At 34.4% G+C, this 66,484-nt stretch overlaps 1 protein-coding gene and 2 pseudogenes across 2 annotated transcripts; 2 read left to right on the top strand and 1 right to left on the bottom strand.

Moving 5' to 3' along the window:
• Positions 1 to 6,273: 6,273 nt before the first annotated feature.
• PRKAA1 (protein kinase AMP-activated catalytic subunit alpha 1) lies at positions 6,274 to 61,682 on the bottom strand. Of its 2 annotated transcripts, XM_074282601.1 has the most exons (10): positions 61,451 to 61,559; positions 60,051 to 60,171; positions 45,886 to 46,027; positions 44,351 to 44,444; positions 37,666 to 37,810; positions 33,181 to 33,268; positions 30,597 to 30,821; positions 17,854 to 18,340; positions 16,884 to 17,010; positions 7,313 to 8,706 (listed from the first exon to the last, which is right to left on the bottom strand). In XM_074282601.1, the coding sequence occupies exons 4-10, from the start codon at positions 44,408 to 44,410 to the stop codon at positions 8,462 to 8,464; spliced, it is 1,377 nt and encodes a 458-aa protein (XP_074138702.1). In that variant the 5' UTR covers positions 44,411 to 44,444; positions 45,886 to 46,027; positions 60,051 to 60,171; positions 61,451 to 61,559; the 3' UTR covers positions 7,313 to 8,461. The 2 variants fall into 2 exon arrangements, with proteins under 2 accessions (XP_074138701.1, XP_074138702.1); XM_074282600.1 differs by lacking the exon at positions 60,051 to 60,171 and having other exon boundaries at positions 6,274 to 8,706; positions 61,451 to 61,682.
• Positions 47,948 to 48,821, top strand: LOC141552264 (growth factor receptor-bound protein 10 pseudogene; annotated as a pseudogene).
• LOC141552263 (growth factor receptor-bound protein 10 pseudogene) lies at positions 48,818 to 49,677 on the top strand (annotated as a pseudogene).
• Positions 61,683 to 66,484: the final 4,802 nt, after the last annotated feature.

Below are 66,484 nucleotides of genomic sequence, written 5' to 3'. Positions count from 1 at the left end.
TGTATTATATAGTATTTAATATATACTTTTTCCATTTTCTGTTTTGCTATGTACTTGAATTAACAGGTTTCTTGCTACTTGCTGTATATATTCATTGGGAAATGGTATTTGTTGGGAACTCAAGTGCTGAATGGGAAGGATAAGTGGTATAATAGATAGAGATGAGCTTGGAATATCAAAAAGATCTGAATTCAAATGTGATGTCAGATATTTATTACCTGTGTGACTATGGGTAAGTCATTTACCCTGTTTTCTTCATCTATAAAGTAAGTTGAAAAAGGGAAATGCAAACCACTCCAGTTTCTCTGCCAAGAAAAACCCAGATAGGGTCACAGAGTCAGATACAGCTGAAAAATGGCTGAATGACAAGCCTTGAATATAAAGCTTGAGATTTCGCTTTCCCCGTTAATTAAAAGCAAACCAAGTTAGTTTAAATTTTAGAAAACCATATTCCCCTGGACCAACAACATTTAAGGGAGTAAACAGCTTAAAAAAAAAAATAGACCCAGTACTCACTCACAGTTAGGAAAGCCCAATAGCCAGACTCTGCCCTCCACTTCCTACTTCCCAAATTAAATTAATCTTCCCCTGGAGAAAGATGGGAAGCAAATCATGTCTATTTTGCCTCCTTTCCAGCTACACAAACTAAATACTACTCCATACTATAAATGAAAGATAGCCTCTTTATATGTGGGAGATCTGCAGAAATAGAATTTTTGGTTGCTTATTTTTGCAAGAAATTTTTTTTTTCTTCAAGATAATTTGAATGGTTTTTTCTTCCTTCTGTGGTTCAGTTCATTGTTTCTGAGTGGGACTAGTTGGGAAATACACCTTTTTATCCCAAAAGGCAAGCTGTTATGGATAACTACTTGGTTCAACTCTATAAGGCCCATTGTTTAGATTTGATTGTACTTTTCCTGGCTTGGAATGAGTTCAAATAGGAATTATTTTCTACAGAGCACCTGTGGAGGAATCTTTAGATGGGGCAGCTAGATGGTACAGTAGATAAAGCACTAGCCCTGAATTCAGGAGGACTTAAGTTCAAATCTAATCTCAGACACTTAGCACTTCCTAGCTGTATGACCCTGAGCAAGTTACTTAACTCCAATTGCCTCAGCTAGGAAATAAAAAAGAAAAAAAAAAAAAAAAAAAAGAAAAAAAAAAAAAAAAGATAGCTTTTGCAATTGAAAATCATAGAGGTCCCCTGATACCAGTAGACCCAAACCTTAACAGTGAAGACATTCCTCCCCCTTCCCCCCGAGGCTGGGGTTAAGTGACTTGCCCAGGGTCCCACAGCTCGGGTCCTCCTGAATTCAAGGCTGGTGCTCTATCCACTTCGCCACCTAGCTGCCCTGAGTGAAGACATTTTAAGATTATGGGCAGAAAAACAGAAGGATTAGAAGAGTACACAAGTACATGTTAAGACAGATAAGACAACTCTAATCCTGCCTCATAATTTTGATCATGAATTCAAGTTTGTTCACCTTCTAAGTATGAGGAACAGCTTAAAGAGGCAGGATTCTAATCCTGTAGAAATTCTAATTCCTGTGGAAAGAATGAATGTTATAATTTAATCAGAATCTCTACTTCATCTAAGAATAAGCCATTCCTCCTGTTGCATACAAATATCACAGGTTTCAAATTTGCATCTTCTCTGGACTCCCAAGAGAATAATCTTGGGAAACTTGGATTGGATAGGCAAGAGTGTATCTGAAACACTGGAAGTCTCCCGAGCCAGCCAAAGTGATGGATCTGACAAATGCTTAAGGGACATAGCTACAGAGATCGTGGCTAGGCCATATGGCACCTGGAAAAAGTATAAACAATTGGCTCATATATTTAAGAGGGCTGTATCAGAAAACTCCTATACTAAAATTTCTCTTTAATACATACAGCCTATTGAGTTCGTTCTCAGAATGGAGCACAGAATGATGAGACTTAAAACAGATATTGGATCCTGAAAATGCAGGGAAAATTATACCGCAGAGATCATTCCACAGATTGGTACATGACTCACGCGGCTGATGTTTTCAGAATTATGCAGAGAAACCACAGATAACAATGAAATGAGACAGACACTCCTGATATTTAATAATCAATATAGTCCAAAAGGATCCAGGTTTTCTCAAGAACAGGTCACATAAGTGAGGCACGACAACAGAACCACCAGTGCTGCGCTTCAGTTACCAGCTGAAACAAATAAGACATGGATCAATGCACAATTCTATTCTCCTTGGGAAAGTAGAGGTCCCAAGGGATGGAAGGCACAACAGGCTAATGTAAGACAACCTCCATGTAAGTGTTAGAGATACAAATAAAAAAGGGCAGTCCCTGCCACCAAGGAGCTTACAAATCCAATGAGAGAAAACAATATATAAAAGGAAGCTGAAAAGCAGTGATAGGAAACCATGGAATATCTTATTCCACACAGTTCAAACCAAGCAAAAGTGCAAAGAGAAGATGGAGTGTGAGCTAGAAAGTCCAAATCCTACCCCCAATAATGGAAAACTGAGCGTTTCGTACTATCCTCCATCAGAGTAGACTGAGTCGTCTAAGGGAGTTGGAAAGATGTCCATTATCCATGGATGAACTAGCAACACGGTGATGAGATTTCAAGTAATCAGTTTATCCTGGGAGGTGCATCTTGTTTCCTGGATTTCAAACCAAGCAGAGCTACAGATGGAAAGTGAAGAGCCCCCACATCTTCAGGGGTAGAATCTGAGTTCTAGGCAAAGGAGACTAGAGTGGCTATAACATAGTTTGGAACAGTCCAGGAAATATTATAAATTGATCCCCAAAGAGCAAAACCTTGTTAGGGAACAAGATGAAGCAGATGCTAGCAAAGCGAATCAAATCTTGCAGAACCTGCAAACGGTGAAACTTCTTTGAGACCAAGTGTTTAGCTGCTAGTTAGACACACTGCCCTAACAGAAAGGTCTGGACATAGATATTTATGAATGAGAACTTAGCTGCAATACAGAAGCTTTCTGATGTAAAAAGAAGGAACAATAATTTCTACTAGATAATTACAGTTCCCAGATGAGGGCTGCTGGATCTGGATAATGTAGAATAGTAGGGCATCCATGTTGTGACCAGGGCCTTAAAGTTTTTTCTTTCAGAACGTTCCCAGCCCCTGATGACACTATCGGTGCTTTTCTACTTTGAAGAATTCTAACAGAACCAGAGTAATACTTATTCCTCACGCAGAAACTCAGATTTGACTTAAGATACTGAACTAGATAGATAGTACATGAACAAATGAATCACATGACTGCACAAAACCTGACAAATATCGTATTTGTGCCAGTGCTGCTAATAGTCAAAGCAAGAAATTTCTGATTCAAGGGTCCACACCCTCTACTTTGTATGGCTACTTCAATAGCCTTTCCATAGAACCTGAATCTCAGATTCTGTCCAATGAAGATACTGAACCAACTGGATCTGAAAAATGAGGTAGGAATTTCTCATTAGTTGGATAGGGGGTCTGTCTTTTTAAGAAGACCAGAAGGGGTATAGTTTGGTTTCCATTATGAGGCTTTCCTTGCTGAGGACTTGTGATTTTGGAAGAGAGATTAACTTATTATTATTCTTTCTTTCAGGAGCACTTTGTAATTAGATCAATAAAAGTCATAACCAATATGGATAATAATAAAAGGCTTTCCAATAATTTTCCTGCCTCTTCTCTTTCCTCCACCTCAATCCTTCAAACTGTTACCAGTTATGATTCTTGTGCACTAGTCTTGTGGGACTAAATGACTATTTTTCTTAGACTAGATTCTGCCTACTGAATAAATTCAAGGCCACCATGCTTACTGCATATTGTTCTCCAAATTTTAACACACAGAAAATTGGAGTTTTTTCTTTATTATCATTAGCAAGAGCAGCAGAAAGGTAGGACTCAAATGCAATGACATCAAACTTAATTTCGAATAAATTCTTTTTAAACCTGTGCCACTCACATCTTGGATGAAAGTTCAGTGGCATATTAAAAAATACCTATTTAAAATCCTGTAAAATGACATTTAACTCAAATCTACTCCTGATAAAAAAATTAATGATATCTTCATAAAACTCCATGCAAATCTCTCATATAAAAATGCATAATAGTATTATGAAGAATAAACTTTAAAAAGGCAAACATTTGAAATTGATCTCGCAAAATATACATATAGTGTTTATTTTATGTGGAAAAAAAAAAAAAAAAAGATTATTTACTTATCTATCTGACCTAGTCATCCACGGTTTTCAAAGGTGATTGATTCTAAAACTGGAGACAATATATAACTTGTCCTAAGTCTTAGTTCAGTACTACTGAGCTTATATTCCAAAGAAATACTAAAGAAGGGAAAGGGACCTGTATGTGCCAAAATATTTGTGGCAGCCCTTTTTGTACTGGCTAGAAACTGGAAAATGAACAGATGTCCATCAATTGGAGAATGGTTGGGTAAATTATGGTATATGAATGTTATGGAATATTATTGTTCTGTAAGAAATGACCAGCAGGATGAATACAGAGAGGCTTGGAGAGACTTACAAGAACTGATGCTGAGTGAAATGAGCAGAACCAGGAGATTATACGCTTCAATGATACTGTATGAGGATGTATTCTGATGGAAACAGCTATCTTCGAAAATGAGATGAACTAAGACGGTTCCAAATGATCAATGATGGACAGAATCAGCTACACCCAGAGAAGGAACACTGGGAAATGAGTGTAAACTGTTTGCATTTTTGTTTTTCTTCCCAGGTTATTTTTACTTTCTGAATCCAATTCTTCCTGTGCAACAAGAAATTTAGTTCTGCACACATATATTGTATCTAGGATATACTATAACATTTAACAAGTATGGGACTGCCTGCCATCCAGGGGAAGGGGTGGAGGTAAGGAGTGGAAAATTCAGAACACAAGTAAGTGCAAGAGATAATATAAAAAAAATTACCCATGCATATGTACTGCAAAAAAAAAAAAAAAAAAAAAAAAAAAAAAAAAAAAAAAAAAAAAAAAAAAGTTATAAAATTAATAAAAAAATTTTTAAAGTCAGCTCAGTTTTAAAAAATTAAAAGCTTAGCTGAACCACATTAAAACTTTTGTAAATTAAATTTTTAACAGCCATTAAAATCAATTTTAAAAATACAATTCATAGTCTTTCTGTTCATAAACTAAATTAATCTTAATTCTGAAAGGTAAAGATAAGTATAGCTACTTAAAAGTTGCCACAAAGCTAAAAGGTTGGTACTGTATATTAGACATGGCAGTCTATGTAGAACAAATCTTGATAAAAAATCATGATTATAATTTCTAAGATTATGGCTGATAACTAATTAGCAGACTCCATTAGGCAGCACTGATAAAACAACATAATCAATGAAAATTTAAAATATACTATGTAAGCACTAGTAGTTAGCAATTAATGTAGCTACTGTAATTTCATTATATACATATTTCTAATGTTTTAAGCTGTTTTAATATCAAATGAATTAAACATTTACTAATTTAGTTACAAAGAACAAAATCATTTGCACACATTAAAACCTAAAAATAATAATTATTTTATATTTGATATCACATTAAAAAAAAAAAAATTAAAGCTGCACAAATACAAACAAGCATTTTTCCCATTTGCTACTGCCAAATATTGTTAAAGGAATTAGGCACAAAATCCATTCCAAAAAAAAAAAAAAAAAAGATCACTGTGCTATATGTACAGTGGCTCTAAAGCAGAGTAAATAGTTTATTTGAAAATTTGTGCTGAAAATACACGCCAATCAAAACATACATGAAAATTCTCAGAATATTGCACCACAAAGATCGATTTCTATCTTACTACCAATTTATAAAATGTTGTGTGTAGAATTTCAATTTATCAGTGAATGTGAAAAATAATAAAAAGGAAAGATCTGTCAAAGTTCTTTCACACTAGTGAAAACTTGGAAGAGGGAAAGAAAGAGATACAAACAACATATACGTGACCAAATTTTCTCTGTTTTCATTCCCCAAAATGCCAGTTTTCTGAAGGTTAGTGAAGCCTGCCACCTTCTCCACATCATCATGGCATCAATTCAACATGCATGACATCACTATATCAAAGACAACAATGTATAAAAGGGGAAAATCAGTGTAAAAATTTTCCAAAATCTTGAACACGTTTCAAGGAAAAAAAAAAAAAAAAAAAATGGAACAAATAAAAGATGGAGTCATATCTTAATGAAATCACATTTCAATTAGGTAAGTAGTACAAGCTTCCCCCAAACCCAGTAAAAAATTCCTCTCAATGAGAAATCATCTATTTTAATGTCAAAATCTTTACATGCCAGAAAAACTGCATTATATTCAAAACTATGTATACATTTGTGGCAAAAACCTATACATCTTCCAGCTGTCAAGACAAAGTAAAAAACATGGTTGCATTAAAGCACAAAAAAATATAAATTGCTGAAAAGATATAAAAAAAGATTAAAAACCATTTTCATCTTGACTTCTTGAAGGTCTTCAGCATTAGTTAGAATTTGCATACTACAACAGATTGTGAAAATTTTGATTCAACCTTGACAAATACAACCAAAAGTTCATTTCATTGCAAAAAGATTCCAGCTTAAAAAGCAATATACTGCAATAAAGTCTGTGCGTTTATTATACTATTTGTACAAGTACAATATTAAAACATCTTCAAAATAAAACTCAGTTTCTAGAAGGGATCACAATAACTTAGAAGAATATATCAGAATTGAATTTTGTAAGATTAATAAAGTATTTTAGAAAGTTCTATTTAATTGGTTCCTCTTCCTCTACATATAATAGACATTATAGTAATGTCCTCTATACAATATACACACCCCAAAATCTTCAACTTTAAAAAATACAATCTTTTACTAACCTTCAGGGACATTATGTTTTACTTGAAGAGAATATGTCAAAATACAATCCTAAATATGAAGGATCATAAAGAAAAAAAATTTTTTTAATTTTTTAATTTATATTAAGTAGATATATTAATGCTATGTACAAACTCCACACTTAAAGTAACATACAACAACCTCAGACATAAAGCATTGTTATGCTTCTTTTCAACCCAGTGCAGTTACTAAGTTGTGGGAGGCAAACTCACAACTACAGTAACTCTTTATGTAAGTTACCATGATATTCAAATGGACACACTATCAACTGATTAGGCAGAAATGCATTGTATTTGCCTAATACAAACCTAGTAAGTAAAGGTATCTAAATAAAGGAAAGAAATATTTGGGGATATGGAACAGTGCTATATTATTCATAAAACAAATAAAACTGAAAGTAACATGTAAGGCAAGAATATTAGATTGAGAATTTGTTTATATTTATTAGCATACACATGATATCAAATTCCTCTAAAATGGCTTTAAATTTGTATTTACCAGAGCTATATGACACTGTTATTGGGGGAAAAAAAAAAAAAAAAAAGAATATTTCCAGCTATAGAAACAAGTCTCTAAAAATCAGATGTTGAGGTGGTTTAGCATTTTCTTCAGTTTATATAACACTATTTTAAAAATTAATCAAAACCTAAAGCTAGTTGGGGAAATGTGATCCTTTAAAAGACTGAATTTTCCATGCTAATTTTCATCAGAGAAACAAAAGTCCCACATATCTGGGCAGTTAAATACTCTGTAGATGTTATCTGCATTACCAATTTAAAACAGATACATAATCAATTGGCTAAAGAACCATGCTTAATTTAATAATGAATTATCAAGATGTTATAAAATGTAGAATATTTTGAAAATTGGAGAGCATTGCCCAATGTTTTATTTACAGTGTATGCCAACTCATCCCTTATGACAGAAAGAGCAATTTGTATATAGAAAGTATTAGCACTTACTATTAGAATTCAGTGTAAAAGGTATCTGAATGCAGAAGCACTATCTGTATAGGCTTCTCAAACTTAACTAAAATGTGTTTACATTTTATGTCTTTGAAGTAACAAGTTTCAGTTATAAGATAATGTAAGGGATAAATACAGTCTTTCAGACTGTTAAAATTGTTGGATGATTAAAGAACAAGCACTTATAGGAATTAATCACTTTTTTAGATTTTTAGGGAGTAACAAGCAAATATTTATTAACTCAAATTTTAGAGCAAAAATTTAACAAAACAGGAATATAAAGGCTTTTGAGGTAAAACAGTAATATTCTACAAAGCCCAGTGTGCAGTAAAATATTCAAAACTCAAGTGAACTTGAGAAACTTAGAATTCATTGTGCCTTTTGTATTATATACCATATACCTGTTGAAAAATGGACAATAAAATAATCACAATTCACTTCTTCATATTAGCCTATTAATCACGGTCCAATCTCTGTGCAAACTGCATTCAGAAAGGGCTATTGTTCTCAGTGCCATAATTATAACTTGATTACAAATGGAAGCATTTGGCTATGATTTCTGCATGCTTATTGCCATGAAAGAAATAAGCAAACTTTTATGTTTACTGTGCAAGAATTTTAATAAGATTTGCACACATCTCAAAAAATTCTATTGTGTGACTTCCTGGCCTTGGAGTTAAGTCAACTGTAGAAGAGTCAAGTGAAGTCACTGATGAGGTAAGGGAAACATCTGAGGATCTTCCTTGGGCTTCAGCATCTGAATCATTCTTTTGGCAAGATCGATAATTGCTCACAGAACCTGATCTTTGTGGAGTAGTAGTTCCAGATTTGGCTTCAGTAATTTCATCTAGAAAAAGAAATTTCAATTCATCACATTTTGAAAATGAAAAAAGTTTTAATCTTAATATATATTAAAATCTTAATATATAAAGATTACACTTGACAACTTTGCCAGAAAAATATATGCTTTTGATTTTGAAAAAATATATTTAAGGTAAGTCATCCTCAGCCCACTCAGAGTTCCCATTTATGATCCATGAAATGCACTTTTGTAATCACTAGTCAAAGTCAAGTGTAGTCCATAACTAGAGTAGTACTGGTCTACACAAACCTAACCAGAACTGAACACTTTGGTTTCATTAGCACCAAATGAATTCTTGAACATTGCTAGACAACAGTAAAATCATTTTCATTGTAAGAAAATTCTGATTTTAACTTAAATGAACTAAAGAAAATATAAAAATAGGAAATATAATTTAAAACAAAACAAAACAATCAACTAGCAATTCAATTTCATATTTAATTACCCAGCTGTTCCTAATCAAATTCAAGTTAAGGATGAGAATGAAAAACAGGAGGGAAAAGTCATCTTACTGTCTATATCATTCCTTACCTGGGTCATCTAACATAATGTAAAACAAGCAGATAAACAGATGACTAGATTACAACCCAATAACCCTACTATAACATAATTTAAAGATCATAGCCTACTGATAGATAGTAGATTATCAGTGTAAAATGTTCACAGAAATGGCTGAACATTTCTATAACATACAATATACATGTATCATTTAGCAGTCCTATACAGGCTTAGAAAAGGGCATTATCTTGTCTTTTCAAAGTTAACTGGCTCATGAAAATTTTACATTTTCAACTAATGGGACTAATGTAGGAGCATGTAAACATTAAAAACAACTTTACTCTATTTTCTATTTTTAAAACCCAAGCTCCCCTTTCCTTTTTTTTTTTTTTGGGGGGGGGGTTTGTTTGTTTGTTTTTGTTTTTAAATAGTTTTTATTTACCAGATATATGTATGGGTAAATTTTACATTGACAATTGCCAAACCTTTTGTTCTAAGTTTTCCCCTTCCCCCCCCCCAAGATGGCAGGTTGACCAATACATGTTAAATATGATAGAGTATAAGTTAAATACATGTATACATGACCAAACAGTTGTTTTGCTGTACAAAAAGAATCGGATGGACTTTGAAATAGTGTACAATTAACCTGTGAAGGAAATCCAAAATGCAGGTGGACAAAATTATAGGGATTGGAAAGTCTATGTAGTGGTTCACAATCATCTCCTAGAGTTCTTTTGCTGGATGTAGTAGCTCCCCTTTCCTATTGCTATTTACATCTTGCCAAATCCTAATCCTAGATTATTCCCACTATGTGCCACTTCCACTAAAAAGTTACTGAAGCTTCACTCCAACAAAGCAATTCCCTAATTAATTCTCTATCCTACTCACAAAAGCTACTCCAAACCTCTTGTATTCAAGTTTCATACAATATACATTTCCCACCCTTTTGTATATTACCTAATATTTTACCATGAAAAAAGAAATCATTATTAATTAGGCACTTCCTTTACCTCCTTCAAATCATAACATCTACACTTTCATTCCTTCTGTCTCTAATCATGGTCTAGTAACAATGGCTGCCACACTGGCAGAGGATACTCTATCATCTGTCTGTCCCCAGTGCATGGAAACTTACATCTTTTGAAATCCCTGGTTTCCTTCAAACTTCTTTCAGACACTATCGCCTATATTTTGCCCATCCTCATTTCTTCAACTGCACCTATCTTCTCTCTCAAAATTACAATATCCTCCACCAGAATATAAACTCTTCTATGCCCAAAGGGCTATCAAATTGTGCATATTCTTTAATCCAGCAATGTCTCTACTGGTTCTATATCCCAAAGAGATCATAAAAGAGGGAAAAGGATTCACAGTGTAAAAATATTTACAGCATCTCTTTCTGTAGTGACAAGAAACTGGAAACTGATTGTGGATGTCCATTAGTTGAGGAAATGGCTGAATAAGTTACAGTATATGAATATAATGGAATATTACTGTTCTATAAGAAATGATCAACAGGATAACTTCAGAAAAGCTTAGAAAGACTTACATTACATGAACTAATATTGAGTGAAATGAGCAGAACCAATAGAACACTGTACACAGTAATAAGATTATGAAATGATCAAATATGATTGACTTGGCTCTTCTCAGCAACACAATAATCCACAATTCCAATAGACTTGGGAAGGAAAATGTTATCCACATTCAGAAAGAGAACTATGGATCTAGAGTGTAAACAGAAGCACACTATAATTTTTTTGGCTTTTTCTTTCTTGTGTTTGATCTGATTTTTCTTGGACAAGACAAATAGGGAAATAATACTTAAAATGTTTATACATGTATAACCTCTTAGCTCCCCTTTGAGCTACTCTTAATGGCCATCTGTTGATGGCATGGCTAGGCCATACCCATATTCGGGCACCAACCCAGATAACATAGAAACAGACCACCAGGAAAGGTAGAGGTGAAGTGAAAGAGAACTGTATTCTTAGACAACACACACACACACACACACACACACACACACACACACACACACACACACACACACACACACACACAGGATCTGGGGGAAGGGGAAGATCCTCAAGGAACCAGGCATAATGGGATTGGCCCGTGAAGAGGGAGGGAGTCGTGCTAGCTTTGAGAACACTAAGGAGGGAGATGTGGTTCCTGGGGTCAGACACCACCTCTCCTGGGGCTATGCCCCATCTCCACATAGGACTTGCCTATACCTTGGTACCTCTTATCCCTCAGGTCCTCCCGCATTCCTTGAGCTGCATTCCTTGCTTCTAGAGGCTTTTTAACCTTTACATAACCTATACTAGATGCTTCTTGGGAAGGGGGAGATAAGGAGGAAGAAAAAAATCTGGAACACAAAATCTTACAAAAATAAATATTTAAAGCTATTTTTACATATATTTGGAAAAATAAAATACTATTCAGGAAAAAAAAAATTAAGTTCTTTTGAAGGTAGGGATTGCTTTGTTTTACATCTGATGCTCTATTTAGTTCTGTATTATTACATTCTTATTCTTTTGACTGCAACAAATTTTTAAAATCTAGGCAATAATCTTATACTTCCATTAGCAACAACAGAGCTTTTGTTCTCCAAAGAAAAATACTACTGCAAGTAATGTTTTGCAACAGTCAAAGTCCTTAACAATAATTACTGAGTCTATATAGTTTACTTTTGTTGATTTCCGATTTTTCAAGGTCAATGGCTGTAACACTCTTATGGCTAGCTTCTTATCTTTAATCTTTCTAATTTGGCTTTTACTTTGCCCTAAATAGTTGATAGTTTGCACAACCGTTTCCCTATTAAATGATATAAGGAAAGCATCTTCCTGAGCATGAAGATTTTTTAAAATTTTAATTATTATTATTCTGACTTAGTCAATTTCATTTTTTTCTTTAATGGTACCATTTAATCAATGTATCTATCTCTTTCCAACATTCCTCTTGAAGGAACTATTCATAATGTTGAGGCATGAAGATTCTGAGCAGTAAATAAAAGCTATGCTCTCCCTCAGTTCTGTCAATCATTCAATAAAACATTCATTAAGAACTACTAAGTGCCAGGCATTGTGAATAGAAAGAAACATCAAATCAGTCGCTGCCCTCCAAGAGTTCAGATCTTAATGGAAGAGATATATAAAGATTACTTGATATGGGATCTAAAGGGTCTACATAAAAGGCAATCTAAGAGGGGAAAGAGGACTGGGGAAGGTATCTTATAATAATAGTTGGGACTTGGACTGAGTCTTGAAGAAAGCCAGGGAAACCAAACAGTACAGGTTAAGGATCAGTGAATTCCAGGAATTTTGGATGGCAAGTGCAAAAGCATGGAGATAGGAGTTGGAGTGTTGTGTTCAAGGAACTACAGGCCAGTGAAGCTAGATCATAGTTTGTAGAGGGAAAAGCAGGAAGGAACCAGGTTATGAAGAGCTTTAAATGTCAAGCTGAGGGATTTATAATTTATTCTGGAACTAAAAAGGGCTATTGGAGTTCCCTAAGCATACATACTTGGATATATGCTTTAGAAAAATCATCCTGAAATTAGAAAAAGGGATAGTCTAACTTTTCAGATTTGTGGAGAAGGGAGGAATTTATGGCCAAAGAAGAACTAAAGAACATTATGAAATGCATAGTGGATAATTTTCATTACATTAAATTAAAAAGATTTTACACAAACAAAACCAATGCAGCCAAAACTAGAAGGAAAGCAGAAAGCTGGGGAAAAATTTTTACAGTCAGTTTTTCTGACAAGGGCCTCATTTCTAAAATACATAAAATAACTCATTTATAAAAATATGAACTATTCCCTAATTGATAAATGGTCAAAAGATATAAAGACAATTTTCAGACAAAGTAATTAAAGCTATTTTTAGTCATACGAAAAAATGCTCTAAGTCACGATTGATTAGAGAAATGTAAATTAAGGTGACTCTAAGGTACCACTTCACACTGCTCAGATTGGCTGATAGGAAAAGATAAGAATCTATTTTGGAGGGTATGTGGGAAAACGGGGACACTAATGCACTGCTGGGAGAGCTGTAAAATTATTCAACCATTCTGAAGAGCAATTTGGAACTATGCCCAAAGGGCTATAAAACTGGGCAGACATTTTAATCCAACAGTGTGTCTATGAGGTCTGTATTCCAAAGAGATCATAAAAGAGAGAAAAGGGCCCACATGTGCAGCATTCCTTTTTGCAGTTGCAAGGAAATTGAGTATCTGCCCACAGTTGATGAAATGGCTATATATATGGTATATGAATGTAATGTCATATTCTTGTTCTATAAGAAATGATGAGCAGGCTTCCAAAAAATCTGTAAAGACTTATGCTAAGTGAAGTGAGCAAAACCGATCAAACATTGTGCACAGTAACAAGATTATGTGATGATCAACTGTGATAGACGTGGCTCTTGTCAGCAATGCAGTGATCCAAGGCAATTACAACAATACACCTGGGATAGAAAGTGCCATCCATATGCAGAGAAAGACTATGGAGACTGTGGAACAAAGCACAGTATTTTCATCTTTTTATTGTTGTTATTGTTTGGATTTTTCTTTTCTTTTTCTATATATTTTTTCCCCTTTTGATCTGACTGTGTGTGTGTGTGTGTGTGTGTGTGTGTGTATAACATGGCAAATATGGAAATATGTTTAGAAGAATTGTACATGTTTAACCTATAGACTAGTTGCTGTCTTAAGGAAAGGGAAGAGGGAAGGAGAGGGAAAAAAATTTTGGAACACAAGATTTTGCAAAGCTGAATATTAAAAACTATTTTTGCATATATTTGGAAAAAATTTTAAAGTCACTCTGGAACCTGAGGAAAGAATAGATTAGGGTGGTGAAAGACATGAGGCAAGGAGACTTTTTAGAAGGCTACTGAAATAGTCCAGGTGAAATGTGATATCCTGGACTAGGGTTGTGACTGTGTGAATTGAGAGAACAAGAGATGCTATAAAGGCAGAAATGGCAAACTGTGACAAAGGACTGGTTAAATGGAATTTAATGATCAAAATGTTGAGGAAAACTATGAGGTTAAAATTATGGAACACCAAAATAGTGATACCCTAGACAATAAAACAAAAGTTCAGAAGGGGTGAGAGTTTGAAGGAAAAGATAATGAATTCTATTCTGAAAATGCTGAGTTTAAGATGCATATAAGGTAGTCAGTGATACATGAAAGTAGCTTAAAGACAGATTATGATGGATATAAAGACTTCAGAACCATCTACATAAACATGATAATTGAATCCATAGGAGCTGATGAAATCACTAAGGGAAAGAGTAGACAAAGGTGAAGAGGACCTAAGTCAAAGAATCAAGGGATGCCAATGCTTAGTGGGCAAAACATGAACATCCAGCAAAAGCAACTGAAGAACAGTAAAACAGTGAAGAAGGCAATTAAAATATTATTAATTATATTATATTATATATATTATAATTATATTAATTATATAACTAATTAAATTAAAAATAGGAAGAGAATATCTGAGAGGATGATGATGACCAGGGTTAAATCCTATAGAGAAATGAGACCAAGCCATTAGATATAACAATTATGAGATGACTGGTAACTTTGAAGAGGATGGCTTCAATTGAATGACGAAGTTGGAGTCAAATTGCAGAGATTCTATTTTGAGTTGATTATATATAAGTTGAGCCTTGAATATAGGCAGGTTTCTCAGAGAGTTTACTCATAAAAAAAGATGAGTGATATCAGATAAAAGCTGAGAGGCAGGGTAGAACTAAGTCAGAATTTATTACTAATGGAAGAAATTGGGATATATTTGTAGGCAATAGGGAAGAGGCTGAAAATGAAAAGTGTGGGGGCATCTAGATGATGCAATGGACAGAGGATTGGACATGGAATCAGGAGAATCTGAGTACAAATCTGGCCTCAGACACTTAACACTTGCTAGCTGTGTGAACTTGGGCAAGTCACTTAATCTCAATAGTCTCCAAAAAGTAAAATAAACAAACAAATAAAAAAAAAAAAAAAAAGCCAATAGTATGGCCTAGTTTTATGGCATGGCCAATCTACTGAAGGAGTTGGCAGAGAATAGAATCATTGGTACTGGTGGAGGAGTTGGCAAGAAATTACATTGAATTACATTGAAATACAGTTACAAAAATATTAAAAGATTAGGGACCCCAGGTTAAGAAATCCATGGGTTAAAGTAATTGATGAACTGTTTGTTTACTTATTATTTTCCTGAGCTTAAAGATCCAAAGAAAAAAAAAAAAATGACCAGAGGAAATTCCCAACTAAAAAATCCTTCTTCATATTAGTTCCCTCCAAAAAATTCTAGATGGCAAATAGCTCTTGAATACAGGAGTTAATCAATTATAGCTATACTACCATATCATCTAGTTCCATAAATTAGAATTTCTATGAAGGTTTTGAAAAAAGGAAAAACTTTTTTTTTTTTTAAATAAATCAGTATAGCAAAATAGACCAAAATGTATTCAAAGTTATATACAGAACACTGGAGAATATAACATTTTATTCCTATAAATCCCAATTTTTCCAAAGGATTTTGAAATTTGTAATTGCTTGGAACTTGGAATTTACTTTTCCATAAGAATAAATGTCAAATATAATAGCTAGATTCTCAAGTCAAACCTACAAATGCCTATCCATTTACATAACTGAACTATTCTGCATTGACTATTTGTAGTAAAGAAACGAATTACCATGTGTAATGTTTATTTTAAAAAATCATTCAATAAACCTATTTTAAACATTGAACAACTACAAAACAAATTTCCAACATGGAATAATGCAAGAAGTATATTCTGTACCTTGCAGTTTGATAGAAAAGCTCCTTCTTTTTCTGCTACAGCTGACTCCCGGATCTACACTATTTTTAGAAGTTTCTAAAGTAGGAGATCTAAGTCATGGGAAGACAATTTATAAATCATGTTGTAAACCTTAAAACATCCGAAACCTTAAAATAATTCTAGCTATTAACTATTATCAGGTTATCAAGAAGCCAAAAAAAAAAAAAAAAAAAAAAAAAAAAAAAAAAAAAAAACTCCAGGGGAAATTTGTTGGTCACAACAGGTTCTCCCTTCAACAGGACAATTCATTTTTTCCTTTCCTCTGTTACAATCTAATGATTTTTCCACTTTTGAAAAATAAAATCAAAATTAAAATCACAAAGAAATGATAAAGTTTGAAATTTATGTGGAGGAAAGTCTCTCACCTAGAAAGTCCCCAAAGCTTATCCCATTTTCTTTTCTTCCTTACCACCCTCTTCAATGATCTAAAAAAGGGCAATAGTCCTTTTTTAGTAGTCCCAAAGCAACTGGCTACAGAAGGAGAAATACATTCACAAGCTAACAGAGAAGAGAAAAAAAGCCAGTAGTAATAGTAATCTGTAAACACAGACAATAATTTACCACAGCCAATAAAGTTTCTGCCTAAAAACAAAAATCCAGCAGAAAATTCACTCAGATCAAATTACAATTGAATATAAGCTTCTACAAGAAAAGATAATTTTCATAGGGCAGAAGTGAGATTTTTATATTATCAAATGAGTTGAAGGTATTGAAATGAGAAAATTCTAAATGCTATTCTTTCTGTTGCTATAAAAGAACCCAATAGATCTGCAAACACCCACATCATTTACTTTGAACTACATACCATCAATGCTTCGGAAATCCAATAAATAAGTTCTACTGTCCACCTGGTATAACTGTAGACTCATTTTTGAGTATGTGCTTGTCACTGGATTCTTCCTTCGAACACGCAAATAATATGGGTTTACAACCTAACATATCAAATGAAGAAGAAAAATCATCATGTACAATTACTCATTAAGACAATTTGCATACTTTATTAGGCCCAAAAGAAGCATACAATTTCTATACTTTGTTGGGCATCAAAACTTAACAGAAAATGTTTTCCCAACAATACAGAATTATCTAAATGGAGATATAAAGCTGATTATATCCTTTGACCTAGTGGTTCTATTAATTAAGATGTTAATAATAGAATAAAATTCATATATGTCCAAAAGTATTCCAAACAACACTAAGCATAGTAGTAAACCATTGTGAATACCCTTTGTACCTATTATTGGGAAGCTGGATTGCACAGTGACTAGATTACTGGGCTTAGACTCTAGAATACCTGAATTCAAATACAGTATCAGACACTTAGTAGCTGACCTTGGGCAAGGCTCTTAACTTCTGTCTTAATCAACTGAAAAAGGAAATGGCAATCCACTTCAGTGTTTTTGCCAAGAAAATCCCTTGGACAATATGTATGGTCCTACAAGATCACAAGAGTTGGATACAACTAAATGACTAAACAATCACCACTGAGAACAAATGAAATGTAGTATTTGAATTAAAGGAAAATATGCTAGGCCAGGAGAAATAGCGAATATGAAAATAAAGAAATACGAGATACATGAAGTGATACAGCAAAAAAATGAAAGAAGAACCAAAAGAAAATACATACCGACTACAAACACGTATAGACCATAACAATATTCAGATACATATAAAGAAAGTTCATAAGGGAGAAAAATTAAAAAGCATGATTTTGCTATTATCTCTGTATATTTTTAAAAACAAATCATAAATAGCTTTTTAAAAAATCCTCTCACCTTCCATTCGTAATCCAACTGTTTAATTGAGCGACAAACTTCTGCCATGATGTCATTTGGTCTACTTTGACTTCGAATTCCCAAATGCCATTTTGCCCTCCTTACACCCTGGTGTTTGGATTTTTGAGGATTTAATTCATCCAATGTATGGCGTGACCTTGGTGTTTCCGCAACCAAGAATGGCACTCTTTCAGGATGTGGACGAGAAAAATGGTGATCATCTAAGAAAGAATCTGGTGGGCTTGTAGCTAAATAGAAATCTTTGGCCTCATTCATTATTCTTCTATTATCTATTATGAGGTGATAAGCAACTGCCAAAGGGTCCTGGTGGTTTCTGCTATACAGACAGCTGAGAACCTCTTCCTCTGTACATTCAAATTTTTCACATACTTCTTTTAAGGCTTCATCATCAATCATGGTTGAACTATATGATGGATCCTCAGGAAAGAGATACTTTGGAAGATCTTGTTTAAACCACTCATGTTCCCTGTGTAAGAAAAAGAACAAAAATCATGGGCTTGAAGATTCTGAGTAGTTTTCGTGGAATACAAATAATGATTTGGGATCATTTCAAATATAAAGAGTTAATTATAAAGAGCAATTAATTTTTTAAATATAAATTTCATAATACATTCAAAGAAAATGCTCTGTGTTCTATTTGGAATGGAAAATAGTGATTTTGGAAAAGAAGTAAAAATGTACACAATTTAAACATAACTAAAAAAATAAAATAATCTTTTTTATTCTTTACAAAGAACTACATGTTTTAAAAGAACAAAGCAGTTAGGAACTGATGAGATACAACTCTTAAAACTATGGTATGGTTTCTGAATGGTTAAAAAAAAAAAAAACTATCCTTTTAATTGAGATTTTAATTAAAAAAATATTCATTTTAAAGAACTATTATTTTTAATTTTCCCAAGATAATACCAAGTGATAATAACATAGCACTTTTTAAACATTTGAGATAAACTAAATTAGTCTTACAACAACTAAATACCTGAATGTGAAGTAAAGAAGACCCAGTTAGTAATTGTGTGATCTTCAACAAGTCACTTACCTCTCAAAGTTGTAGTGAGGATAAAAATAAATAGCACATGTAAAGTGCTCTGCAAATCTTAAAAGAATTATATAAATTCTAGATATTATAACTCTGGGAGATATGTACTACAATTGAGGCCGCTCTAATAAGTTAAAGTTGACTTGTCTATGGTCACACACTTAGTGTGCATTGGAGATGAAATTTAAAATAACTCTTTTTGTGTATGTGTGTGTGTGTGTGCGCGCACATGCGCACATACACTGGGGAGAAGGGGGGGGAGTTATGAAAAGGAGGTTAGAAAGATAGAAGAAAGTCAAGTTGTAAATATTTTACAAAGCATTTTTTCTAATGCCACCTGCTGGAGCCCCTACTGATTGTATTGCTTTTATTGTTAAGTCTGCAGTATCACTGCAGTTCCACTTAAACACTTAATATTAATTAGCTTTTACAAAGGGATATTTACTTCAAAGGTGTAGTAAAATCTAATATACAAATATTTTCCCCAAAACCTTTGGGGGTGCACATTCCTTTATATTCCCATTAAAGTTCGCATCTAGATGATTTATGGCTATTGCCATCACTCTTCTATTTCAGCTGCCACTAATTTGGGTCTTGAAATTCTCATTCTGCATCAATACTGGCTGTAAAACCTAGCATCAGCATAAATTACCAGAATTCCAGACGCTGGCCTTTTTGGCCTTTTGAAACTCAAAGTCAGAGCCCTCTAGATTAATCTTCTTAAGCTAAAGTGGAAGGACCAACATCGAGGCAATGGTCATTTCAAGGAAGTTCTAAGAGCCATTGTAGAACTGCTTCTCACAGTGTACTTTCAGCAAAGGAGCGAAAATATTTACCAAGGGTAAGCAATCAGAGAAAAAAAATGATTGAGACACTCAGTTTGCTAGTCTTTTTTTTTTTTTAATGCTTGCTCTAATCCAAAAAGTCTCCTATTTATCATGTGGTTAAATCTGCATTTATTCATGCTCTAATCTCCTTGCCAGGATCTTATGTCACACATCATTATGACTTTTCCAGAAATAGACTCCCTGTCAAATTTCAAATGAGTTATATTATAAAAGTCCATTTATGAGTTGTCTCAGAATGACAATGTCATAAATGTTCACATCAATAAAAACACCTACATTTTGAAATACCAAAATGCTAAAAACTCAGGAGTGTTCTCAGCCTAGGAAAAAACAAACCCACAAACCAAAAAAACCGACAAAGTCAGGTGCAGCCAAAATGGCAGAGTAAAGGCAGGAACTTACCCAAACTCTCCCCCCAAATTGCTCCAAATCCCTAAACAAATTTTTAGTGCATCAGAACACCCAAAAAGACAGAGTACAACATTTCTAGCCTAAAGCAACTTAAAAACTCAGCAGAAAAGGTTTGTGACACCAGGATAGTCCTAATGCCCTGTCCTAACCCAGGCCCACCTCTGAATAAGTGGCAGTGTTGGTGGCTTCCAGACCTCTCAACCCGGAGACACCAATGAGGAGCTGGAAGATCAGCAGAAAAAATCTGTGGAACCAGAGTGGGAGCGTACTGGGCAATCCCAGCACAGGCCTGGCCCAGCCCAGCTCTGACTGCCCCAGCATCAGTGAGGCAGGGCCTCTGAATCAGCATCAGTGCTGGAGGGTTCCAGACCTCTCTAGGGACACCAGGAAGGACTTGGAAGGTCAGTGGAGAGGGTCTGTGGCAACAGGATGAGAGTCTGGTGTGCAGTTCTAGCACGGTCCAATCTCGGCCAGCACACTACATCTTACAGCTTCAGTGGGGCAGGGATAGCTCCAGAGCAGAAAAGAGTGCTTGTGGTTATATTTCTAGAAGGATCTCTAAAAACAGCTGCACAAAATTTCTAAAGCTTGGGGCAGTGCATTCTCATCCCTGGAAACAAAGCCCTATTTTAATAAAGAGTTAAAAGCTGAGTAATAAGCTAGGAAAATGAGCAGAAAACCAAAAAAATGTTTCTGACTACTTAAAGTTATATGGTGACAAGGAAGATCAAAACACACACTCAAAAGATAACAAAGTCAAAGCTCCTACATCCAAAACCTACAAGAAAAATAATAATTGGGCTCAGGCCATGGAAGAGCTCAAAAGGGACTTTGAAAATCAAGTAAGAGAGTTAGAGGAAAAATTAGGGAAAGAATTGAGAGAGGAGATGGGGCAACTAGGTGGAGCAGTGGATAGAGCACCAGCCCTGAATTCAGGAGGACCAGAGTTCAAATCTGGTCTCAGGCATTTAACACTTCCTAGCTGTGTGATCCTGGGCAAGTCACTTAACCCCATCCTCAGGAAAAAAAAAAAAAAAAAAAAGAATTGAGAGAGGTGTAAAAGGAAATACAAAAAACTAATGAGGAAAAGAATGCCTAAAAAAGTAAAATTGGCCAATTGTGAAAAGAGGTACAAAAGCTCACTGAGGAAGGTAATTCCTTAAAAAACAAAATTGAGTGAATAGAAGCTACAGACTTTATGAGAAATCAAGATACAATGAAGCAAAACCAAAAAAAAAAAAAAAAAAAATGAAGAAATGGAAAAAAAAAAAAATGTGTAACATCTCATTGCAAAAACAAATGCCCTGGAAAATAGATCCAGGAGAGATAATTTTTTAATTATTGGTCTACCTGAAAATCATGATCAAAAAGAGAGTCTGAACATCATCTTTCAAGAAATTATCAAGGAAAATTGGTACTTTAGAACCAGAGAATAACATAGAAATTGAAATCATCTACTGATCACCTCCTAACAGAGATGTAAAAATTAAAACTCTCAGTAATTCCCAAATTCCCAAACTCCCAAGTTAAGGAGAAAATATTACAAGCATTCAAAAACAAACAACTCAAGTATAGTGGAGCCACAGTCAGGATAAATATAAGGTATTTAGGATCTTCTACATTAAAGGACCAGAGGGTTTGGAATATGATATTCTGGAGAGCAATGGAGCTAGGACTGCAACCAAGAATCACCTACCCAACAAAACTGAATATAATCCTTCAGAGAAAAAGGTGGCCATTCGATGAAACAGAATTTTCAAGAATTCATGCTAAAAAAACCAGAGCTGAATGGAAAATCTGATTTTCAAATATAGGTCTCTGGAGAAGCATGAGGCAATGAGGAAAGTGATATCATAAAGGACTTAATAAGATTTATGTTTACATTCCTACTTGGGAGGATGATACCTATAATCAAGCCTTCTCGATTATTATGGAAGTTAAAAGGAGTATATACAAAGGACATGAGTGTGAGTTTAATATGAAGGAAAAATATGTGTTTTGGTTTTTTTTAAAGATGAAATTGAAGGGTAAGAAAGGAATGTAGTGGGAAGGGAGAAGTGGAATGGTGGAAATTATCTGCCATAAAAAAAGAGGAAAGAAAAAGCTTTTACAGTGGAGGGGAAGAGGAAGGGAGAGTGAGTGAACTCTTACTCTCATCAGAACTGACAAAAATAGGAAATAATGTACCTATTCAATAGGATTATAGAAATCTTTCTTACTCTGCAGGAAAATAGGAGAGGAATAGAATATGGAAAGGAAAAGAGGATGATAAAAGAGAAGGCATATTGGGGAATGGAATGGTCAGTAGCAAAGACACTTCTGAGGAAGAACAGGGTGAAAGAGAATAAAGAGGAAAAATACAACGAGCAATAATAATTGAAAAAAAATTTTTGAAGCAAGTTTCTCTGATGGAATATTATTGTTCTTGGGGAAATGATAAGCAGGATATTCTCAGGGGAAAAACAAAATTGGAAAGTCTTCCATGGACAAAGTGAAATATACTATATACAAAGTAGTAGTCATGTTTTGGTATAACCAGCTATAAATGATTTTCTTATTCTCAGTAGTACAATCATCCACAATTACTCTGAAGGACTTAAGATGATCCTATCCATACCCAGAGAAGGAACTGAATGTATCTGAACATAGATCAAAGAATTCTCTATTTCTCTCTCTTCTTTTTTAAATAAACTTAATTTTTCTTGAGGTTTTTATTTTCATTAGGGTAGTAGATCTATTTTTTTCCTTCACAACTTGACTTTTAGGGAAATGTTTTGTATAACTTCACATATGATTTAATTATCTTCAAAAAAATTATTTAAAAAAAAAAAAGTGTTTTGAACATAACCTGGGAGGAAAAAGGGGGGAGAAAACCATTAAATAAACAAACAAAAGCCAAAACCAGAACAAAACAAAAAACAAACTGATAAAGCAAAGTAGCCGAACTATAGCACTAAACCATTAGACTGTACTCTAGTCCTAGGAGTACTAAATTTTAAAAGACTTAGGAGAGAGAAGGAAAAAACCTGTTTTGTTTTTTGGTTTGTTTACTGAGGCAATTGGGGTTAAGTAACTTGCCAAGGGTCACACAATTAGAAAATGTTAAGTGTCTGACTTCCTGACTTCAGGGCTAGTACTCTAACTAGTGTACCACCACTTCCCCAAGAAACTTTTTTGATTGGGAGTAGATTCACACTCTAGCAAAAATTATGATAGTAATAATGTCTACTTTTAGCACTCTCTTATTCCCTTTAATATACCTCCTTTCCCACTTCTTTGAGCCATTCTCCTCTAAGTTTCCAGAACTACCATGTTACTATAAAGCAGGGAAGGGAGCCTGAAAAATCATTTACATAATCAACTACAGGAGATGATGAGTTGAAAGCTAGGTAGAACAGTCACCCACTGCTTGAATTTTATAAATTGATAATTTCATATGACCCTCAAATGATTTGATAAATGTTCAAGTGACCCATGGGAAAAAATAAATTCCCCTGCTCTAGAGTCTCCCCACTGGTTTAATACCTAGGCTTGCCTAAAACAATACTGAAAGGTACTCTATGTTCCCAAATCCTATACCTCTCTTTTCACTACACAACCAAACAGTTTTCCTTTCATTATACTTACTCTACTATGAGTTTGGAAGAGGGAAATCTGTTTCAGCTCAAAGACTAGGATGAATTTCTGACATCTTTAATTCCTAAATTTTTAAGTAATATAAAAAGTCCTCTTATAATCCTTCACTACACTATGGATATCACTCTTGAATTCTCAAAGGTTTTGGCAGGGGAGTATAAAGATGAACAGAACAGAAAAAAAAAAAAATTAAGGATAGACCCCTTGATGAACTGTAATTTAAGGATCCACCTCAAAGAGAGACAACACCAGAAAGATGGTTTTTGAGGGAAGAATTCTTTTGGCCATTAATTCATTATCTAAGTTATAAACAAACTGTGATCTGAATTGGTAAACATTATCTGCATTAGTTTGTATACCTTATAAAGTATTTAAATGCTAACAATAACTCATTTATAACACTTAAAAATTTACAAGGAAAAAAAATTTACATGTACTACAAGGAAGCAATAAAGTGAAGTGAAAAAAAGTCAAACCATGTTTAGAACTATTTAGAACTATGTCCAAAGGGCTATAAAACTGTGCACACCTTTTGATCCAATAGTGTCATTATTGGATCTGTTATCCAAAGAGATCATAAAAAAGGGGAAAGGATCCATCCAAACAAAAATATTTGTAGCAGCCCTTTTTGTGATCAAGGAACTGGAAACAGAGTGGATGTCCATGAAGTGGGGAATGGCTAAATAAGTTACGGTATATGAATGTAATGGAATATTACTGATGTGGAAAAAATGATAAGCAGGCTGAAAGACTTTTATGAACTGATGCTGAGTGAAGTGAGCTGAACCAAGAGGACATTATACACAATAACAGCAAGATTATAGGATGATCAAGTATGACAGACTTAATTCTTCTCCAAATGCTCTAAGATAATTCAATAAACTTGGGATGGAAAATGATGTCTGCATCCAGAGAGAGAACTATAGAGACTGAATATGGATTAAAGCATACTATTTTCATTTTTTTTTTCTTTTTTTTTCTTGTGGTTTTTCTTCTTTTGTTCTATTTCCTTTTACAACATGACTAATATGTTTTAAATGATTATATATGTATAACCTATACCAGATTGCTTGCTTTCTTAGAGTGGGGGGAATGTAAGGAAAGGAGGAAGAAAAAAAAAATTGAAATTTAAAATCCTAAAAAAAAAAAAAAAAAAAAAAAAAAAATCAATGTTTATTACTGTATTCTGCTATATATAGCAGTCTGCCCCAGAGTTATATCTCTTAAGGTTTTTTAATGCTTCATATAAATTTTCTTTCATTATTTCTCTAGGCTTTGACTCTCAAATAGATACAAATTCTTTCACAATCCTTCATATTTGGGAGGAAGTTAAATGTGGAAAAGGAGAGTAGGCAACTATTTGTACATTTAGATAATCTTAAAAGATGTACATTTCAAAGTTGGTATTTGCATTATATTACAGAATACAAATATAGAATTGTCAAATGTGACATAACAGGGAATTTTTCAAATCTGCTGACTGTTATATGCCTCTTGAGATTATTATAGGAATCAATGATATTACAATAAACAATTTGGAAATGACCTCTACACACTATTTTCAATTTCAGTGAAGATTTTATATAACAAAGGAAAACAATAGAAGAGAACATTAGCTAAGAAGACAGTATCAGAAGATGATAATTCATTTTTCCCCATCAATAATATTTTATTTTTCTAATTATATATAAAGATAATTTTGTAAGATTTTAAGTTCCAAATTTTTTTCTCCTTCTCTCCTTTACTTCGCCCCCTTACAAGACAGTAAGCAATCTCTTCTTTTTCTCTTTTCTGCTTGTAGCATGTTATCTAGTACAGCAATTTTGAAATTCAATTATTAAAATGCTCCAGAAACTGAAGCTTAGAGTTTTCTCTGGCAAGAATGTATGGATATTATTAATAATATATTGTATCAGATTATATGATCAATTCTGATGGGCGTGGCTGTTTTTAACAATGAGATGATTCAGATCAATCTTGTGATGCAAAGAGCCATCTACACCAAGGGAGAGGACTGTGGGAACGGAGTGTGGTAAACAATATGGAATTTTCACTCTTTTTGCTGTTGTTTGCTTGCATCTTATTATTGCTCTTTTTTCCCAGTTCAATTTGATTGTTCTTGTGCAAAATAATTGTATAAATATATACACATACACTGAGTTTAATGTAAACTTCTAACATTTTTAACAAATATTGGACTACCTGCAATCTAAGAGAGGGAGTGGGAGAATGGTGGGGGAAGGGATTGAAACACATGGTTTTTGCAAGGATTAATGGCAACGGATTATCATGCATATGTTTTAAAAAATAAAAAGCTTTGATGAAAAAGAAAGAAAAGAAAGGAAAGAAAGAAAGAAACTGGCGAAAGGAAAAAAAAAAACCCACAATATGTTATTTTGCATCCAAAGTTTCTAGATAAATCTATTTCTTTCAATATATTATTTTAAAACTTTTAAATTAAAAATTAATTAATTTGGGGAGGGCAAAAAATGGCACTGGAGCAGAACTTTTAAAAAAATCATTTCTATATGAGTTATGTTGGAAAAGGAAAAACCATAAGAAAACACAACAAAAAGTATACTTATATCCACATTCAGTCTCCATAGTTCTTTCTCTGGATATGGATGGCATTTTCTATCCAAAGTCTGCTGGAACTGTTTTGAGTCACTGTATTGCTGAGAAGGGCTAAGTCTATTGTAATTGATCATCACACAATCTTGCGGTTATTGTGCAGTGCTCTCCTAGTTCTGCTCACTTCACTCACATCTGTTTATGCAAATCTTTCCAGGCTTTTCTGAAATCTGCCTGTCCATAATTTCTTATAGAACAGTAATTCCATTACATTCATATACCATAACTTATTTAGCAAACCCCAATTGATGGGAATCTTCTCAATTTCCAATTCTCTGCCACCACAAAGAGCTGCACATGTGCGTCCTTTGAAACTGTTTATGATCTCTTTGAGTTATAGACCCAGTTAGTGGCACTGTGGATCAAGGCAGTTCTTTGGCCATAATTCCAAATTGTTTTCTACAATGATGGGATCATTTCATAATTCCACCAACAATGCATTATTGGCCCCTTTTCCCACACCCCTCCCAATATTTATCATTATCTTTTCCTGTTATCTTATATCTTAGCCAATCTGAACAGTGGGAGTTGGTACTCCAGAGTAGTTTTCATTTGCATTTCACTAATCAATAATGATTTAGAGCCATTTTTCAAATGCCTATAAAAGGCTTTAATTTCTTCATTGAAAACTGCCTGTTCAATAATGATGAATGTTGGAGGGGATGTGGGAAAACTGGGACACTGATACATTGTTGGTGGAGCTGTGAAAGAATCTGGCCATTCTGGAGAGCAATCTGGAACTATGCCCAAAAACTTATCAAACTGTGCATACCCTTTGATACAGCAGTGCTGCTAACTGGGCTTATATCCCAAAGAAATACTGAGGAGGGGAAAGGGACCTGTATGTGGCAAAATGTTTGTGGCAGCTCTTTTCGTAGTGGCTAGAAACTGAAGATGAATGGATGTCCATCAATTGGAGAATGGTTGGGTAAACTATGGTATATGAAGGTTATAGAATATTATTGCTCTGTAAGAAATGACCAGCAGGATGAATTCAGAGAGGCTTGGAGAGACTTGCATGAACTGATGCTAAGTGAAATGAGCAGAACCAGAAGATCACTATACATTTCAACAACAATACTGTATGAAGACGTATTCTGATGGAAGTGGCTATCTTCAACATAAAGATACCACTCACTTCCAGCTGATCAATGATGGACAGAAACAACTACACCCAGAGAAGGAACACTGGGAATTGAATGTAAAATATTAGCACTACTGTCTTATACCTTCGGAATCCAATACTTAATGTGCAACAAGAAAATTGGATTTACACACATATATTATATCTAGGTTATACTATAACACATGTAAAATGTATGAGATTGCCTGTCATCTAGGGGAGGGAGTAGAGGGAGGGAGGGGAAAATCTGGAAAAATGAATATAAGGGATAATGTTATTTAAAAAATTACTCATGCATACACACTGTCAAATAAAATGTATTATTATAAAATTAATTAAAAAAAAAAAAAAAGAAAACTGCCTGTTCATATTCCTTGACTTTCAATTGGGAAATGACTCCGTTATCTATATATTTTAGAAATGAAGCTTTTAAAACAACTGTTTGGTTGTGTATACATATATTGTATTTAATTTATACTCTAAAATATTTAACATGTATTGGTCGACCTGCCATTTGGGGGGCAGGGGAGGGAGGAAGGAGGGGAAAAATTGGAAAAAAAAAGTTTTGGCAATTGTCAACATTGTAAAATTACCCGTGCAAATATCTGGTAAATAAAAACTATTATTATTAAAAAAAAAGAAAAAAGAAAAAAAGAAATGAGGCTTTTATCATAAGATTCCCAGATTCATAAAATTAAATTAGCATACCACATTCTTTAATCAAGTCACTTTTGTTTGTACAGAATTCATATGTTCTTTCAAAGTTATTTCCTTTTTCTGCTAAATTTTACTTCTGTATGAGTTCTAAATTTGTCATTTTCTTTTCAAAGACTACTATATTAGAAAGATTCTCTATCATAATATTTTCTAAGTTCTCTACACTGTTGATCGTTTTCATTACTTCTGCTTTAAGAATTCTGATCACTAACCTAAATTCGATTCTAATATCCTTTTTAAGGATATTTATGAACTATCCCAAAGTTTCTTACTAGTTATTTTTATTCAAAAAATCCTCTGACAACTTACAAAATTATTTTTCACTTAGGATTTCTGGTTGATTCTAGCTCAAAATATAATATATTTTTATTGTATTGTGGCCTTTTAAAAAAATTCACTTATTTTTTTCTTCTGCCTTTCTGTATCTCATTGTTCAGTTACAATCTAGCTCTATATCTGGCCCTGGATTTAATAATGCCTTTCAACTTTTACTCTTGTATCTTATTTCTGGCTGTTATCTACTCTACCATTCTTTTCTCTAAAGGCTATGAAAACTTCCTCTATATACTTCTGAGGCTGGGTATCCATAGTCTTTCCAAACTGAGAAGTGGTATCATCACCTTTTTTAGCTATAGAAATGATCACATTTTTACTGGCTTTATTTGGAAAAACTCATGACCCAGCACTCCTGATTCTAAAGTAAATATTGATTTCAATTTATTATAGACATTTTGAAAACTTAAACTCAAATCCTTACTTTAAATATGATATTTCCAAATTTTAGGAAGCTATGTCTCTCAATTTATTTTTTTTACTAGATGACCATAAATGATAGAACTATGTCAGTTGCTGAAGGGTAAGCACTCTAATGTCTTGGGTTCATCAGTAGGATATAGTATTTAGTATTAAATAATTCAGAATCCAACAGTTTTTTAATCTAGTCTCAAAAAAGTACAAATTTATAACAGTATATACATTCAAATATTTTTTAAAAGTTCTCAAGAAAGAAAACTTAAGAATTACCACTTCTCATTTAAAAGTTGTTAGAAACATGCTAATGTCTATTTTTACCCCTCGAGACAAAGATACATCAATCATATAAAGATAATGGAGTAATAGATGGGCAAGAATTGCATACATAGGAGTTGTGTGACAATTGAGACCTTTATCAGCAGAATCCACTCTCCCATTAAAACAAGGATCTAAGAACTAAATCAAAGAACTAAAAGAAATGTTCTATCATTTAACTAACACTTTTCTTAGGAAAGCCTCTTGTAAAGCTGTATCTAATCACAATTTTGCCACAATGTTTACTTGAAAATTAATAACTTGTGATTCTCTTCCAAACTCTCATCAATTTGTAAAATAAAAGAATTTTAGAACTAAAGAATAGATTTCTCTTATAAAGCTGTATCTAGCCACAATTTTGCCACAATATTTGCCTGAAGATTCTCTTCCAAAGTCCCATCAATTTGCAAAGTAAAAGATTTTTAGAACTAAAGAAGTAGAGGTAGGTCAGGATCCTTATTTTAAAGATAATAATGGCTCCCAAGAAGATGTATGTCCCTGCCCTACTGAAAAATGGTATGTGAGAACCAAGTCCCTAACATGTCAAAAGGGCTCCCAGTCATCAATAGCACCCTAGAGAAATGTGTCTCTACTTACACAAACTGGCAACAGCTGCAAAGTCCTAAGAAGGATGACCAGAGACACAGAAAACAAAAAAGACAAAAGTTGCTGCTCAGAGAAGTCAGGAGAGACAGACTCAAAAAGCTGACAAATTTCATGAGGAATTGGAAGAGCTTGGAGCAAGAAAACACCTCAAAATGGAGAGATCTAGAAGCTGACAGAGGAATGAAGTGCTGAAGGACAAAAAGAATATATATGTCTCTCACAGAACTGCTCTATGAACTTTGTACCTTTGGTCATCCCTGGCAAGACCCCATTTACCAACTGCCTACCCAAATAAGTCGTCTTCACCACAAGGTAAGGAAAGAAGCCTGGCTGTTTTCATATTTGGAATGAGGAGCTTTCTAATATAGGCCTTTACCCCTAACGTGGTAGTATGAAACTCCCACCAATCTCCTAATTCTTTGAATATCTTAGTGGATCAAATCTTTAATTCCACTTCTTGTTTATTTGGACATTATAGGAGCATTTAACTATCAACTTAAGATTTCCTCTATACCAAATGAGAATTTGGATAATAAAAATTATTTTTATTTCTTAACAAAAAAAAAAATAAATAAATAAATAAATAAATAAATAAATAAATAAATTAAAATATGTTAAGGAAACACAAATGCTGCTTTTTTACCTGATGTCTTTGATTGTGGCTCTCTTCATGGGATCCACTTGCAGCATATGTTTCAGAAGGCTAATCACAGAAGGATTCAAGTACTGAGGGGTATAAAAAATACCATCACATATCTTCTTAAAAAGAGTTGGCACATGATCATCATCAAATGGAAGGGTGCCACATAACAGAGCATAAAGAATAACACCACTGCTCCAAATATCTACCTCTGGACCTGCATATAACCTGGAAAAAACATACCATTAAATAATATGGAATTTGGTGTATTTATTTAATTATTAACTAAAAGAGAATCAATCATAATTTTTAAGTTTGCACACTGTATGGGAAAAAATATATTAGTCAAAATGGTCTTTGTAGTCACACACCAAATAGAAGAACATAATTACTATCCATGTTCTCAATCTTTTAAAACAAAGCAACATCAATATATAAACTTTTAGACTGTTTAAATAATTGGGTTGTCTTCACATAAACTCAATCTGACAAGCCTTTTAAACCTGAGACGAATTATGTTTACCAGCAATGTTTTTACTTTATAGTGAACTGAGAGCACCAAAGTTCCCCCTTCAACAACAAAAATGCCATTAGAGATACATCAAAAATAAATGTGCTTTATATTTTTTTTACTCAAGATGACATTTTTGAACTTTTTATAGCCATACTCTCACTTAAGTTCCTTTGTGACCAAAGAGTTACAGGCCAAGCAGACCAGGATTAATAATAAACATTCACGTGGTGCTTTAGTATGATCTCATTTTATCTTCACAACCACCCTGAGAGGTAGGTGTTATTAGCATCCCTACTTGACAAATAATACAAGATTAATGGTGTTGTCACTGATAAAGAAATAAAGAAAATCTAATTAGCATACAGGGGGTTGAATCAAAGAATTTGGAATCAGCAACATAATATTCTAAAGATTTGAGCTAATTAGTAACAGACTCAGATAAATTTGACATATCTTGTTATGAATACTTTATTAGCATAGGCCAGGAGTTTAATAAACATGTTAAATTCATTATTATTAAATTATTAAAACCAATCATTTCTACTACTTTTAGTTTCATAAATGTTTTTCCTCCCAAGAGCAATTTATTAACATTGTAAAATGGTTTCTCTCTATTTCAAGTGATTAAGTTTAATTATTCCACTTATTAAAATGTTCTTTCACAAAAAATTGAAAAGTTTTAAAATGTTGCTAGTCATAACCACTATTCATTTCAGGTTTGGCAGAAGGAACCTGTCCAATACCAGAGGAAAAAGATTCCAGTAATATTCCTAGCATAGGTATCTAATTTTTAATATGATAAAGTTAATTATTTAATATTAAATGTCCATTTTGAATAGATCCTAACCACCACTGTCCTTCCAAAACATGGTTACAATATAACAAACTGCAATAGACAACAGACAAGAGACAAACACAAATGAAAGCCAGGGAAAAGGAGTTGGGGATTTTGCACATCATGTTGCTATAAAGAGGAGGTGATGAAGCTTGGTAGGTTTAAAATTAGATCCACCTTCTATATTCAAAGAAGGGCAGTCACGCAAATACCATTTCTCCAGACAAACTAGGGATATAAATATTATCCATTCAACTACTCTTCCTCCATGATTTTAAGTCAAAATACTGCCACAACAACTTCTGAAGAGCTAGAACACAAGAGATTGTTTAAATTGTCAATTAAGGTTATAAAAATAAAAATATATTTTAGAAAGATTGCTAAAAATCAACAGGAAAAAAACTAGTTTCACATCCATAATTTTTAACTTCATGTTCTCTGCCTTCTAATCTATTAAAACAATTTCATCTGCTAAGAGCAAACAAAGCAAGAATCCTGAACAATATTTAGTGGGGATTGTTTTTGATGCTGTAGCACTTGTGGACTTAGGTTCTCTGGATTTAAACGGACCTTAGAAATAATATAGTCTAACCCTGTCATTTTACAAATAAACAATATTAAGGTCCACAGAGGTGAAGTGATTTGTTCAAAAGTAAATCAAAGGGCACTTTAACTGTTCCAAGTTTTACTCAACAATTAAGGCAATTTTTCTATCAAGTTTCATAAAACTTAATTAATGCTCATAAAAATGCTTTGAATTTGAACTTCATTTTTATTTGATTCTTTAAATCATGACTAAGAAAAACTTTTCTAATACATGATTTAGGTCTGCATTATCATTCTTATGCCTCAATGTATTTTTTAAAAATAACCATTCCTTCATGTGTTTCAAAAACCCTGGCTTAGTGTTTTTTCATTAGGGAAAAATAATTAAAACTAAAATACACACTATATTTACAGTAGCAGAATTTTAGCTTGTACCTTAATGCAAATTACCATGAATGAGATTATTAAACTTATCAAACGTTCTATAAAGCCTTATTATATCATAAAATAAGGTACATATTTATATATATTGTTATATACAATATAACTAAAAACATTTCAAGTTAACAAATTTGAAGAAAAATGAAAATTCTCACTACTATCTTCTCCTTCACTGGGAATATGACATTTGCAAACTAACAAAAGTCTAAAGGATAGGGGCTGTAACAACAACAACAAAAAGGAAACACTACCTTCCTGAAATTACTTCTGGTGCAGCATAGTTGGGAGAGCCACAGCTTGTTCTTAAAAATTCGCCATCTGACATCATATTTGAAAGACCTGAAAGTGCACAAAAGCAGCTACTCAAGGATTTCCCAGTGGCACCAAATTGTTTTTAACAACTGAGGGTTTGCATTTAATGACTAAAGCTTCTTATTCCTGTACTCTGCTTCAACAAAATCAATTATTGGAACTACAATCCCCAAACATTTAAAACATTTAATCATTTCAACATGCAACATGATAGTTTTACCTTGAATGTAAAGCTAATATTTAAACAATATACATGTAAGCTATTGGTTATTTTGGTTAATAGGATATACTGTGTAAGCAAAATGTTTATCAATCAAGAAAAGACCAGAAAAATAGGAATCCAGAAAAGCTGAACATAAGAATGGAAATTCAAATGTATCTATTAACACTCTCCTAGTTCTCATAAGAAACTGTACCTCTCTCTCTCAGTGATCTCATCAGCTCCCATGCATTATTATCATTATTATTATTATTATTACCATCTCTAGATCTAGATTTATATATCAAGTTTGGTATCACAAAATGATGAATACAACTAGATATAGTACAGGCTTCTTAAATTCAGCATGTTCAAAAGTAAACGGATTATGTTCCCCACAAACCCACCCCTCTTCGGAACTTTCCTATTTCTGTTGGGGATACCTTCAGTCACAGAGATCCACAAGGTCAGTCATCCTACCTTTTTGTCATGTAGCCAATTAGTTACCAAGTCTTTTAATTCTAGCTTCACAGTATGTTTCATACTTGTCCCTTTCTTTTCACCCACAAGGACACCATCCTAATCCAAATCCTCATCACCTTTCTCCTGGAATCCTTGCTTCAAATCTTCCCCCAAATCTAATCCACCTGCTACACAGCTGACAATAATAAGCCACAGATCTCACCACAATAGTTCCCTGATCAATAAACTCCAGTGGCTCTCTAGTACCTCCAAGATCTGTTTTGATTTGGTTCCAATCTAACCTTTCCAGATTTCTCATGCATTACTCCTCCTTCCTTTTCTGAAGTATATCCAGACCAAGTTTCTTGCTCTTTCTAAGATAATGATATCCAATTTCTGATCTCCTTGACTTTTCACAAGCTGTTTTTCATATTCAAAATGTACTGTCTTTTCACCTGTTTTTTATAATATTCCCTTTAAAGTTTATTTCAAATTTCTGCATGAAGCCTAACTAGTATGCAATCTTTATTGTATTGTATTGTATTATACTATCTGTATCATTATTTTGCCCCATTATGGAACTATAAACTCCATGAAGACAAGGGTTTTTTCTTTTCTAAATTTTATATCTACCTCCTATCATAATTACCATACTATGCACATGTAAAATGGTTTTATACAATAAATTGAAGCACAAGGAAATTAAGTAACAGTGGTCCAAATTATAGGAATTAATCAAGAAATCACTGCTAGATTGTCAGACTCAGAACTGAAGGGACCTCAGAAGTCATCTAATCAGAAAATAAATAACATCCTCCCCAATAAATGATTATCTAGCTTTCACTTGCAGATGTTCTGTGAAGAGGGAACATGCTATTTCCCCAAGCAAATGCACTCCACTTTAGGATAGTTGTTAAGATATTTTAAACTTATATTGGACTTCAGTTGCTTGATAATTTTCTTCTATTATTATTTCTAGGAGTGCATTCTAGGACCATGTAGAAGAAATTCAAGGGCCCTTTACTTTAACCGTTCCTTTTCATACTTGAAAACAGTTATATTTCCTTCAGATTTTTTCTTTTCTAAGTTCATCTAAAGCCCAGTTCTGTGAAACAATGATTTATATTCCAACTTGATGTCCATATGAATATATGGCATGGAGAATTTAAATCTCTGGAATATCTGGTCCACACAAACATAAATGGGTCATCTACATTACTTTGGACAATGCCTATTGATGCCACAATGCCTAATGATGTCATAGTTCTGGCTATAGAAAAAAAAAAATTCAATAGCTGCCTATTGTTTACCAAATAAAGTCTGATCTTTTTTACCTGGCATTCAAAGTTCCTCTACAAACTTTTTCCATTCTTTCCCACTTTTTCTCCTATCATTACCCTTCATTCACTCTATCTCCAAAATATTCTGTGTGCTTTCATTATTACCAACTCATGCTGGTTCACCCTCACTTCATTTTTTAAATTTTACAGTTCAAAACTAAAAAAAAATACTTCAGCATGCTCTTGGATTTGAATATTTTCTTAAATCCATTCAATTATTCCTGATAAAGTATTCTTTGCAATAAATATAATTCTCTCCAAAATAGTAATATATTTTGACCTATATCCTACTATATGACCTTTCTCTTCATGTTCTCAATAAGTAACGATACAGATAGGGGAAAAAAAGGTTTCTTCCTTTCTGTTATCAATGGTGGCTGTTTAAAAAATACCACTTAATACTCAAAAATCTGCTCATTAATATAGTCTTTTTTTCCCATTTTCATTGCATCAGTAGATAACACACACACACACACACACACACACACACACACACACACACACACACACACAAATCCCTTCACCAATACTGCTTTCTGTTTTATAAAATATTTTTAAGTACTTATTGTGCACGGGCCACTGTGAGAGAAAAATGCAAAACACAGTCCTAATCTTCAAGAAGTTTACATTCTAGAAGATAGAAAAGATACCTACATCTATAGTATAACATAATAGGACACAGTAAGCATATAAAAGTTAAAAAATAAAGTGCTATTGTAAGAACTGAAGAGGAAGATTGCTACTAATAACAGGAATTAAGGGGAGTTTTGTAGAAGGGATGAAATTGAGTGAACTTGAAAGGATGAGTGGGAATTTAACAAGCAAAGAAAGCAGACAGAGTAAAACATCTGAGTACAGCAACAAGAGCAATGAGTGTTCAAAAAATTGAGTTATTGCCATGCTTTTTGTATCGACAAAACTCCACTTTTCCCTTCTTCTAATGCCTAGAACACTTTTTTTCCCCTCTTCTCTTAATTAATCTTTCTCAATTCAAGGCTCAAATGCCTAGTAACCCATGATTCCCTTAATTTCTGGGTTAAGGGGATTCCCTCCTCAATTTAACTGAAACATGGAGCAAAATAAATATAGCTCAAACTAAAAGTAGGGTGGTAACAGAATATGGAAAGCCTTAAATCCCATGAAAAGGAATCTGAACTTGGGAGGCCAAGGAGAAAATCTGAGTGGAAATGTTATGGCCAAATGAATCTATAAGAAAAGTATGTTGCTCACAAGATGAAGAAAAGACTGTGGAATGGGAGAAGGAAAGAAGAAACAGAAAGACTAATTAGGAGGCTACTATAACAGTCCAGACAGATGGTAATGAAAGCTTGTATAAAAGCAGTAACAGTAAGAATCAAGAAGGAAGAGATGAATTCCAATGATGCTACAGAGATGGAATTGAGAAGATAGAATTACATGTTAACAATAACAATCACTGGACATTATGTGCTTGTTGTATAGCGCTATAATTCTCTTGAGGAAGAATATGTACACTGGAAGATATGTAAATTATCTGAAGAAAACATCAGTGTACAATTATTATTTTAAATATGTGTTGTACCTCATTTATGCAATTTAATTTAAAAAATGTTTTTTTCTGTAGAGATGAAAGATATTATAAGAAAACATCCAGCAGAAATATTATGGTAGAACATGTTGCAAAAGTACAGTATCTATTGTTTCATCTGTTTACAATTCACTTAAAACAAAAGTTTAAATAAAGTCACATTAGTACACCCAAAAGATAACTATACAAAATATATTTTAAAATATTTTTAATATACCAAATTGATGCATACTGGGAGTCCCAAAAACCTTGGTGCAGTTTTAAGCTTAAATAATGTTAATAGCTTAAAATTGCACTAAGACTTTTGGGATACCCTGTATAAATATTTACTGGAAAAAAAAATTATTGAAGTAAAAATAGTTAAGAAGTTTGTTAAACAGAACATTTCTAATCAAGTATTGAACAAATAAAGTCAAAACAAATATCTCTTCTGCTATCTGTATCAAGAATGAGAAAATTCCTATTATTAAGAAATTATTTAAAAGGTTATGTGAGACAAATAATTGAATGTGACATGAGTACTCAATTTAAAAGATTCTTATAACAGCATAATAAAGAAAAACAGGAACTAATATATTTAGCTTATAGTTTTGCATTTTTTGAAAATATAATTTCATAAATATTCCTGTCAAAGTACTATCACAGAATAAACTGTTATTATAATACTCAACTTAAAAACTCAAGTTTTTAAGGATTATAAAACTTAACATGAGGAGAGAAAAACTCCTTTTGATTTCTGTCTTAACTGGTTGACAAGTGAGGAGACAGATTATGATCTTGGATGGTACAAATGAGTAATCTAAAACAGCATAAATAAATAACAGAGTGGACATTTTAACTTTTAAAACATTCTTACCAAAATCAGCTATTTTTGCATTCATGTGTGCATCAAGCAAAACATTTTCAGGTTTCAAGTCTCTATGGACAACCATGTGCCTGTGACAATAATCCACACCAGAAAGGATTTGTTGAAATAAACGTCGACTCTCTTTCTCATCCAGCTAAAGAAAAAGAAAAAAGCATTTTAAGGGATCACTTCCTAAAGAAAATTACCAAGTTATATGGACCTTTCCATATATGCGTCCTATTAGCAGGCACATGAATAATTTCAATTAAATCAACAACATTTATTACTAAACACCTCTAATATAGGCAACACACCATGCCAATGTTAGAAATAAAAAGATTAAAAATGGCATTGTCTCTGTCCTCCATGAACTTACAATGTAAAAAGAAAGAGCAAATAACAGCTTCCATTCATAATTTGTAAATTTATTTCCTCATAACAACCCTGTGAGGTTAACACTCTAAGAATCTGACAAACATTCATTCTAGCAGCCATAGATTCTAAATTTCTAGTGAATAAAATTATACAACTACCTCTGCTCAACTATATCACACTCTCTATAGCAACGCTTCCAAACCCTCTATCAATTTGCTCCCAGTTGAACCCTCACATTCTTCTTTCCAGCAGCTAACTCTTGTCTCCTACTTTATTGAAAACTGCTTTTGGGGGCAGCTAGGTGGCGCAGTGGATGGAGCACCAGCCCTGAACTCAGGAGAAACTGAGTTCAAATATGGTCTCAGACACTTAACCCTGAGTAAGCCACTTAACTCCAATTGCACTTCAAACACTGCCCTTTTCATGGCAGAAATCTATTAAAGGTCTATTTCTTTAAAAAAAAAAAAAAATTCATTTTTATAAGACTTATTTCCAAACACCTAAATACCCCCCACGAACCTCCTCTAACAATTTCTTTAGAGAGCCAAAAAATACAATTTAGCAAAACCAACTGTTTATTTCATTCAACTAAACAGTCACAATTATTAAATGTCTCCAACTCCCCCCCCCAAAAAAAGAATGTGCAATGACGATATATTTGTGTTATGAAAAATGTTTCAAGATATAAAAAATATAAAAACAGTACTATGGAATCACTATTTGGATTATCAAGAAATCTAAATTTTTCCTGACTTTGCTATTCATATACTTTTAGAATACTATTTAATGTTGCTATCTTCAAAGACATGAGCTAATAAAACTGCCTTGAATTTGGCAAGGGAAAAATATTAGCCAAAAATAAAAACATAAGTTTACTAATTGTGAGCAATTCTCTTATCATCCTATTTGGTGGTGGGACTATTTCCTAAATACCACTATTTTATACAAAATAACATGACTAAACAAAGTTTATATTGCCAAGTAATCTAGTTTTGCCCACATGTCTGTGATCAGTATTAATTTGTGATAAGCAATAAAAAAGGATGATTGTACTTATTTTACTAGTAAAAAATAAATATAAATAGGAAATAAAACATTACTCATTATTTCTTCAAGGAAGCAGCAAGCTGATAGAAAGAATTTTGTGAATCTGGAAAAATATCTTAACTCTCTGTAACACTGACCCTAAAGCCAAAATAGTCACATAAACACTACTTCTGGATCTTAATGAATTCGATGATTTGATTAAGATGTTTTATCTCTAAATTAAGAGACAGAGACAAAAATCATAAGATATAAATTATTCACAAAAATAAAAAACTACTCTTCAGCCAAAAAAAAAAAAAAAAAAAAAACACTACAAAATCAGAGACAGCAAAACAACTTTGTAGATGTGATCCTTTTAAAGTAACCACAATACTTGAGGAAGGACTAATTTTTATAGAAGTGCTGGGAAAATAATAAATACTACACAACACACCTCAAAGTTCCAAATGGATATGAGATCCACATATAAAAGTTCCCTTTTTTTAAGCTCAGGAAAATTGAAAGAGCTATTTTTCAAAACTATAGTTAGTAGAATTCTTAATCAGAAAAAATAAAATGTAAAATTTCAATTTCCTGAAATTTAAAAATAATTGCACAAATAAAACCAATGAAACGAGGATAAAAAGGGAAACTCAACTAGGGAAAAAAATTGCACATAAACAATAATTTTCAAAAAGAAAACTGAATAGTATTAGCAATCAAACAAAATTTTTTTTCAAATCACTAATAACAGAAATAAAAATTAAAACTCTGGGCTTTCATTTCACAACAAACAAATTGGCAAAAATGACAAAAGATTAAAATAGTTAATATTAGAAGGACAGCAAGAAAAAAAGCACACTGACATACCCCTGGAGCTATAAATTGTTCTCTTCATTTTGGCAAACAATCTTGAATTATATGTGGAGGGGGAGGGGGGAAGAAGAGGGAGGAGGAAGGAGAAGCAAACAAAATATCCTCTGATTCATAGATCCAAATGCTAGGTATATATTCTCCATCAAGGTAATGATAGAAAGTTCCCACTTACACAAAAATATCCACTGAAGCATTTTTTGTGATAACAAAGAACAGGAAACAAAGTTAGGGAAATGCCTAAACAAATTGTAGGATATAAATGTAATAGAATATTGCCATGTCAAAAGAAGACACAAATATGAGAAATTCAGAGAAACATCAGGAAACTGAGATGGAGCAAAGTCAACATAAGGAAAACAATATGCACAATGACAACAACATATATGGGGAAAAAATGAAACTGAACATTAATTAGAACGATTGATCTGGCATCAAAAGAGACAAGAAAACATACCTCTTTCTAATGAAAAAATTGGGGAATGTCAATGTGGAATATTTCATATATTATAGTCTTATGTAGGCTAATCTTAACTAAAGTGGTTTGTGATTGTTTAATCTTTGTTACAGGGGGCAGCTAGGTGGCGAAGTGGATAGAGTACCAGCCTTGAATTCAGGAGGACCGGAGTTCAAATCTGATCTCAGACACTTAGCACTTCCTAGCTATGTGACCCTGGGCAAGTCACTTAACCCCAGCCTCAAAAAAAAAAAAAAAAAAAAAAAAAAAAAAAAAAAACCTTTGTTACAAAGGGAGATGATGAAGGAGAGGTATATTCAGAAATGAATGCAATGTGCAAAAAAAAAAAAAAAAAAAAAAAGGCAGCAATAACACTATCAATATTTAAATAGTCCAGTTACACTGAATAACTAAGAATCTAGAATTGATATTGAAGGCAAAAAAAAAAAAAAAAGATATAAAGTTAAAAGACAATTAAAACAGCATTTTCTTTTACACTGTGAAAATATTTCTAGTTGCTAATGGTTCCCATTATGCCTTTTAACGAAAAAGCAGTCCTAAGCCAAATTATTTAAGAATGCTTTACTTATAGCACATTACAGGGGTGCTGATGGGAAATATGAACTAAAAACTGCAATGAGAAGGGTACAGAGTGTATAATAAACATTTTTAAAGCCTCAAATTTTTTTTTGTCTCCTGACTTCATTTTGTTAGCAGGACTTTACTATTTTGTGCCATACTTTCCATTGACTAAAACATATGGAATAGGAAATGCTATCAAGTCAATATGTCAGTATGTCCATTTGTTTTAATTCTATTTCTTATAGAACAATAGTATTCCATTATATTCATATACTATAGCTTATTCAATTATTCTCCAGTTGTTGGGCATGTACTCATTTTCTAATGCTTTGCAACCACAAAATTTCCCATATTCCCTCCAACATTTATCATTATCTTTGCCTGTCATCTTAGCCAATCTGAGAGGTGTGAGATGATACTTCAGAATGATTAATTTTAATTTTAATTTCTCTAATCAATACTGATTTAGAGCATTTCTTCACATTATTATAGATGGCTTTAATTTCTTCATCTGAAAGTTGTCTGTTCTTATCCTTTTATCATTTTATCAGTTGGAGAATGACTTGTATTCTTACAAATTTGACTCAGTTCTCCATAAATTTTAGAAATGAAACCTTTGTCAGAAACACTGGCTATGGAAATTGTTTCCCTTCTAATCTTGGCTACATTATTTTTGTTTGTGAAAAACCTTTTAATTTAATGTAATCAAAATTATCCATTTTGTATTTCATTATGTACTCTCTTTCTTGTTTGGTTATAAATTCCTTCCTTCTCCAAAGATTTGACAGGTACTTTTCTAATCTGCTTATAGTGTCACTTATTTTGTCTAAATCTTGTAGCCATTTTGACTTTATCTTGGTATAGGGTGTGAGATAGTTGTAAACTTCCCAAATTTAAGACAGACTGTTGTCTAACCATACCTTCTGTATCTTATATTTTTGAAGTAAGACTTTTTGAACACAAGTAAATTTTGGTGTTTATCCTAACTTAATAGTTTCAGCCTATTCTGTTATATTCTGATATATTGAGATCTTGAATTGAACCCTGATTCTTATACATTATTTTGCCTCACTCTCTTAACTTTGCATTATTGGCAATTTTAATAGTATGCTGTCTATATTGGCAGTTAGTTAGGCATTGATTAAAAAATTAAATGGTCTAGAACATATCCTTGGGACACTGCCTTGAAGACTTGCTTCCAATTGATATTCAGCCAATTATACTTTTAGTTGTTGCTAAATGTATGATTTTAGGCAAATCATTTAACGTCTTTTTTTATCTATAAATTGTGGTTAGAAAGGATGATTTCCAGGGTCCCTCAATTAAAAAGTCTATGATTCTAAATCTCACCTCTATTATAAAGTCTGTTCTAATTATTGTAGATCATCTCATTTCTAATTTCTCAAATCTATCTGTAATAAACTGGACAAAAAGCATTGCACTGGGAGTAAGCCCCTAGCACAAGGGTAAAAAGGAGAAAAGGACAAGAAAAAGGAAATGATGATAAAGAAAGGAGGAAGGAAAACAATCCAATTTTGCTACTAATGAATGGTGTGTACACATTTATAGATAAAGGTCTACAGATACATATAAATATATGAAAGAACCTGGGCAAGTCAGCACCTTTAAGAATTAAATCCAAGATCCTTCCAGTTCTAAAAACTGCATGAGACCATGACACCAACAAAGGGTATGTTGAGAAAACTGAACTGGACTATTTGGACTAAATGATACAGTACTCAAGTTACATCAACCTGTTATGGGCCAGAACTTGAAACAAGGTGCTAAGTCACTGGAATTGATAGAGACAATACTTATGTACTTAGTTCACAACTTAAGAGTTCACACCTTTAGAAAGCATATATAAGCTAGGAGCCTCAACTAGGATTGACTTCAGGAGATTCACAAGCCAAAAGCCTACAAGCCCACTCCCGGAAGTGGAGTCAGATTCATTCCATATTCCACCTTTGTGCTGGCTGGAGATTTGGAGGAAGAAAGGCTAAAGCTGAAAGAGACAAAGTGACAAGAGCTCTCAGAACCAAAGAGAGATAAGCCTCTAAGAAAGCTAACCGGGCTATTTTGAAGGAGACAATAAAGGATTTGGACTTTAACTTATGGCTATATTTGAGGTAATTATTACAATGAACTGAAAGGAAGGCTACTCCCAGAAGCTCCCCAAGAAACCTGCTCTCAGAGAACATTATATTTTAGAGAAGAACATTACATCAACCTATCATGAAAAAAACGAACAAAAAAGCCAACCCTCTCTAACAGACTTTTATACTTCTAAGGCATAATTACAAAACATGCCATTCAAGAAAATAGAAACTAAATGGATACCCATCAACTGGAGAATGGCTGAATAAACTGTGGTATATAGATGTCATAAAATATTATTGATGTGTAAGAAACGACCAGCAGGATGATTTCAGAGAGGTCTGGAGAGACTTACATGAACTGATGCTAAGTGAAATGAGCAGAACCAGGAGATCATTATACATAGCAACAAGAAGATCAAAAGAGGATCAATTCTGATGGATGTGGCTCTCCTCAACAATGAGATGATTCAAACCAATTCCAATCGTTTAGTGATGAAGAGAGCCATCTACACCCAGAGAAAGGACAGTGGGAACTGAATGTGGTTCACAACATAGCATTCTCACTTTTTTTGTTGCTGTTTGCTTGCATTTTATTTTGCTTCACTTTTTCTTTTTTTACTGATCTGATTTGATTTTTTTGTGCAGCACGATAATTGTATAAATATGTATGCATATATTGGATTTAACTTTGTATTTCTACCATGTTTAACATACACTGGACTACTTGTCATCTAGGGGAAGGAAAGGAAAATTGGAACACAAGGTTTTGCAAGGGCTATGTTAAAAAATTGTCCGTGCATATGTTCTGAAAAATAAAAAGCACTATAAAAAAAAAAAAAAAAAAAAAAAAAAAAGCAAATACAGTACTCACACTGTAGAAAGTCCCTTCCCTGACATAGAATAGCAACTGCTCTGTAATGGATAATCTTAAAGAATTGTATGGGACCTTGAAAGGTTTAGTGATTTTCCCAGTTTTACACTAAAATTGAGGTCTTCTGCTCACTATATAGGGATTACATACTATATCTTAATCATAGTTCCCCAAATTCCTGCATTGCTGTAGTCAATCTTGTACTCAAGGTACAGGAAGTAGAGCTTCCACACTTCCATTCCAACTTTTTCCCATGCAGAGCAGTGCCACATAAAAGCTAAGTAATTACAATTGGGACTCAAAATGTAAACAAAGTGTTTTGTGGAGCTTTAACAAAAAATTTAAAAATTTACCAAAAAAAAAAAAAAAAAAAAAAAAAAGCCACTGCAGTATGAAGTTAGAATCACTTACCCTGCCATTTTTACAGATATAATCAAATAGTTCTCCCCCAGAGACATATTCCATCACCATGAAAATGTCAGATGGTGTACTAATAACCTGGTACCTGGTGAGAGAAATATTATCTAATTAAATTCAAAACAAATAAGAAATTAAAGTTTCACAAAATAAATTTCAAAATATTTAATATAATATAATGGCATCTTATAGTAAATAATGTTACCAGTTACTAAACTACACTTTTAAAAATGTGTAAACACAACAACGTTTCATGGTGAAAATAGTTCATCATTTCTTAACCATCACTGTGTCAGTAGGTACTGGAAATACAAAGGAAAAGGTGAAAGTTCCTATTCTCAAAGAGTTTACAATCTAGCTGGGGAATTTGTTCCAATGAGGCTAATACATTAGGGAATAATGTAAATTTCCTCCAGTTTGTTTCTTGCAGAAAAAATTATGTAGAATACTATGACAGTAATCAGAAAATCACACTACTTCATAATTGCTCACAAGTTGCAACTCTTCCAATAGCCACTTTCACAACTAATTTCAGATCTTTGTGAAGTGTCATTCTATATTTTCTGATGCAGTAGGGCTGGTCTGTCCTAATTTTATTTCTTTCCTCCACGGTCTCCAGACCTGAGGCCCAGGGTCTGAGACCAGCCCAACTTGTTCCAGGAAGGACGGGAGCCTGAAGGCACAGAAAAGGCCACTATTATAGTATTTATGTATTTCTTAACTATTTATCATGTGTAAAACTGTGCTACCTTTTTTCATAAGATTCTTATCTTTTTTTTTTAAGTATCAGTAACAAAGTTTTTGAGTGTTAGGCCCCAAACCCCAATTACCTCATAAACTGTAGTTGCTAATGTGTGATAACTCCATAGAGCAGGCTTTGGGGAAATTCATGTGTAGCATTTTGGCAGAGCTATATGTAAGTATATACAAATTTGATACAAGGTGATTTAAGAAAGAAAGGATCAGAAGCTGGGATGGGGTATTCAGGAAAAGTGAGAAATCTGGCAGTGCAGCTGATTCTGGAAGTTTCAAAGGCAAGGATTCTGAGATTCAGAGGTAAAGCATATGGGACAACCAGTACAAAACCAGGTGACCAGAATATAATGAGGTCTCTGGTCCAGAAACCATTGCATGAGGCTTCAGCTCAGATATCCTTCATCTCAAGTTCTGGCTCCTTCAGGTCTTTATTATCTATATATATATATTAATATATCTAATATATTATTATGTATATTATATAATATATATGTATACACATATATATAATATATTCTTCCCAATTCTCTGAGCTTCAGTCTCTTCATTGGTAAAAGGAGCCTGATTCATGCTCTGCTTTCCTCACAAATCTATGTTAAAGTTCTTTTTGCCCAGAAAAGTCTTACAGAAATGTAAAATATTATTAATGAATGAAAAAATAAAGACAAAAAAGAAGGAATTTTAATCATTTTTCTTACTTTTTAAACAATAGAAAAATTTACAAAAAATGACAGAAATAAGAGTGGATCTGATTTAACACAATCCTTACTTACAGCTTAATGATATGAGGATGTCTGAAAAGCTTAAGATTTTGAATTTCTCTGCGAATTTTTCCTACCACATCAAGGCTTCGAATTTTCTGTCGATTTAAGATCTTCACAGCAACTTTGTGCCCAGTCAACTCATGCTTGCCAACTGTAGAAAAAAAAAAATTTGATAAAATTAAAGACTTAGATGGACTAATAATTCTATTAGTCACTTTCCACAAGGACCAAGTAGAGTCAGAAAAACTATTGAAGGACCTTCTTTTATTGACCTACTTCCTCAAATAATTTTGTATCAGTTTTAAAATGCTTCAAGGCTTTCATTTCTCAAGAAAAGAAAAAATCATTTTATTTTTCATTTCAGAGTATGATAAGTGAAGAAAAGGTAGAAACTACACATTAGTATAATAATATTTGCTAATTATGGATTAAATTTAGTAACTGTAGTATGTTAACACTAAAATTCATGCATAAAACTGACTAGATTACCAAGGCTCACAAAGGAACTAGTAGCCTAGGATTTGAACTCAAGTCTTCCTGACTCCAGGACAGCACTCTATCTAGTGAACCATCTAGTTGCCCCAGATTAAAATTAACATATGCTTATTAAAGAAAAACAAGCTATACGTGGTAGTTGCACAATTTCATAAACAATCTTTTTTCTATCCTCTGTATATGGAAATGCTCATGTCTTTAAAAAAAAAAAAAAAAAAAAGTTATGCTTTAAAAGTTTCTAAACAGTACTCTTTGATCCGGAGATAGCAAGAGAAAACATTTACCCCATGGAGGTTACAGACAGAAAGAAAAGTCCTATATATGAAAATATTTATAGCAGCACTTTTTATGACAACAAAAAAAATTTGAAATTACATGGTAATCACTGATTGGAAAACAGCTGAACAAATTGTAGTTAAATGAATGTAAAAAATATTTTGGTGCTATCAGAAACAGCACATATGAATAATTCAGAGAAATCTGACAAGAATTGAATGAACTGATGCTGAGCACAATTAAGGCTAACCAAGAAATCATGAATTCAATGCTCACAAGAATATAAAAGAAAAACACATTAAACATCAGAAATCAGATCAAATGGTCTCTAGAAGTCCAATAGAAAAATGTAACTCTCCATCCATTAAAGACGTGATAGGGCTACAGATAGAAATAAAATCATGTAGATGCTGTCAAGGCAAAGAAAACAATGTAAAAAAATCCTTTGTTTCATCAAAAGGGAGGATTCTACTAAAAAACTAGTGATGTTAAAAAAAAAAAAAAAAAAAACTCCCCTCCAAAATGTCTATTTTTTCCTTAAAAAGGCCCAAAACAAAACAAAAACCTTAAGTATTTTTATTATATTCCAAATGGAAAAATACATTAGGGAAAACAATTCTTCTGTCTAAATCATCACTTTAAACACAGGGTTACAGATTTGCTCCATACTTCTTGAGGGTTTCTGAACATATCAAAAAATATTGGAATAATATAAAAACATCAATTTTTCATTATAAAATAAATCATAATCGATGGGAATGGTAAGGGAAACCAGAGAGGGGGTGATAAATCTTGGGCTGGAGAGTCAGCCACATCTCTCACAGCAAGAGCCCCAGAGAGAGCCCTTGGAGAAGAAAAAGCAAGAGAAGGCGAGTCACAAGTGGAAGCTACCTTATACCCAGGAGTTTCAGAGGCAGAAGGAGAGGAAGAGGGAGAGGAAAAGGAAGATGGAGGGAGGGAGAGAGAGAGAAGGAGAGAGAGAAGGAGAGAGAGAAGGAGAGAGAAAGGAAGGAAAGAAGAGAGAGACACACACACTTCAGTGGTGGTATGAAGAGGAAGTCACAGTTTTCTTGAAAATTGTTTTCAGACTAACTACAAGTCTTCTGTGGACCAACTGGGCAACTACCCCACCTTTTGCCTTTCTCCCTGCCTCAATTCACCTCACACGACCCTTGATCAAAAGCTCCAATCAGATGGACCGCTGGAATCAGCTGTGAGTGGGGAGGGGGCTTAGGGACAATGCTGAGGAGGAAGGCAGCAGCAAACAGCACTATCAGCTCCAGGTTTGGAGCTTCCTGAGATGGTATTCGAGGGTAAACTCAATGCTAGGAACAGATGTCCCAGTGACTGACTGGCAGTTTTGACTAATATTAATGTTGTCTATCCTAGCTTGACTAAATGAAACCAGAAAACAATCAAACTGGACAAAACCATGACTGGTTCATTTCCACAGTAAAGGTAATTTGAAAAAAGCAAGAAAGAACCAATGCAATCAGAAATTGCTACTCCTCTTTGAAAAGGTCAACATAACTGTAACCAGTTGCCAATCTCAAGAACAAAGGCCCTCCATCAGCAAGTGTCCCTGAAACAGAAAGTTCAGCACTCTCAACCCATGCACATTCTAGCAGTCAGATGCCTTCCCCAAGAACAGAAATTTAGAACCTTGTCTCTGTCCACTATACTATATCCATTTCTTGAGCTTTTTGATCCCACTAATTCTCCTGTTTTCACAACAAACTCTTTAATTCAGAATCAACCAGTTAGTAATCTGGATGTTAAAATCTTTAGTAAAGATGGAACAAAGTGGTGGAGATTCTAATAGATAGGAAAGCCAGGGACCTCTGCCAACTGCTCATTGACAAAGGTCATTTTTGAGTGACAAAAGCTGAGCCCTAGTGGAGTATCATCTTCACCTAGGATAAGAAAGGTGCTTGATAGACTATGAGCTAGTGGTCCAAGAGGAAAGGGCAGTAGGAAGTCAAAGTAAATTTTTATTCAGAAATAATTAAGCAAAAAGTTTTTCAAAAATCCTGTGAATTTTTTTCCAGAACAGATAATGTTGCCAATCAAATGGCAATAATCCCCAAACTCAACTTTTAAGCTCCAGAAGTTGTTCTAAAATTCAAGGGTTTTTTGTTTTTTGGTTTTTTTTGGGGGGAGGGGGTTACATATGAAAGAGCTAGGCAGGATGTCCTAGAAAAAAATTATATATATATTTGTAAAGTTCAAATTGTTCCAAAGGAACTTTAAAGGAACCAAGGCAATTGCAGTTATTAAATGACCTAGAAGACAGCAATATCTTTTCTATGATAGCAGGCAAGAAGCATCAGTCTCTACAGATTATGAATTTTTTAACAAGCCAAACAAAGTAAGAAATAAGACAAAAGACCTGAAGTTACTATGTGCTGAAGATGAACAGAGCAGACTGCTGAATGACAGCATTTAGGCTCCTCAAATATAGAATGTTTTTCTATGAGAATTACAGAATTCCACAGCAGAGGAAAGCCTGGCTTTCCCACTTCTCAACTCCAATGTGCAGTGTGTCAGAGAACTCTCTCACAGCAATGAACTTTTCCAGCCAAACAGGAAAAATGTTTGAGAACTCCACTGAAGCTCAGAGCGCAGGCATGGAAGTGGGCCACATTTGGAGGAAACAAAGCTGAAGCACAAGGATGAAAGTCTTAGCCAAAGTCCTCTCCACCCTTCTATATTAAGCACAGTGATACTGGTTTCATGGAAGGATATCTCAAGAAAAATCCCATAGGATTATTAAATTACAGAGGTTTGTGAATGGGATTTTCCTCCTTGGTTGACAGCCAGAGTAATCCAAAGGCATTTGTACTCACACTGTGCCATCACCAGGAAAATCAAAAATTTCCAGATGTTACATCGTGAGGAAAAGGGACAGTCTTCAGTCTTGATGATAAAAATACCCAATTTACCAATGTGACCTGATTTACTGACTTCTACCAAATTAGAGAAATTTTGCCTTGCAAATTCAAGCATCATTGTATCAGAATGATCTTCTGACCTTTAATTTGGCTCTTAGTTGACTGAATCTGCTAAAAGAATAACTATGAAAAAATTAACACCATAAATTAACTTTAAAAATTACTTTCTGTACTTCAAGACTCTCAAAGGATGGATTCAGTAGCACCAAGAGACCAAGAACTCCCAGTTTGTTCAACACATAAGAATGATCTGCTGCTGAGCATCCTAGTAGAGCTCCTTCCTCTAGCCAAAGAAAGGCATATAGGATTGTATGCAAATTTGGGACTATCTTGACTGAACCATTTAACAGGAACAGGTTCTGAGGAGAAATCATTAGGAAGGACTCTTGTCCTGAAATAATCTTGATTAAATCTGGTCTGCTTACTTTTTTGTACTAATCACAGTTTTTTGTTTTTTTGTATACCTACTTTGCTTTGAATATTGTATACAGCCTATACTAGGACATGATGTGGCTTTCCAATTGAAGCAGAAGCTAAAGAGAGTCTGTCTTTCAGAATTAGAAGACTTAAAAGTATTGGGCCTCAGCATTTCTCAAATGGTAGTTTCTATTCTCAGTTGATGAAAGAAATGTGAATTCAGTTCTAAAACTATATATCCACCAACCCAATGGACTTTGAAAATCATTTGAGATTTTTATCCTTAGGAAAATGACTAGTATCCATGTAGCATAATTGATAGACCCAATCATGAGACTCTAATATAGTCACCCAATTTCTATGAACAAATATTTGAATTTTTTTGTTAACATCTGTATTATATTTTTCTCCCAGTCACATAGTTTTTATTCTTTAGGAAATTTACTATTATATAATAACTACTGAATGTCCATCTTCGTGGTTCAAAAGGGGTTTCTTTCTTTTTTTCTTTTTTGCTAAGGCAGCTGTGATGATCACTTGCTTATTAGGATAAATGACCAATCTTTTTTTTTTCCTTTAGCTTTATGCCCTGTGATGTTCAGTTTCTTTCAGAATAATAGCATTACAACCATCAGCCTATTGAAAGGCTAAGTAATGCTACAGAATGCAGCCCAAGTCCCTGTCATGGCTGTAGTTTCAGTTTAAAAGAAAAATGGCTATTTTGTTTACTTCAGTGAGTATCCAGAATGTCTCCACAGTGAGAAACATACACAAATAACAAAAAGTACACAGCCTCAACCTGACATTTATGACTTCCTTCCTACTGAAAGAGCCACACACACATAAGGCAGCTAATTACAAGTCAATTCAGAGTCCACTTTACTACTAGCTTATGATCTGAATGTTTAAATTAAATATTTAGTCATCATTCAAAATTGGTTTTCCTTTTTTCTTATGACCCACAGTCGTTCTGTTCTTTCCCATGATCTTCCATTTTACAATTGTCTTTACCTCTTACCGTGAACATAAAAACCAGGCATGAACATAGCCATTTCCCCCTTTTCTACACAGATAGAGAAATGTTTACTTGAAAGGTTGTGCAAATTACTATGGTGAAAGTTTTCTTTTAAAATAAGTGAGAACGTGGACTGGCCTTTTATTGATGATGGCTACCAGAAAAATCCTCTCTGCAGAAGGAAAAAAAAACCAAGTCATACTATATATGATAGCCATGATATGTTGGCTAGTACTTTAAGACAAAAATGCCTAAGTTATCAGCTATAACTAATGCAGATAGTATAGCAATATTGTATTTTAGTTTACAGAGTCCATTTTAGTGTTTTCCATGAAATGTATACTTAGAAGATGGAGGACTTTTTTTATTATTATTATTAACAAAGTGGCTTTTTTCAACTGCATTATAGAACTGCATTTTCCTACCTTTTTTTTTTTTAAGCCATTCTTCAAACATCAGAAATTTAACCAAGAACTATTCATATTTCCAGCTTCACTGTGCATGCCTGATTCAGTGCCACTTTGAGAGGGAACACACAGCTATTATAAACTCTTCTATTTGGTGGATTGAAGTATATTTTTGGGGGGTTTTTTGACTATAAGATTTCTGTTTACACAGATTAGTTCCAGTATTGCACTCCCCACCCTCCACCCCCCCACCAACCACCATTACTAAACAGTATTTGCATAGTTTTAAATTTATAAACTTGAATTTTATTTAAATAGATAAATTAAAATTTTGATTATGAATCACAATTTTGTGATTTGTATGTATTTGCATGTAAGAATTGTATGTATGACAATTTAGTCTTTTGTACTTTTGCAGACTAAGTAACTGTTTGAGAAAGTAACCAGTCTCAAAGTCGTCACAAGCTTACCACTTTCCTTTCTACTAGGACACTGAGACAGTACCAACAAATCCAGCAGAACCTGCTGGGTTAGCTTAGCAAACCATGGAATGAAGGACATTTGACTTTTACTTTCGTATTTTAATGACATGAAAATTAAAGGGAATGCTGGACATTGTTTTGTAGCCTGTTAATTTTTTTTTTGGGGGGGGGGGCCTTTTCCTATCATTTTTATTTTATTTATTTGCTTTTTTGGTGAGGCAACTGGGGTTAAGAAGCATTAAGTGTCTGAGGTTGGATTTGAACTCTGGTTCTTCTGACTTCAGGGATGGTGCTCTATCAATTGTGCCAACTAGCTGCCCCCATTTTTATTTTCTAAATGAATATTTCATGTAGTAATCTTGAATGGGTTAAAAAAAAATGTCAAAAATTTTGGTAAGAAAGTTAGTAGTTATGTTACACTGGATGTTAAAATTAAAGTACAGATATTAACTAGGTTTTGTTAAACCTTGAGGAAACATGCCTACTTTAGATACTATATGTCTTATATTTTGTTTACTAAATAAATAACTGACATTTTGACCAATCAATGCACCTTTCCAGGGGCAAGATTTGCTTATAGTAAATTATATTTGTCACAATGCAAAATTATAAAAAATTATAAAATGGAATAAAGTTGTAAAGGTTTCAGGGAATGCAAAAAGATATTAGCTTAAAAACAAAATCTTTTGAATATGCCTTGATTCATACTGTAAATAGCTTTTGGGTTTATTTTCATAAAAATAGGAATGATAATTCAGTTTCTTTTTAATTAGAAATACAGGTTAATACATTATTCATTTAAAAAACAAATCACTATCAAATGATTTTTCATGATCAAAAGTATTGCTTACTGGCTATAATTTGCCAAACTATACCAAAATCCCAATTTACTCTTGTTGATGGGTTGTAATAAATTAAGTTTCTACTAACCAAAGGGAGGTTGCTATCAAAACCAACAGAGGGAAATCTTTTAAAAAGTAATCCAAAAAATCATACACTGCTTCCTTTAGAGTTGGTGACAGAAAGGATAATGGCTAGGTCTATTTTTATAGTATGACAGAGGCCATCAATAAGTGCAATTCTGCCCAATGCTATCAAACCAGGATTTCTTAAGTCTCTATTACATGCAATAATACAACAAACATAAATTACATCAACAATAAAGTCCTTATAAAATCTATAGGTAATCAGGAGTTGAATATACTGGAATTAAGTCCTTTTGAGCATTTCATTTTTAACAAAAGTTTATCATTTTCAAAGTTAAAATTTAGAGAAACAGGGAAATGTGAAATAAACACAATGACTACATTAATATAAATGAAAACAATAGGCAGCAATATCCAAATTAACTCCAAAAACCAATCCTAGCAATAGGAATCAAACAATAAACTACACTTTGTCCACTAGATAGAATTAGGGGATTAGTGGCAAAGAATGCTGCTTATATAACCACACATGCAGACTCAGTAATGTTGTCTGCCAATTTTCTTTTAACTGTTTTTCTTTGTTGCATGGCAGTATTCAATGAAAGAAGGAGCATTTGGGGAAATGACCATAGTGTTTTTAAAAGATAACTTTAAAAAAATACATACCTTTGACACATCATTACATTAAGTTCATGTCTAACAGCTTTTTAAGTTTTTTGATTGTGAATTTAATCAGTAAACACAATCTTTCAAGGTTCAAAGTAGTCAAGAAAATTATAAGAAATTCTTTGTAGTACTTTTGTATTTACTTTAAGTAAATCAACAAGCATTAACTGCTTACTATACACTAAAAGTTTAATAAAGTAGTAAGAAAATTGCTACATCTGTGTCCCCTTCTACTCATTTTTGGGGTACATTTTTTAAAAATTCTTTGTCAAACACTGGCCATGTTTCAGAATGCACGCCTCATTCTATAACTGCCTAGACTGGAGATTGAGAAAGGTTTCTTATAGAAAGTAGATGCTTAAGTTGAGTCTTAAAAGAAGCCAGAAATTCAAAGACATAGAAGAATGGGACAGCATTACAGGCATGGAGAACATAAAGTACTAAGGCAAATAGACAGGAGATGAGAGTGTTATGTGCAAGGAACATTAACATTAGGAAGGAAGAGAATAAAGAAAAGCATTTAGGCAAGAAGAATACTGGTTGTGAAGAGTACAAATACTAAACAAAGGACTTGATATCTGATCCTGGAGTAATAGGAAACCAATGGAGTTTGCTGAAGAGGGGTGTGACCTTGGTCAGATCTATACATCAGGAAGATCACTTTGAAAGCTACATGAAGAGGGGCAGCTAGGTGGCGCAGTGGATAGAGCACCAGCCTTGAATTCAGGAGGACCCGAGTTCAAATCTGGTCTCAGACACTTAACACTTCCTAGCTGTGTGACCCTGGGCAAGTCACTTAACCCCAGCCTCAAAAAAAGAAAAAAAAAAAAAAAAAAGAAAGCTACATGAAGGGCAGATTACAGTGAGGTAATAGTGAATGAATGGAATGGAAAGAAGAGGAATATATATAAGAAATGTTATAAAACCAAAATGACTAAATTTATTAGTAATAATGACAGCATTTAAAGTGTTATGTTTTATAAGGAGCTTTACACATTTAATCCTCATAACAATCCTGGAAAGTAGGTACTATTACTATCTCTATTTCATAGATGAGGAAACTGAGGCTCCAGAATACAAGTTTAACCATAGATGTCCCTCAGGGACTCTCCTCTTTACCCTCCATACTACTTCACTTGGTGATCTCACTGGCTCCCACAGATTTAATTACCAACTTATTAATGATGTAAATCTTTCTATCCAGCTCCAAATTCCCTGCTGACCTCCAATCTTCTATCTCCAAATGACTTTCAGATATCTCAATTTGGATGACCAAATAGACAACTTAAACTTGACATGTAAAAAAGAGAACTAGACTTACACAAACTGATGCTGAGTGAAATGAGCCAGACCAGGAAATCATTATACACTTCAACAATACTATATGATGATCAATTCTGATGGTCGAGGCCATCTTCAACAATGAGATGAACTAAATCAATCAATGAGATAAACTAATTGCAATAGAGCAGTAATGAACTGAACCAGCTACACCCAGTGAAAGAACTCTGGGAAATGACTATGAACCACTACATAGAATTCCCAATCCCTCTTTGTCCACCTGCATTTTTTATTTCCTTCACAGACTAATTGTACGCTATTTCAAAGTCCAATTCTTTCTGTACAGAAAAATACTGTGTGGACATGTATACATATATTGTATTTAACTTATACTTTAACATATTTAACATGTATTGGTCAACATGCCATGGGGGGGGAAGGGGGGAAGAGGGGAGGGGAAAAACTGGAACAAAAGGTTGGCAATTGTCAAAGCCGTAAAATTACCCATGCATATATCTGGTAAATAAAAACTATAATTTAGGGGCAGCTAGATGGTGCAGTGGATAGAGCACCAGCCCTGAATTCAGGAGGACCCGAGTTCAAATCTGGTCTCAGACACTTAACACTTCCTAGCTGTGTGACCCTGGGCAAGTCACTTAACCCCAGCCTCAGGAAAAAAAAAAAAAAAAAAACAACAACAACACTTTAATTAAAAGAGAGAGAGAGAGAGAGAGAGAGAGAGAGAGAGAGAGAGAGAGAGAGAGAGAGAGAGAAAACACTCAAACTACTTCGCACTACATTGTAGAGAATATGGCAAAACCATATTCTCAGGATCTTAGGTTTAGAACATAGCAAATTATCAACTCCTCACTAGCTCTGTACATCCAATCTGTTGCCAAAGCCTGTCAATTTTACCTTTGTAACATCTCTTCCCCATATGCTCTTTTTGTCTCTGACATTGCCACCGCTATTGCAATGGCCCAAGTAGGGGATTTATTCAGCTTGAGTTTCTCCCCAGTCCAACTCACCCTCCAATAAAGCACCAAAGTGATTTTCCTAAAACACATGTCAGTCAACCTCTACTCAATAAATACCAGCAATTCCCTACTGCCTCCAGATTCAAATACTGAATGCTTTATTTAGCATTCAAAGCTGAAAGCTTTTATAACCTAGCCCCTACCTTTCCAGTCTTCTTACACTTTATTCCCCTAACCTAGCCCCCTACCTTTCCAGTCTTCTTACACTTTATTCCCCCCAACATAGACTCTTTGATCCAATGACACTGCCTTCTGACTGTTCCACGAACAAAATGTTCCATCTCTTGGTTCTGATAATTTCTCTAGCTATACCTCATATTTGGAATATTCTTTTCTCCTTCATTCTACCATGTGACCTTCCTAGCTTCCTTTCAGTCTCAATTAAAATCCCTTCATTTACTATGTATTCCCCAAAACTTCTTAATTCTAGTACCTTCCCTCTATTAATTATTTCCTATTTATGGAAATATGTTTAAGAGGATTGTATATATTTAATTTATAACAAATTGCTTATTATCTTGGGGAGGGAAGGATTTAAGGAAAGGAGTAAGAAAAAACACAAAGTTTACAAAAATGTATATTTAAAACTATCTTTACATGTATTTGGAAAAGTAAAATACTATTATTTCCTATTTATTTTATATATAGCTTGCTTTTTGTATATTACTTTGCATGTTGTCCCTCTCCATTAGGAGGTCAAGAAACTGCCTTTTGCCTCTTTCTATATCCCCAGTCCTTAGTACAGTATCTAGCACTTAGTATAATGATTTATTGAGGCACAAAGAGGAGAAATGGCTTGCTATGGTCACAGAGCAATATTTGAGGTAAGATTTAAACTCAAGTGAGTGTTCCTGACTCTGAGAACAATGAGCTATCAATCCATTTTGCCACCTAGATGACTGATTAGATTTTGACAACTGACTAGATATGCAAAAATATTACAAAAATTTCAGAACAATTTTAGCTTTTATAAATTAAAATTACATTAAGGGGCAGCTAGGTGGTATATTGGTTAGAACAACAACCCTGACCTCAGGAGAACCTGAGTTCAGATTTGGTCTCAGACACTTCATACTTCCTAGCTGTAAAAATAAAATTAATTAATGAATAAATAAACTGCATTAAGGCTTTTGAGATATGCTGCATAATGTGAGTGAGAATTGAAGAGAAAATGATGGAGAAGTTGAAAATTTAACTGAGCAAGAAGCAACTCTGGACAATAACACAAGTTCAGAAGAGTTGAGAAAGCTAAAGTTCTGTTTTAGAACTGGCTAAATTCTAAAGCACTAAATGGTAAATGTGAGAGCCCCACTGAGCTTTTTGTCCCTCATCTCCCTTATCATCAGCTGGTTTGTTTGACATCTCAAATTATGCTTCTAGCAGACACTAATTTTTTTCTTTCATTGTCTGAGGAATAGGAAATCTGATAGCCAGATATTTTAGAACAATATATAACAAGAAAATGAGGCTTAGAGTACAGGCCTTGGTGCCGCTCCAATGATAGGCACTAGATTTGAAGTTAGAGTTGCAAATTAATTCAAATCCTAGCTCTATTATTTTATTTGCTATGTTTGAGAAATGGCAAGTTAGTTAACTGGGATTCTGTAACAAAAAAGGGAATTGATACAACCAATAGAAAATGAATTTTGTAAAATTATAAAGAACAAGGACCCAAAAGAAGAGAAATGAGAAGTCATTCCCCCTACTTTACAGAGATATAATTATCCCTGCATAAATTTACAAATATTTTCAAATGACATATCACCTTTTCTGATTTGTTTTTTTTCTTTTCAATCTTTTTTCCTTAAAATATTCTGTTATATGAAATGAGTCTTCAGGAGGGGGAAGGATTAAAGAAACTGGGGAAAATGCAAGCAACATAAAAACAAAATATATAAATAATAATTTTTCAATGAAGGGACAAGATAGCCTCAGAGGTCCTTTTCAACTTTTATCATTGTCACCAAAATTTAGAGCTGGAAGAGTTATTATAAGATAAGCCAGGTGGCTGTGGTAAATAGAGCACCCAATCTGTAGTGAGGAAGATCTGAGTTCAAATTCCAATATCTCAACCATAAAAGGAAGATGTTCTTACATCTGCAGGTCTGTGATGAAGACTGAATGAAATAATATTTGTAGGGCACTTATCACTGGGCCTGGTACATAACAGGTGTTTAATACATGTTTGTTTCCTTGCTTTACGTCATCTAGTACTCAATTTACAGATAAAGAAACTGAGATCCAGAGTAATTCTTTGATTTTTTTAAACTCACATAGCTTTGAAGTCAAGTTTCCTGACAAGTGCAATGTTATTTTATTGCAAATCAAGACAAACTTTTATAAAAAGTGAGTTTAAATTTTTTTTTCTAATCATCTATAACACACTAATAGTAGTCTAAAAGGCTCCAGTACCCAGACATACTTAAGAAAAAACTTTTATCTGAATTTGCATCACTAAGTACTCCCCATTTTATTCAATACTAGAAAATCTTATCACCAAAAGCTTCCCAAGGGTTTTATTTATGACAATGCTCAGCTGGAATAATCAGCTTGGAGTCCAAACAAGAAAGATAAAAGCATATGTTTATTCAGTCATAGATAGTTCTGCAAGTCATAACAAAGGTCCTGAAGCTCAAATTTTCCTACTTACAAAAATGCAAAATTATAAACTGAATAACAAGACCAAGTTATCTCTAGCTCTTCCACAAGTAACAATGTCTAAATGCATTAGAACACTGTAATAAATGCTTTCATCCAGATCAAATGATTATCTTGATTTTTAAGCAGATTAAAATCTGATAGAATGTGACTCTAAATAGAATATCTGATACAATAATCTCTAGTCATCAAGGTAAGGCAATTTTTGTCTAGCACTTGTCCTAAAAATGTGTCTTCTCTCCATTTTATAATGCTTCTACTTGCTCTAAATGACAGTAAGATAGTGACCCAGTTAAGTTAAGGGAAAGGAGGGGAGGGAGTACTTTAAGAGAATTAGTAAATATAAATTTTGAAATAAAATATTTAAATTTTTTCTATATCCATCCATTTTAATCTAAATTAAGAAACTGGTTTTATTTGGAAACATTAATCATTTCAGGCAAAATGCCATTAACTAAGAATTAATGTTAATTTCAAATGTTTGGAATTAAAATTTTAATAATATAGACACAGGAAATAACGCACAACTGTCTCACACACACAAAATTAAAAGACTGTGTCTTACTGGTATTGATGGCTGAACAACCAAGAACAAAAAAGAGCCATTATAATTTCAAGGAATAACTGACTCAATACTATGGTATTTGGAGGAAAGTGTACAGAGTTAAATATCTGAGAAGGTCTATGCTGGTGTCAGGACTAAATGACTCATTACTAAGATACTATCTGTAACCTGGAATAAGGTCCATAACAACCCTAAATCTCAGTTTTTCTCACCTATAAATAGGTAAGACAGGAATAATTACTTGCACTACCTATCTGAAATGGTGATTTAAACAATCAAACAACAAAAAAAGTACTTTGTGTGAATTATGAAGTTTTATGTAAAAGAAAATATCAAGACTAAAATGCTTTTCCAATAGTCCTAGCTGTATTAAAAATTAAGTAAGCAATCTATCAGTTAAAGAGGGGAAAAAAAAGTCTGAGAATGCTTAACAATCCATTCATTTAACATCTACCTACTATATGCAAGATCTCTTCCACTAATAATGATTTCCATAGAGTATTTTCTCACAAAATGTTACAGTTAAAGTTACCAAAGGATTCTTTTTTTCCTCTGCCATAGCAGCAAACAAAAAGATTTCACTGAATTTACAATAAATTGTTTAAGCAATTTGTTCATTTTGCCTTTCAACCTTAGATATTTTCAAATCTTAAATGAATATTAATAGATTTGAAATCTTTTTTGGAGGGGGAAGGGGAAGAAGGCTGTCAACAATGACAAAATGAAATATGATGTTAATATTAGATAAACAATCCTAGTTTTAATTCAAGTAGGATTTCAGGATAAAATAATCAAGGATAATTTAATATCCTTTTGGAATGCTAACAAATTTTTTTTTTCCAAATAAGAATAATAATAAACTCATAAAGCTCTATCCTATATCACAGCCAAACATTATGAGGATTACACAAATCCTACCCTAGTAGAGACCCACCTTAATAACTATCATTAACCTATTCTGTCACTGTGCTTAAATTCCTTACATTTATTCAACTTACTGTTGGCCTTGCTGATTTTCACAAGTAGTGTTAGGCAGTTTCTCCCTGTGAGCTATACAGCAATTTTCCACTTCTATGACTCAGAAAGGGCAAGAGAAAGGAGGGTTCTCCTCTCCCATCCCTAGATAAAATCAGAAAATGCTTATTTAGCTCTAGAAGAGCAAGTATTATTTAGTTATTTCACCAAACTTTTATTTATATACCTTTCAAATCACAACAAATACTTAGCACTTATGCACCAAGTATGTTACTTATAGAAAATTAACATAACATAAAAATTAAAGGAAAGGAAAAAACATTTCTTATTATAACTTATCATAAATGCCATGCTTGTTTTATCCATTATTCTATCTAGTGGCCCATGTTAAAAGTTTAAATAGCACCCATTTTGCAATGTTTGAGCATTTGGTTAAAAACAGGAGACAGAAAGTTCCTTAGTATTTCATATCATAAACATCGTGTTGAAACAGGAGAGCTGGGGAGAGAATCCTGTAAGTTTTTCTTTCTGATCAGTTGTGAAATAATTTGTTTTACTTTTGTTTCTCAAAAAGTGAGTATCATCATATATGGTAATGCTGTCAACAGCACCTACCACTAAAAGCCTTATTTGGTGTAAGCATGCAAAATAGCTAACAAATTTGGCATACAAGGAATAAAGGGCACTTACTGATTATCCAAAAATAGTTAAAGGCAAAGAGTACATAGTCAAAAACACAGACCTTTCAGAAATACATCAAAATGGGAGGAGCAGTTCAACACCCCTGAAGATGAGCACTCCACTAAGATCAGGTATCGTGTTCTATATGGCACCTCCAGAACTTAACAGGCTGGGGGGTCGGGTTCGTGTCACCTTAACTAATTAGTTGGGCCACAGCCAAATACATTCGCCTCATTAAGAAGACGAAAATATAGTCAAAGCTGAGCATCCAGAGGAGCTGGGGAACAACGGGCTGACCCCGGTCCAAAAAAGGAAGCAGTGGGAGCCGGGAGGACCCCCACCTTCCAGGGGCTCGAACTTCCTGAAGCTACAAGACGGGACCCGTTTCAAGACCATAGTTCGGACCTCCGGCCAGGCGGCGAGCATCTGGCCTCGCTTCCCAGGGGCAAGACCCGGGTGCCAGCCGGCCAACAGCACCGCTATACCCGGTGCAGCAAGGGGCGCCTCTAAGCCCCCTTTCCACCCTGCCCCAGTTGCCATGACGACCCGGAGTCCTCCCGGGCTGTCCCCCAGACCCGGCTGGGAGTTCCAGGGTCCCGGCGCACGAGGGAGAGAGGGGGGGAAGGGGAAGAGGAGGAGACCAGCGGGATGAAGAGATGCGAAGAAACAGGGGGAAGAGGCGCGGAGGGGGGCATTTCCCAGCTCCGCGGCAGCGCGAGGACCCGGCCCTAGGGACTCTCACCCTTCACTTTGCCGAAGGTGCCGACCCCCAGCGTGTCCCCCAGGATGTAGTGGCCAATCTTCACTCGCCCGTCGTGTTTCTGCTTCTCGGCTGCCGCCATCTTCCTCCAGGAACTGAGCTTGCGCATGGCGCCCTAGAAGGGGAGGAGGGAGAGAGCGAGAGGAGGGAGGGGGAGGACAAAATAAGAAGAGGAAGGGAGAGGGCGGGGAAAGAAAGGGAGGGGAAGGAGAAAAGCGGGGAAGAGAGCGAGGAAGAGGATGGAGGGGGAGGGGCAAGTAAGAGGGAGGAGAGGCAAGGTGGCGGAAGGAAGGGGAGGGGGAAGGAAGAGGTGGGGAGAAGAGGAAAGAAAGGGGGGATCGATGGGGAGACGGGGAGGAGGAGTGGTAAAGAGAGGCGGCACCCCCAGGAACGCAGAAGACAGAGGAGGGGCTAAGAGTAGGGACTAAGGGGCGGGTGAGCCGCGGTCAGTGCCGCCTTCATAAGCCGGAGCTCTCTCGGCCCGGCTTTCGCGAGTCCTTCACGCGTTCCCCCGGCCGGTCCCCTCCTCCTTCGCGTCCACGTCGCAGCCGTCTGGCCCCAACCACTCTCGTCCTGGCGGGGGCAGCTCGAGAGTGGAGTCCAAGCTGGCACTTGGATGGACCAGTCCCCCAGCCACTGCTTCCGTAGCCCCAAGGTTGCACGCCCAGGTAACCGGGCGGAGCCCCTTCCTCGCTTCTTGGGAGGACGCCCCGGGCTGGTTCTCTACCCCCACCTCACCCCGAAGCAGGGGCCGGAGTGCCGAGTACGAGCCGGGGCGGGTGCTCCTCTGGTAGTGTGGAAAGTCAGTCTCCCGACGCGTGGATTTCCTAGTGTCCTCGTCCTTCCTTTGCAGTTAGTTATCTGGGTATAAGCTTGAAACTGCAGTGAATTGACTCAAAGTGGGTGGAGACGGTGGAGGTGGGGTGGGTAAGAATTGTTACTCAAGTCACCCACATGCCCTATCTCCAGTCCTAGTTTTCCTTCTCCGGAGGTCTAGAAGTTTCGGTGAATTTGGTGAATGGCGTGTCTTATGAAAGGTCTCTTTTCCATCCTTGTACATTGAGCCTTTGAACACTTTTCACCCACCGGAATGGCCTGGCCAAACCCTTAGCTTCCACCTTGAGCCTCTTTCAAAGCCGTCGAAAAATCAAATCTTACTGAAAATAACTTCAAAGTGACTGATTTAGTAATTTAGAATTCTTAACATTTTGTTGAGTAGAATTTTGATTCGCCGTTTATATATTATATATATATATATATATATATATATATATATATATATATATATATATATATTATACCTTCTCTGAGAATGCAAAGATTCCTATCAAAGCCATGACAGAATATACATGTATAACTACAGGAAAAAATTTAACTCAACATTTGAACTTCAGTTCCAATAAAGATTGCATATAAATGCCAAAGGAATCCAAGGGAAAGAAAATAATTGTTGCTGTTAAAAGGTGGGGGAGGAATCGGTGTATGTCGTATATTTTGTTCATGCGATTTGATTACATTTTAAACAATCCTGAGTTATCCTTTACAGTTTACAGTAACAAAGTTATCAAAAATGTAAAAAAAAAAAAAAAAAAAAAAAAAGACCCCACCCCTATATGTACAAGAATGTTCATATTAGTGAAACATTTAAGTGCTTACTTTTGACTCAGATACTTTGCTAAACATTGAAGTTTTGTTTTTTTTTTTTAATGCAGAAAAAAGTTCCCTTTTTTCAAAGAGCTCGATCTAATGGGGGAAACAGCATTCAAACAACTATACACAAACTCTAAATAAGATAAATTGTAAATGATAAACCGAGGGAAGGGACTAGATTAAAGGGAATGGGAGAAAGCTTTCTATTGCAGTTAGAAATATTAGCTGGGACTTAGAAACCGTGAGGTTAGAAAATCATTGAAAACCTGGAATGATTGGTGGGATCTGGGGCGGAAGGGAAGGGGAAGGTGGCAGGGAGTGTGGTGTGTGAAGGAGAAAGCTAGTGAAAAATACCAGAGTTGGGAGGTGTAGTATTCATTTGGAAAAAAATAAGGCAATGCTCCCTGATTTCCAGAGAATCAAAGGGGGCAGGGAGAAGGAAGGAATGTAAGAAGACTGGAAAGGAAGGGCAAGGAACAACAGATTAAAAAGAAATTCGGATCTGACAATTTTCTCTTTATACTTGGAGGTCATAAAGAGCTACTGGAGTTTGAGGGTGGGGAACGGAAGGGAATGGTAACAGAATTATACTATAGGAATGTATACACTCAGTGACAGCTGAGTGGAGGATGCACTGGAGCAGAGAGAGACTTGTGACAGGCTGAACAAAAAAGTAGCCCAGGCATGAGGTGATAATCACAGGGTGGTGGCACTATGAGAAATGAGAACTAAGTGTATTTGAGAAATATAATGATGTAGAGATAACAGACCTTAACAACAGTATTGGATGGGGGGGAAGGGGAAAGAGTTAAGACAAAGTTGAGGCCTGGATAATGCTCACTTGAGAGCCTGGGTGATTGGGGATGATGGTGGTACTCTCAACAGCAAAAAGGAAAGTTACAGGAGAAGACTTGGAGGGAATAATAAATTTAGTGTTAGATATGTTGAGTGTAAGGTATCTATGGGACATTCAATTCACGTTGTTTACTGGAGATTGGAAATGCAGATTATCAGTCAATAGAGGATTTAGGAAGGATAAGAATCTTTTGCAGAAAGATAAGTGGATCCATGAAATAACTAACTTAAGTAACATAGAGGGAAAAGAGAAGAAGGGCCTGGACAGAACCTGTGGTACACTCTTAGTGACCTGGTTGAAGCAAGAGAGACTAGACAAGTGTTTAAAAAAAGAAAAAAAAAAAAAAAAAAAAAAAAAAAAAAAGGAAAGTAATGTCACAGAGAAGAGAATTATCAAAAAGAGAGTGATTGAAGTAAAGTGTCAAAAATTGGAGGGAGGTTAAGAAGGATGTGTTGAGACCCTGGATATCTTAGAATCAGCTGGAGACAGGATAAGCAAAAGTCTTTATTCTTGGTCTTTTGGGGTTAGGTTAGGGTTATGATGTCAGGGGATTAGATATAGGAATCTCCACACCTCCTTCCTCTCTCTCCACCACCCAAGAAAGATCTTGCTTCTCCTATTCCACCCTCTGATCTCTCCTCCCTTCTCTGTCCACACCTACAGATCAAGCCAGCACTGAGTTGAGTAATTACCAATTGGTAATTAGCTTTAAGTGCTAAAGCCCCTCTGACGATGACATTCCCCTTGGTCTCCCTGCCACAAGTCTTTTCCACTTAAGTCCATACTTTACTCAGCTGTCAAAATGATTTTAAAGCATTTCTTTCCTCCCCTATTTAACAAACTCCAGTGGCTCCCTATCACCAACAGAATCAAATATAAAATACTTTGTTTAGCATACAAAGTCCTCTAACTTTGCAATCTTCTTATACTTTACTCCATATGTCTTTGCAATCTAGTGTAGTTGATATCCACACAGAAAATATTCCATCTATCTACTATTGACATTTTTACCTGCTGTTCCTCATGCTTAGAATTCTTTCCTCTGTCTTCTGGCTTTCACTTTAACTAAATTTCTTAACTTTTTTTTTTTTTTTTAACTAGGTGAAAGAGTAAATTCTTTGACTCATTTGCTACCTAGCTTTAATAACTGAATGAGTGCAACTTCAGTCAAATTGAGAACTGTTGTAGACTTTAGCTTAAAAAGGTCAAATGTTAAAGACCATGCCTTGATGAAGGGGCAGGTTAATTCTCAGAGAGCCTTCACAGCTGTAAATCATAACACTTAAAGGAGTTGCAAAACAGCCTTTACTAATGCAGATGTTCCTTGTGTATTGGAAATGAAATAAATTGGAGAGAAGAGGAGAGAGGGAGGTCAGAGAAAAGCAACTGCCTTTCAGTCTCCTTGTATCATCATCATCCTTTCACATGAAGAGGACCATTCTACAGACCTCCAGCAGCCACTGGCAGCTGGTTCCCCATATTGCAACATATGGCACCCAATGTGGGGTGCAAGAATCACAAGAAACAAAGAAACAACAGTGCTGAGAGTGTTTGTGAGTAGGATCATCCCAGAGTTCCTTTGAGTAACCCTCGAGGAAAGAAAGGGAGAAGAGACCTGGTCTGAGTTAGACTTTCAGCAGCCACTGGCAGGTGATTCCTAGATCATAACAGTTCAGGTCTCCTATTGTATCCACAGCTATCTCCGGTCACCCTGATCTACATCTGGCCACTGGACTCAAATGGCTCTGGAGGGGAGGGGGGGGATGTGTACAGCACTTCCTTTCCTTAAATCCAACTCACTTGTGTGTCATGCCATCACCTCCCAGGTGCCATGTTTCTCTTTGAGAACAAAGGATAAACAACCTTTGTGAGTAGAGCTGGCCCATAAACTGGAACTGGTCAGTTGGGAAACTTTTCTTCCTTCCTCCAACAACTACAAACTTCTTCTTTTTACAAGAAGTCTTTCTCAGGGATCCTTAATCTTGTCTTTTTTTTTTTTTTTTTTTTTTTTTTTTTTTAGATTATCTCCAATTTATCCTCTATACATCTTATTGTACATAGTTATTTACATGTTGTCTCTCCCATTAAACTATGGGTTCTTTGAGAACAGGTACTGGCTTTTTCTTTTTTTCTTTCTTTCTTTGCATTCCTTAGTGCAGTGCTTGGCACATAGTAGGAAATTATTAAATGCTGTTGACCTATTGTCTTGACATGTTTCATGAAAGTGTTATGGAAAAAGGGAGACATATAGGGAAATACGAGAAAAGCAAGATCACTTTTACCTCAGTTTCCTAATCTGTAAAATGAGGGAGCTAATGATATTGAAGTTATTTTCAAACTCTAAATCCTATAAATTTCTGGGGGGGAAAGGAATACCACACTGAAGGTGACATTGAAATTAAACATGGAAGGAAAAAGATTTTCTGAGAGGAGAAAGGCATGCATCCCAGATGTGGAAGATGGCTGTTAAAGAACAAGAAATTGTATCAATTTCCGTGTACAACATGAAT

The sequence above is a fragment of the Sminthopsis crassicaudata genome, chromosome 1 (assembly GCF_048593235.1).
Source record: "Sminthopsis crassicaudata isolate SCR6 chromosome 1, ASM4859323v1, whole genome shotgun sequence".
NCBI classification, from domain to species: Eukaryota; Metazoa; Chordata; class Mammalia; order Dasyuromorphia; family Dasyuridae; genus Sminthopsis; species Sminthopsis crassicaudata.
This window is presented reverse-complemented; position numbering and strand designations above follow the sequence as displayed.

Coding starts and splice junctions, on each gene's coding strand:
- PRKAA1 (XM_074282600.1), bottom strand. CDS start 61,577: ATGCGCAAGCTCAGTTCCTGGAGGAAGATGGCGGCAGCCGAGAAGCAG. Junction 37,811..44,350: donor ATATCTGTAAAAATGGCAGG/GTAAGTGATTCT, acceptor CTTTTTCTTTAG/CTGGATGAGAAAGAGAGTCG. Junction 17,011..17,853: donor AGTTGGATTACGAATGGAAG/GTGAGAGGATTT, acceptor TTGATATGTTAG/GTTGTAAACCCATATTATTT.